Source organism: Chenopodium album, chromosome 8 (genome assembly GCF_948465745.1).
Source record: "Chenopodium album chromosome 8, dcCheAlbu1.1, whole genome shotgun sequence".
NCBI lineage: Eukaryota > Viridiplantae > Streptophyta > Magnoliopsida > Caryophyllales > Amaranthaceae > Chenopodium > Chenopodium album.
Genome location: NC_137841.1, coordinates 51,116,227 through 51,188,315, shown reverse-complemented (window position 1 = coordinate 51,188,315; position 72,089 = coordinate 51,116,227). Strand labels below are relative to the sequence as shown.

The following is a 72,089-nucleotide window of genomic DNA, read 5'->3' as shown; positions in this document are numbered from 1 at the left end:
AAATAAAACATTAAGGCACCAAGGGAAATGGGTAGGTGAAGATGACGCTTGACCATACAATAACAAAGTAGCATATCAATGGTAAACTAAACATGCATGAATACCAAAGTAAAGGGTCCAATATAGCCGCCTTCCAGGGTCAATTGGCTTCTCCTAACATAGCCTCTATGTTTCCACATTAGAACCATATACTAGGAGGTACTATTAAATAACAATCGATAGTAATGAATCTCAACTAAGTCAACTTCCGTTACTTGTTAGTAAAGACTCATCTTTGATCAACTAACAATGTGCACTTGCAAGAAAGACCAAATAATATCAAGCATGCAAAGACTTTAATCACCATTAACATAACCCCAACATTAAGAGCATGAACAATTAGCAACTACACCATCCCCACACCCTTGGCTAGATGACTACTCACAAATCATGTTGAAAACAATATCAATCATCAAATCAATAAGCATCAACATGATTAATAAGCAAGGAAGAAAAATAAAAGCAAATAAACAAAATCAAGAACAAAGGTAAAGAGAAAGAGTAAGAAATTTCTCATTAATTGAAGATGAAGGTCTACAAAGGATTGAACAAGCTCCTTCTTCAAAATCCAAGTTCATTAATGAAGAAAACCTCACTTTCTCTCTCTACCAATGAAGACTAACCCTAACCTAACCTAAAACTAAAAACTAATTAGAGAGAGGAATAGATAGTTATTCCATATTTTTTTTTAATTACCCCAAAAATATGGGTATTTATACTAAGCTAATAAAATAGAAAAAGAAAAGAAAAAGAAAATAAAATAAAATAAAATGAATTAAAAAGGAAAAGTAAAAATAGAAAACTAAAATAAGAATAAAAAATAAAAGAAAGAAAATAAGAAAAAGAGAAAAGAAAAGAAAGAAATTAAAATTAAAAGAAAAAGGAAATAAAACCGAATCAATCCACAAATCCCCACCAAACCATCAGCTATTTCCATTCTTCTTCTTCGACATTTCTTGGCTGCTTGAACTTCATCACCACTACACACCATCATCACCGCACATCGTCATCACAAATCAAAGATCAACGGCCATCACCAAGCTTCAATCGTTCGATCCTCATTAAAAATCATGTGCGAGGCTCGTGAAGCGGTTCGGTCGAACCATGGGTTGGTGCGGCCGAACTACGGGGTTGGTTCGGTCGAACCATGGGTATGTTCGACCACTCCTCTTCGATTAACAAAACCCACAAAGTCTCTGACTCGAAGTTCGGTCGAACCACCAACGGTGTGCTCGAACTTGATTGATTTTCAATTTGTTCTGATTTTTGCTGTAATTGATGCTGGTGGTGGCTGCTCTGTTGCGCGGTGGTGTTGCGGGGTGATTGCGTGGCTGCTCTGATTTGGGGCGCTGCAGTGTCGGCTTTAATTGGTGGTTGCGGTGGTCGGGTGTGGGTTTTGGTGAGTGATTGTGGTTGTTGTTGCTGGCAACTGGAAGTGAGGGGCTGGTGGTTAATTGCGTGGCTGGTTTCGTGGTTGATTGGTGGCAGTAGGGTGCGATTTGTGGGTGCTGGTGGTGTGTGGTGTTTGGTTGTTGCTGTGTGGTGGCAGGTGAGTACGGCTGTGGGGCTGTTGTGGTGTTTGGTGGAGCAGGGGCAGCGAAGTGCTGTGTTTTGGTGTGGTGTAGGATAAGGGAGGTGGGGTGAAGGTTAAGGGGCAGCAGCAAGGGTTGATGTTGGTTCAGGGGTGAAATTGGTGATGTTTGACTTGGACCTTGAACTCGAGCCTACACACAAACAAACCCGAGGATAAAAGTGTGAAACCGAGACAAATAAAATAAAATAAATAGAAAAGGAATAAAATAAAATAAAATAGAAAAAGAGAAGTAACACTAAACTAATAAAAATAAATAAAAGCTATACAAGCAAATAAAGTAAAATAAAATACGAAAATAAACTAAAACTAATAAAATAAAGAAAATAAACTAAAACGCTCCAAAATTACCAAATAAACAAGAAACTTTATTAAAGAGAAAACAAGAGAAAGAAAGGGAAAATAAGATAAAATAAACGCGAAAATGACTCTAAAACTACTCCCTAAGAGTGACATAAATGTCACTCATCAAATTCCCCCAAGCTAAACCTTTGCTCGTCCTCGAGCAAAGCTAAGGCAAAAGAGAACAAGATGGAATTATTAAAGGCAAAAGAAACAAAATAGAAACAAAGAGAAAGAATGTACACTAACTCACTGTCGTAGGAATCACGGATGCATTTAGCGTATGCATCAAGCCCTTTAAACCCCTATGTCGCCAAAGAGGACGAGTAAGCTCTCGTGAGGGTTTCCTAAGAGGTTTATCCCACAACTCTCTACAAAAACCAAGGCAAGGCAACAAAAGGAAAAAGGAAAAAGGAAAAGGAACACTAAGAGAAAAAGCGAAACACAAGCTCATGTATGGACAAGAAATAAGGATGAGTACTAATGAATGCAAACCTTTCTAAATGGACAAATGTATGCACGTTCCAAGATGTCAATGGTTGATTGAAACATAACACATGCTAAGCATAGAGAACTACTTAGGACTCAATCCACCCTAGCCCCAACCAATCGGGCCACGTTCTCTCCACTAGCTTCAAATCAACCCTTAAACTAGCTTCTCAAGATTCCACGAAGGAACCGAAAAAAGATAAAGAAATGAAAAACTTTGAGAAGGTAATCCCGACGTCTCAACTATGCATACTCTTTCCATAGGTTTGAAGTCTATCTCCCTCCACCGTTCTTTTGACCTAAACCACTAGAGTCTAAGGGTCTTTTTATTGGTTGTAACGTAAGGCTAAAGGTTAAGGCGGGGTAAAAATTTTAAATTTGGTGATAATTCCTAAGTGAAGCAAAAAGTGCGGCCGACACTCAAAAATAACTCAAGAATTCACTAAATATCAAGCAAAAATACCACTAATGCCATTCCCCCAAGCTTATTCAACATCAACACACAATATTCCCCCCAAGCTTGAACAAAGCATTGTCCTCAATGCTTAGACTAAGGAAGAAAATGAAACCATCTAAAATATTTTTGTTGTTTTTGTTTCTTTTCCAATTTTTTCTCTTTTTTTTTTTAACTTTATTCATTGTCCTTGCCTTTTTTAATTTTGGATGGCTTTTTCTTGAAACTTCACTTGATTTTCATAAATTTGCATATTTCTTTACAAGCTCAACTCTAACCAAATCTTAAAGTGCTTCTTGTTTATAATCAACAACTCAAAACTTAAACCTCACATGCCAATGCTTCACTAACTAAAAGGTTGGTAAACATAGGCCATTAGGTTTGTAATGTGGTTTAAACAAGAGCGGGAAACATAAGGCTCAAATTGGTTAGCAAGTAGGTTTATGCAAAATAGAAAATCAAATTTGTAACAAAACAAAAAGAAGATAAAGAAAAAAAATGAGAAAGAAGTGCCCTTTTCCTCCCCTAGAGTGCTTCGGTCACGATCTTGGGAGCTATAAGTCAAAACAAGGATCAAGACATGCATAGCTAAGGATCCAAATGCGCCACACAACAAAGTGATGAAGGCTAAAACAATGTTACCTCACACGGGATTATAACTAAGCAAATACCAACTAAGGGTGCCAAATCCACTATAGAGAGCAACACCATCTTACCACATACCCGTGAACTAGGGCTTCATGGATTCCTAAAAGTTCTTAACCCGGCTACCTTAGCATGTAATATCCTAGAGTCAACCAATGACACTCTCAAATCGTGCACACATTAACCACTTAGGAAGAAAGGCATTCAAGAGTAAACAAATCCAAAAGATATAATGTCCAATTAAGAACAAACAAAACACAATTTTGCTAAACTTGCCTTGAAGTAAACAAAAATCTTTTTGGATTTTCCAAAAGCATGAAAAACATGGAAATGCATATACTCAAGTGCATGACATATATGAATCAACATCCCACCAAACATGATAGAATACCCTCCCCCAAGCTTGAATGAAACCAAGCTCTCAAATCATAAACGATGAAACCAAGGAGGGGAAAACAAGGAAAAATTAATCCAACATTACCCACACATGATCTTCAAGTCACAATAAGTAAGAGAGAGAGGGAAAAGAAGGATATTACCGGATATGAGATAAATGCAAAATCACACAAAAAAAAACCGAAATAACCTCATATGTGCCACAATCTCTACAAATAAGGCTTGAATTCCACATGATAGGTAAGTTGAGGCACATTTCCTTGATTCTTGATCATCACCAATGCGCAAGAGTATATCAAGTTGTGTACCTAGGAAGGAACACAAACACATCCATGAGAGAAAATCTAATCTAAAAACAAAAGAAAATGAAAGCAATAAAACACGGGTTACTTCCCGCAAAGGCTTGTTTAACGTCCAAGCAAGACCGCTCTAGGAAATAATAATTCAACGCACGCAAGAGCTTGTCAAATGCACTACTACACATTTCATAGGGGTGTAAATAGGCAAATGACGGAATAAGAACGTGCAATAAAATCAATGCACGTAAGTGAAGAGGGAGATGCCAAAAGAAAGAAGAAGAAGGATCGAAAGGAAACTCAAGAAAGTAAGAAGTAGAAGAAGGAAAAGAAGAATGGAAAGAAAAGGAAAAAGGCAAATCCTCATCACAAAATTTTTTGTTGGAAAAATTCCTCTTATCCTCAACAATGATGGAAGGAGGGACATGAAAATCATCCATAGAGGGCGGCTCCCCAATAGGCTCTTTGAGATAGGAAGGGAGAGAAATAGGGTAAGGAAGGATGTGGTCAAACCTTAGAGAAAAAGGGGTATGAGAAACGGGAAAAGGGGTAGCTACTCCCTCACCACAAGGCCTCACATCGCCAATGAGGGCATGAAAATCAATCATAGAGTCCTCAAACGAAGGGCACTCACGATCTACACCTCCCTCAAGCTCAAAAACTCCAAGGGAATCAACCTTATCCTCCTTTTCACCACAATAGACAACCTTTCCTTCAACTATCTCAAAACCCAAGGTCCCAAAATCGTGCATGAATGGAGGTAGATTCATCTCAAACTCATCTAAGTCCCAAGAAGCGTTCTCGATGAAATCATCCAATAATCTATAAGTCCTCATATGACTCTTGAAAAATATGTGGGACATTACCTCAAAAGAGTCTATATACTCGTAGATTGAAGGGTCACAAACATACACTTGAGACTCATCAAGATGGGAATGAGGATTAGGATTTTCAAAATCAACACTCTCTTCATTCTCTACTCCTTCACCATCACTCGAATGCTCTCTAATGGGATCCTCACTCATATGGGGAAGAGAAGAAAAAGGAAGGGCATTTTCTTGAGAGTTGGCTAATTGGAGAATTTGGCTCTCAAGCATCTTCATTCTAGCTTCCACCTCCCTATTCTCAACTTCCCTCATCTCGTTATACCTCTCCATCATCTCCATTATCTTCATTATCTTCTCTTCCTTCAAATTTTCCATAGAATTACCCTCATAAAAGGATTCATTAGAAGCATAAGGGAAATCATTTGGAGCCATGTAAGAACAAGAAGATGAGGAGGGAGGATCATTCACATTATATACATGAGCATCATCATATTGGGGAAAGGGGGCATAATCAAGCAAATGAGATTCATCATCAACAATAGGAGATAGAGAGTTGAAATCACTTGTACTAGGTTCACAAATAGGATCACAAGACAAATCATGGGGATGCATGCCACTAATAAAACTATTATCACATTGAGAATCAAAATTAGCAACATTACATGCCCTATTGCGTACTTCCTTAGCAAACCGTACAAAAAAGCTCCAAGCACTATGAACCGATAATGCTTGAAATTCGCCATTAAACCTACTTTCAACTTCATATCTCGTTTGTTCATTCATGCCATAGTAACAAATCTCACAAGCTTCACAAGGATTACAACCATTATAGTTCAAAAACCCCACAAGTCTATGGAAGTAGACACAAAAAGGCTCATCATCATATTGAGGAAAAGAAAAATGTGTCATTTTTCAAAAACAAAACAAAGAGAACAAAAATAAATCAAAAGAAATATATACAATGGACTAGTCTCAATAAGATAACATAACGGTAATGGAAGCCGTTCCCCGGCAACAGCGCCAATTTGACAAGGGTATAAACGCGTCGTCAATTGTCTATCCCTATATCAAATACAATTTATACAACCTAAACAAACCTAATACGAGTATAAGGCAAGCATAGGGGTCGAACCACAGAGAACGATTAAACACCACCAAATGTTATCGACAATTAAGCTAGTCAGAAATAGGAGATAAATAAACTAAAGTCTAGAAATGCTAAAACAAGAAATAAAACATTAAGGCACCAAGGGAAATGGGTAGGTGAAGTTGACGCTTGACCATACAATAACAAAGTAGCATATCAATGGTAAACTAAACATGCATGAATACCGAAGTAAAGGGTCCAATCTAGCCGCCTTCCGGGGTCAATTGGCTTCTCCTAACATAGCCTCTATGTTTCCACATTAGAACCATATACTAGGAGGTACTATTAAATAATAATCGATAGTAATGAATCTCAACTAAGTCAACTTCCGTTACTTGTTAGTAAAGACTCATCTTTGATCAACTAACAATGTGCACTTGCAAGAAAGACCAAAGAATATCAAGCATGCAAAGACTTTAATCACCATTAACATAACCCCAACATTAAGAGCATGAACAATTAGCAACTACACCATCCCCACACCCTTGGCTAGATGACTACTCACAAATCATGTTGAAAACAATATCAATCATCAAATTAATAAGCATCAACATGATTAATAAGCAAGGAAGAAAAATAAAAGCAAATAAACAAAATCAAGAACAAAGGTAAAGAGAAAGAGTAAGAAATTGCTCATTAATTGAAGATGAAGGTCTACAAAGGATTGAACAAGCTCCTTCTTCAAAATCCAAGTTCATTAATGAAGAAAACCTCACTTTCTCTCTCTACCAATGAAGACTAACCCTAACCTAACCTAAAACTAAAAACTAATTAGAGAGAGGAATAGATAGTTATTCCATATTTTTTTTAATTACTCCAAAAAAATGGGTATTTATACTAAGCTAATAAAATAGAAAAAGAAAAGAAAAAGAAAATAAAATAAAATAAAATGAATTCAAAAGGAAAAGTAAAAATAGAAAACTAAAATAAGAATAAAAAAATAAAAGAAAGAAAATAAGAAAAAGAGAAAAGAAAAGAAAGAAATTAAAATTAAAAGAAAAAGGAAATAAAACCGAATCAACCCACAAATCCCCACCAAACCATCAGCTATTTCCATTCTTCTTCTTCGACATTTCTTGGCTGCTTGAACTTCATCACCACTACACACCATCATCACCGCACATCGTCATCACAAATCAAAGATCAACGGCCATCACCAAGCTTCAATCGTTCGATCCTCATTAAAAATCATTTACGAGGCTCGTGAAGCGGTTCGGTCGAACCATGGGTTGGTGCGGCCGAACTACGGGGTTGGTTCGGTCGAACCATGGGTATGTTCGAACACTCCTCTTCGATTAACAAAACCCACAAAGTCTCTGAATCGAAGTTCGGTCGAACCACCAACGGTGTGCTCGAACTTGATTGATTTTCATTTTGTTCTGATTTTTGCTGTAACTGATGCTGGTGGTGGCTGCTCTGTTGCGCGGTGGTGTTGCGGGGTGATTGCGTGGCTGCTCTGATTTGGGGCGCTGCAGTGTCGGCTTTAATTGGTGGTTGCGGTGGTCGGGTGTGGGTTTTGGTGAGTGATTGTGGTTGTTGTTGCTGGCAACTGGAAGTGAGGGGCTGGTGGTTAATTGCGTGGCTGGTTTTGTGGTTGATTGGTGGCAGTAGGGTGCGGTTTGTGGGTGCTGGTGGTGTGTGGTGTTTGGTTGTTGCTGTGTGGTGGCAGGTGAGTACGGCTGTGGGGCTGCTGTGGTGTTTGGTGGAGCAGGGGCAGCGAAGTGCTGTGTTTTGGTGTGGTGTAGGATAAGGGAGGTGGGGTGAAGGTTAAGAGGCAGCAGCAAGGGTTGATGTTGGTTCAGGGGTGAAATTGGTGGTGTTTGACTTGGACCTTGAACTCGAGCCTACACACAAACAAACCCGAGGATAAAAGTGTGAAACCGAGACAAATAAAATAAAATAAATAAAAAAGGAATAAAATAAAATAAAATAGAAAAAGAGAAGTAACACTAAACTAATAAAAATAAATAAAAGCTATACAAGCAAATAAAGTAAAATAAAATACGAAAGTAAACTAAAACTAATAAAATAAAGAAAATAAACTAAAACGCTCCAAAATTACCAAATAAACAAGAAACTTTATTAAAGAGAAAACAAGAGAAAGAAAGGGAAAATAAGATAAAATAAACGCGAAAATGACTCTAAAACTACTCCCTAAGAGTGACATAAATGTCACTCATCAGTCGTGCTCCATATTAATTATTGGATTTTCTATGGATTTGATCCTCATAGGTGAAGCATCGATGGTGATAGGAATTCTCCCAACTATAGCTTTTACTTGTTGATGGAGAGATGAGGGGACGGCCTTTAGGTCATGAAGCCAAGGGCGTCCCAACAGTAGATTGAATGAAGCTTTAATGTCTACTACTTGGAAAGTAGTAGCATGTTCTATTGCTCCCGCCGTTACATTCATGGTAATTTTACCAAGAGCTTGACGACGAGTGTTGTCGTAGGCCCTTATTCCTTGTGTAGACGGAGTTAAATCTTCATCCCTTATGCCTAGCATCCTCGCAGTTCTAAGTGGAAAAACGTTGATGGCCGATCCATTATCTACAAGAGTCATACGGACGTTCATTCTTTTGCAAACTACCGTGAGGTTTAGTGCCTTGTAATGTTTGTCACCTTCTGGAGGTAAATCCTTGTCAGAAAAGGTGATCAAATTGATTGGACTAGGAAGATCGCTTGTGAGGAAGTTGGCTAACCCCTCAGGAGTAGTGTCAGAATCTATCCCTATTTTGTCCAAGGCATTCATTACAGCCAACTTATGCTCTCGAGATGTCGCCAAAAGTTTCCATACATTCATTTCGACTTTTGTTTTCTTAAACTGCTTAACAATATCATTGTCTTCAATGGTAGGTATGGGAACTTGTTGTTTGGTCGGCATAGGTTGTGTTGAAACGGGAGGTTGCATTCTCCCGGATCTTGTGAGGACATCTATCGATGAGTCTTCTTCAGCCCAATAGTCATCCATGGCATATGATACAGACGGTGGAAATCCTACGATATCTTTTAAGTAGACATCTTCTTCATCACTATCCCAAACTCCATTAATGCTTGCATCATCTTCTTGTGGAACTTGGACTAGTTTCTTTTCATCAATCATTTTCTGAATTAAATCCTTAAATTTAAAACATTTTACGATATTGTGACCATCTGATTGATGATACTGACAGTAATATCTATCTTTCCTCTTCAGTGATTCGAATGGTCTCGGTTCGAGAGGTTTGATCTCGCCACTCTCGGAGAGCATTTCGAACATTTATACATATGGGATCCCAATTGGAGTGTAGATTTTATTACTCTTCTTGGGTTTTTCAATGACTTGTAAAGGAAAACGCTTTTCCTCATAAGTCGTTCCCATGGGTGTGAGTTCTCTCTTAGGTACATCTTTCGAGAGTGGAATCTCTTCATATTTCTGCTGAAGTTCCTTTATAGCCTTGAGAGCTTCACATAGCAAATGTGATCCTTCCATCATAGACAGTGTGAGCAATTGTATATCTTCTTTGCTTGCTGGTTCCGGAAGGTTATCCATGGCGTCGAAAAAGATCTCCTCGTCTTCTTCAATGGCATGGATTTCTTTGACAGGTTTAATGAGAGACGAGGGGTCAACCTCGTTTTCCTCATCAGAGATAGCCAAGGCATGAGTGAGAGGTGAATTATCAATACTTGGCTTCTTACTGGCAGGGGGCAACGGTAGCTTGTTGTTGTCGATTAAGTCTTGGATAGCTTCCTTAAGCTTCCAACAGTTTTCGGTAAGATGGCCCCTACCTTGGTGGTACTTGCAGTGTGCATTGGGGTTCCAATTAGCCGATCTCTTTTCGACTGGTGGGTCCCCATATGGTCCAATAGGAGTTATAAGACCTTTTGCATTTAATCGATCAAATGCGGTGTCATAACTCATGCCAATAGGAGTAAAGTTCCTCCTAAATGGTTTCTTTTGTCCTTGATTGTTCATAGCAAGGACTTCACCTAAATTAAAAGTGCTAACGTTGTTTGAGTGGGTGGTTTTGGAAGAAGAAGGATTGTCGTTCTTCTTTCCTTTCCAGCCACTGTTGGAGTTATTGTTGGCAGCTTTTAACTTCGCCAAGTCATCTTCAATATGATTCCAATGTCATAGACGACCTTTAAAGTATGGAGATTATTTTGATACTTGAGATGCTTGGAGTATTTTTCTTGAAGGTTTTTGATGAATAACCTTACAGACTCTTTTTCACTTGGCACCTCAATCATCTTAGCTAAGGTTTCTCTCCATTTGTTAAAGAAAGAGGTGAAGCCTTCGTTCTCTTTCTGCTTGAGGATTTCAAGTTCCCTATGGTCAGTCTCAACTTGAATGTTACACTTGTATCTATCAACAAAAGCGTTTTCTATGGACTCCCATGTAGAGGTCTTTTCTTTCTCGAGAGAAAAGAACCATTGTTGGCAAACAGTCTCGAGAGATAGTGAGAACAGAGAGGGGAAAACCTTCTTATTGATACCCTTAATACTCATTATTGTCTCGAAGGCTCTTAAATGAAAATAAGGGTTGTCGGTTGCTTTGAATTTCGGGATGTCGTTGGCATTGAACTTCTGCGGAAGAAGATCTTTGTCCACCGAGACCCCTTGTGAACTAATCCCTGGAAACTTTTAGTCGCTAGATAGCTTGCTTAGACTCTCTTGCATGAGTTCCATCTATTGTTGCTTCAGGGGATCATCAATCTTAAGTGTGAGGAGCTTCAGCGTCTCAGTCACGGTAACCAATTGGTTCCTAAGCTCATTGACTTCCTCTTGTGTTGCCATTATTGTCCTAGCTTTCCTCTTACGAGCTATGGGTTTGTCAAAAAGTTGGACTTGTACGAAAAGGTTGTCTTTGATTAAGCGTCCTTCCTTTCTTGACCACGCGCTATAATTTAAACCATTTTGCGTTTTAATTACTTGACTCGAATCGACTTGACTTTACGGTTTTTAAAAGAGGAAAAAATTAAAAAAAAATATGGGTGCATATTTTTGGGCAAAAATAATGTGTATATTTTTAAGAGCTAAGTATAGTTTTTTTATAAAAAAATGGAGGATTAATATCCGACTTACCCCTCTAAAAAAATGACGGAAAAAACGCGCATACAAGACTCTCTTAGACATGGTCAAAGTGTGTGTATTGGTGTGTGTGTTGAGTGTAAGTGACATGTTTGGAATCTTGTGTAAGACCATGGGACTTAGTGCCCAGACTCAATTAATGACTCGACAAAGTATTATTGACAGTAAATTTGACCGAATTAATTAGCAAACTGGTTAATTAGACACTAGGTGATGACTCGATCAATAATCCAAATTGTCGGCAAAACGACAAGACTGGCGTCGCACTGTGTAGTGTAGCGCCAGACGACAGAGTTTTCGCCAGGCGCCACACTGCACAGAGTGGCGCTACAGCTCATATTTTTGCGCCAATGCTGGAACTTCAATCTGAGACTGTTTTCGGTGTTATTAATCAACAGGGGTATGCCTAAAGTCGTACTAGGTCAATTCTGATTAAAATATTAGACTTTATTTACTCAAATTAATTAATCAATTAATTAATTAGGCAAAGTTCTTTAAGTCATTAATTTATTAAATCTCAACAAAAGTCAAACAAACGGTTAAGAAGACATATATATGCATAACGAATAATGCACAATTAGTCAAGTAGGCACAATATGATGTAATGAGTTTGCAACCTAACCATGGCTCTAGTTCTCTAAAGTTTGGGATATGGTTTAGTCAATAGAGGGTCCATGGTTAATTGTCCGGATGCACCGCGCGGAAGCCTAACCGTGAAGGGTTGGCGCGAGTGGATGGGACACCGCAAGTTTTAGAAAAACTCGCTTCCATGGTTTGGTGAATTCAACATTCTCGGATGTACCCTTTGTTGCTTAGAGCGTTCAATCAGGTAGATGGAGCATGAATTCCCAGAGGGTTATGTCCATATGTAGAACACATAGGGGTTTTAGAAAAGTGAGAAAAACTCAATCAGGAAGTAGGATCGAGCAAACAATACGAAAAATTGGTCGAAATTAGAACGCATATTTCTAGCTCGGTATTGGAAGAATTTGGCGCCAGCAAACAGAGGTTAGCGCCAGGATTTAGCTGTAGCGCTTGACAACAGAGCTGTCGTCTGGCGCTACAGTTAAATGTCTGGCGCCAGCTTCTGTTCGCTAACGCTAATTCCTACATGCCTAAGCAGCTTTCTGTGCTCGATAAAATTTTCCAGTTTCGCACAGTGTTATTTCGGTCCTAGTTGTGAAAGATATTTCTCAAATTTCCTACGTGTAAAATCCTATGTTTTTAACTCATTACGGATGGTCTTTCCAATGAGATCTTTTTTATGCATATGACAATAATGTTAATCAAAATTACGCACATGAAATACTTAGAACGTTTCGAGTCTCATCCACTCATTCTAAATCATTGCCGAAACAAATTCAGGAATTAAAATAGAAATTCTCCCCAGTGGAGTCGCCAAAAAACTGTAGGGAATATTTCAAGAATTAACCCCTAGCTTGAACCCCATTGTGATCATACACTAAAGTATGGTGGCGTCCAAAGGGAAATAAGATAGAGCAAAAGAGTCGCCAACAAGTTTTTCAGGAACTTGTAAACCGTTCACGAGGTGAAGGTTACACCCCTTAACGATCCAAGAGATCGTCAAATCCATAAGGTCTTGAACCAAATAGGGTTCGGGGATGAAGGTACAAATCCAACCTAAAAGAGATTGAACCTGCCCTAATAATAGGCCTCTACTTTATTCTGATCGTATTCATGTGCGCTTTCTGACTAACATGCAATCAATAGGATTAACCCTAAACCTGTTTATCTATGTTGGTTGAATTTAATGCACAAATAAATCTATTATTGGTGATCACTTGAATTATAATCAAATTAACCCTAAACAAGGTTATTAATTATCTTATTAAGCGTGATTACAAGTACAAATTCCCTTTAAACATGCATAAAGGCGTGATCAAGCAATAAAAATAAATATCAAGCAACATAATAATAATCATCAAAATAATAATTATAACAATCATAAAAACAATCATGATAATAATAATAATAATAATAATAATAATAATAATTATAATAATAATAATAATAATAATAATAATAATAATAATAATAATAATAACAATAATAATAATAATAATAATAATAATAATAATAATAATAATAATATATTCATAATCATGTTAAAGCATAATAATAGCAAGATTCTAGGCATGATACTATCAAGATTAATAACAAACCCTAGCATGTCACTAAGCAATAAAAATCAAAGTTTTAACCCTAACATGATACTAACATGATATTAGGAAAGAACATAAAATGCATCATACTTTTAATCATACTTGATATCAAAATTACCCTAGACATGATACTAGGAATCATAATAACAAATTAAGCATGATTTCTACATAATAACATCAATAATACCATTAAAGCATTTACTTGGATGCCTCGTACCTCTTTCTAATAATAAAATACACACATTAGTAACTTCAAGGAAAATAATAATCAAACAATTAAATTAAATAACGGAAATAGAGATTTGGTACCAAGCCCTCGTAAATTAAACCTTTCACGTCTAGGGCGAAGGCAACTTCGAATATGGCTAGGTGTATCTGAATCTAATGAATGCGAAATTTTTATATTTGAGAGAAGGCTAGTTTAGAAAAGAGAGAGAGAGAGAGTAATCAAGAGAATATTGATGAGAGTTGGTGAGAATTGATGAATCAAAACGGAGTTTTTACGACGTTATTTATAAAGAAAATCAGCCAAAAAGATAAAATATCAAAAACAGAGTTCTGACGCAAAAAACCGAGTTGGCCCCAGACGCTGACCTTAGCGCCAGACGCTAAGGTTGGCGCCAGGCGCCAAGTCTAGCGCCAGGCGCCAATCGTAGCGTCAGGCGCTACAGCTATCGTTTGGCGCCTACTCAGAAATCTACGCATTTTCTTAAAATCAGATAAAAATTTCCGTACAGGAGGATAAAATCGTATTTTCCTCAAAAAAAATGTTCTTTGATTCTAATTAAAACTCTAAAAAGTCAACAAAAGTCAATTTATCAATGCTAATTGAATTAGGAATGAAAAGAACCTTCTAGAAGAATCTAGTAGACTAAAAACATTCCTAATGCAATTAGGAATGATAAATCCATATTAGGCCCTTCCCTAGATCATTGGGCGCATATAAGGCTCAAACCGGGCCCAGTTTAGTAAATTGGCCATAACTTCCTCAATATTCATCTGAATTAGGCTTATAATATATCGTTGGAAAGCTCTTATCAAGCCCCATCCAACTACACTACTATTGGACCCATATCATGGACCAACCAAACTGGATTGGCTGTTTTCATAAAAAAAAAAGTTTTTAAAAACAAAGAGAAGAGAAAAGAAATTAAAACTATCCGCAACACAAAACTTTCCACACTTTCACTTTATTCGATTATGATTCGACGCGAAAGGTACTCATCACTGGGTTTGGTTTTGGGGAGACACAAAAGGGTGTCTACATCATCACAGCAAAAGCACCGACATACTGGTTCACAAGCAGCAAAGCGCCGACGTACTGGCATAGCAGCATTATATTAAGGATCAACAAGCAGTGATCTTTTCGAAGACTATCACAGCGGAAATTGGAGGCGGTTACAGGCGTAGCAGTTTTCGGGCGGTATTCTCTAGCTTGCGGAAGATCGTCACAACAAATCGGTTACCTCCGGAGACGTGTGCTCGACAGTGCAAGATACGCGTTTCTTAACTCTTTTATCTGTTTAACTAACGATAGTTTGCAAGTATCGGCGTTACAAGAGTGATTTAAGATCGCAGAACGTTCTGAATCATTCTCCGTCCCTATCGATACTTTGACTTTTGTTTTCGAAACTTGCGTTTCTCCAAACTCAGTCAAAGTGGGGGCTTCTGTAGACACCCATTTTTGTCTCCCCAAAACCAAACCCATTGATGAGTACCGTTCACGTCGAATCATAATCGAATGAAGTGAAAGTGTGGAAAGTTTAGAGTTGCGGATAGTTTTAATTTCTTTTCTCTTCTCTTTGTTTTTGAAAATCTATTTTAAGAAAACTGTCAATCCAGTTTGGTTGGTCCATGATATGGGTCCAAAAATAGTGTAGTTGGATGGGGTTTGAAAATAGCTTTCCAACGATATATTATAAGCCCAATTCCGATGAATATTGAGGAAGTTATGACCAAATTACTGAACTGGGCCTGGTTTGAGCCTTATATGCGGCCCAATGATCTAGGGGGGGGCCTAATATAGATTTATCATTCCTAATGCAATTAGGAATGGTTTTAGTCTTCTAGATTCTTCAAGAAGGTTCTTTTCATTCCTAATTCAATTAGCATTGATAAATTGACTTTTGTTGACTTTTTAGAGTTTTAATCAGAATCAAAGAACGTTTTTGAAGAAAATACGATTTTATCCTCCTGTACGGCAATTTCTATCTGATTTTAAGAAAACGTGTCGATTTTTGAGTCAGCGCCAAACACCAGTTGTAGCGCCTGACGCTAGGCTTGGCGCCTGGCGCTAGCCTTAGCGTCTGGCGCTAAGGTCAGCGTTTGGCGCTAATCTGGCTTTTTGCGTCAGAACTCTGTTTTTGATGTTTTATCTTTTTGGCTGATTTTCTCTATAAATAATGTGCTAAAAACTCCATTTTCATTCACCAATTCTCTCTCATAAACTCTCATCAAGAATTTCTTGATTCTCTCTTTCTAGCCTAGGTTTTTACAAACACAATTCCTCATACATTAGCACTAGACATACCTAGCATTGTTCGAATTTGCCTTCGCCCTAGACGTGAAAGGTTTAATTTCTGAGGGTTTGGTCCCAAATCTCTCTTTCAATTATTTAATTTTATTATTTATTATATTTTCCTTGAAGTTACTAACGCGTGTATTTTGTTATTAGAAAGAGGTACGAGGCATCCAAGTAAGTGCTTTAATGGTTTTTTATGATATTATGATGTAGAAATCATGCTTAAATTGTTATTTTGATTCCTAGTATCATGTCTAGGGTAACTTTAATATCAATTATGATTTCTATGATGCTTTCTATTTTCTTCCTAATATTCATGTTAGTATCATGTTAGGGCTATATATTTGATCTTTGATGTTTAGTGACATGCTAGGGTTTGTTATTAATCTTGTTAGTATCATGCCTACGATCTTGCTATTATTATGCTTTAACATGAATATTATGATTATTATTATTATTATTATGATAATTATTTATGATGATTATTATGTTGCTTGATTATATTTATTGTTATTGCTTGATCACCTTTTATGCATGTTTAAAGGGAATTTGTACTTGTAATCACACTTAAAAAGATAATTAATAATCTTGTTTAGGGTTAATTTGATTATAATTCAAGTGATCGCCAATAATAGATTTATTTGTGCATTAATATTCAATAAACATAGATAAACAGGTTTAGGGTTAATCATATTGCTTGCATGTTAGTCAGAAAGCGCACATGAATACGATCAGAATAAAGTAGAGGTCCATTATTAGGGCAGGTTCAATATCTTTTAGGTTGGATTTGTACCTTCATCCCCGAACTACCAGTCATGGTTCCAGACTTATTGGAGTTAACGATCTCTTGGATCGTTAAGGGGTGCAACCTTCACCTCGTGAACGGTTTACAAGTTCCTAAAAAAACTTGTTGGCAACTCTTTTGCTCTATCTTCTTTCCCTTTGGACGCCACCGTACTTTAGTGTATGATCACAGTGGGGTTCAAGCTAGGGGTAATTCTTAAAATATTCCCAACAGGTAGCCAATTGATTCTTAAGTTCATTGACTTTTTCTTGAGTTGCCATTATCTTTTTAGGTTTCCTCTTTTGACGATTCGGTTTATCAAAAAGTAATACTTGAATAAAGAGGTTGTCCTTGATTAATCGCCCTTCTCTCCTCGACCAAATACTGTGGAAAAGGAATTTGGGGATATTCATTGTTAATTATTTGACTCAACTCTATTTAACATGCATAGATGGAAGGAGGTAGGAAGAATGAAGGTTGTGATATGGAGAAAGCATGTAGAGAATGGAAAGATGATGTAGATGGAGAGATATGAAAAAATTAGGAATAGAATATACCCCCAACTCAAATGACGGAAAAAAAAAACCGACTCATGCATGAACATAAGACATGGTCATGGTGACATATACAAAGTTTGTGCTAAGACTAGTGAGTGTAGGTGACAAGTTAAGACTCTTGTCATGACCATGTGGCTAGACTATATGACTAGACTCAAGCAAAGACTAAGTTAAGACTTCACGCACTACTACAAAAAACTCCTAATAAGTCGGACTTTTAGAGTCACTTGTACATAAGGTGCGACTTATAAACCTATCGAGTCGCCTCATATTTATTAGGCAACTTGTTAAGTTGGGGTTAAAATCAACAAAGCACCTAACGAGTCACCTAATATATATGAGGTGACTTGATAAGTTAACAAGTCGCCTCATATATGCATGCGACTCTATAATCCGACTTATTTGGTGGTTTAAATTAGATTTTCAAAGTCACCTGTACATAAGGTGCGACTCGAAACCCTGTCGAGTCGCCTTATAAATATTAGGCGACTCAATAGGTGAGTTTTCTTATCTACGACTCTCACCTAATGAGTCGCCTTATATTTATAAGGCGACTCGATAGGTTAAAAAGTTGCACCTTATATACAGGTGACTTTAAAAATCTAATTTAAGCCACCTAATAAGTCGGGTTATAGAGTCACATGCATATATGGTGCGACTTGTAAACTTATCAAGTCACCTCATGTATATTAGGCGACTCATTAGGTGCTTTGTTGATTTTAACCCCAACATAACAAGTCTCCTAATAAGTATGAGGCGACTCGATATGTTTACAAGTCGCACCTTATATATAGGAGACTCTAAAAGTTCGACTTGTTAGGTGCTTTATTATATGACCACTACCTAATAAGTCGCCTAATACGTAAGACGCGACTCGATAGGTTAATTCTAAAAATGTATATAAAATAGTTACAATATCATATATATATGAAAAGTAACTTTGCATAATGGCAAGAACTTCAACCTTCCATGCAAAGAACTAGAGATCAAGAATGCTGAGTGTCATAAACGCTGACATTATATGAGATAATAAAAATAGTTGGAAAAAATGTTGATTTTTTACGTGTCGCCTCTTTCAGCACAAGCGACACAATAGATTAACATATGAAGTCGCCTCTTTCAACACAAGCGACACAATAGCTTAACAAATAGAGTCGCCTAACAACTAATAGGCGACTTATATAAAAGCTATCAAGTCGCCTCAAAGGCGACTCCTAAAGTTGGAAGCTATTGTGTCGGTGGCTGTGGAGTCGCTTTTAAAGCGACTTGTTAGGTCATTTATAAGCGACTCGATAGGGGTTTTTTGTAGTAGTGACGTATATGCATTAAACTGGACAGGCTATGGTATTTTAGTCATAACTTTTTATCTGTGACTCTTATTGGGACGAAACCAACACCAAATTAAAGATAAAACTCAGGGCTACAGATCCATATGTTGTACAACTCGTGCAGTATACTTGTGCAGTATACGGGAATAAAAATTCGGGTTGACTTAGAGGAACTATGACTCGATTTTAGGTATACTTTTTAGCTCAAATTAATTAATTAATTAAACAAATTCCTTTAGTTATTAATTAGTTTATTTAGTATTAACACAAGTTAAACAAACGGTTAGGAAAAAACACCTAGAGTATGCACAAGCAAAGAATGCACAAGTAGTTAAGTAGTCACAATATGATGCAATGAGTTTGCAACCTAACCATGGCTCTAGTTCTCTAAAGTTCGAGATATGGGTTAGTCAAAGAGGGTCCATGGTTAATTGTCCGGATTCACCGCGCGGAAGCCTAACCGTGAAGGGTTGGCGCGAGTGGATCGGACACCGCGAAAACTCGCTTCCATGGTTTGGTGAATTCAACATTCTCGGATGTACCCTTTGCTGCTCAGAGCGTTCAATCAGGTAGATGGAGCATGAATTCCCAGAGGGTTATGTCCATATGTAGAACACATATGGGTTTCAGAATAGTGAGAAAAACTCAATGAGGAAGTAGGATCGAGCAAACAGTGCTAAAACCTGGTTAAAATTAGAACGCATATTTCTGGCTCGGTATTGGAAGAACTTGGCGCCAGCAAACAAAGGCCAGTGCCACAATTTGGCTTTAGCGCCTGGCGACAGAAGTTGTCGCCTGGCGTTAAAGTCAAATAATTGGCGCTACACTTTGTTCCCTGACGCTAGTTCCTACATGCCTCAGCATCTTTCTGTGCTCGATAAAATTTTCCAGTTTCGCACATCATTATTTCAATCCTAGTTGTGAAAGATATTCCTCAAATTTCCTACGTGTAAAAATCCTATGTTTTTAACTCATTACGGATGGTCTTTCCAATGAGATCTTTTTTATGAATATGACAATAATGTTAATAAAAATTACGCACATGAAATACTTAGAACTTTTCGAGTCTCATCCACTCATTCTAAATCATTGCCGAAATAAATTTCAGGAATTAAAATAGAAATCCTCCCCAGTGGAGTCGCCAAAAAACTGTAGGGAATATTTCAAGCATTATCCCTATCTTGAACCTCACTGTGATCATACACTAAAGTACGGTGGCGTCCAAAGGTAAAGAAGATAGAGCAAAAGAGTCGCCAAAAAGTTTTAGGAACTTGTAAACCGTTCACAGGGTGTAGGTTACACCCCTTAACGATCCAAGAGATCGTTAACTCCAATAGGGATGGAACCATGACTGGTAGTTCGAGGATGAAGGTACAAATCCAACCTAAAAGAGATTGAACCTGCCCTAATAATGGACCTCTACTTTATTCTGATCGTATTCATGTGCGCTTTCTGACTAACTTGCAATCAATAGGATTAACCCTAAACATGTTTATCTATGTTGGTTGAATATTAATGCACAAATAAAACTATTATTGGCGATCACTTGAATTATAATCATATTAACCCTAAACAAGATTATTAATTATCTTATTAAGCATGATTACAAGTACCAATTCCCTTTAAACATGCATAAAAGGCGTGATCAAGCAATAACAATAAATATCAAGCAACAAAATAATAATAATAAATTATAATCATAATAATAATAATAATCAAAACAATAATCATCATAATAATAATTATAATAATCATAAACATAATAATCATGTTAAAGCATAATAATAGCAAGACCCTAGGCATGATACTAACAAGATTAATAACAAACCCTAGCATGTCACTAAACATTAAAAAATCAAAGCTTTAACCCTAACATGATACTAACATGCTATTAGGAAAAAAATAGGAAGCATCGCAGGAATCATAATTGACATTATATTATTTGCCCTAAACATGATACTAGGAACTTATTGTTGTCATTCAAAACATCAAGCATCCTAACATGATACTAGGAATTATAATAACAACCTAAGCATGATTTCTATATCATAATATCAATGCAAACAATTAAAGCACTTACTTGGATGCCTCGTATCTCTTTCTAATAACAAAATACATGCGTTAGTAACTTCAAGGAAAATAATAAACAAAAAATTAAATTAAATAATTGAAAGAGAGATTTGGGACCAAACCCTCAAAAATATCAAACCTTTCACGTCTAGGGCGAAGGCAACTTCGAACTTGGCTAGGTGTGTCTAGTGCTAATGTATGAGGAATTGTGTTTGTAAAAGGGTTGGTTTAGAAAGAGAGAGAGAATCAAGAATTTCTTGATGAGAGTTGATAATTGAAAAAGGGGAGATATCACCTCTATTTATAAAGAAAACAGAGGGTCGAAGAATAAGAAAAGAATCTGAATTCGAATCGAAATAAAACTCGATGGACAACAGTTTTTGCAGATTTTGTTTTTATCATATCTTTTGATCCAGAAGTCCAAATAAGGCATATAATATGTCGTTGGAAAGCTCTTAAAGTCTACTTTCCAACCCAATTAGAATCAGATTAAAATATGTTGTTGATAAAAAGATATGGCCGAAATATTAGGACGGTGTCAGTTTTGGATAGAGTTTCATATCTTATTCATATTTTTTTCGTTATAACTTGGATTTAATATTATAATATATCATTGGAAAGTTAATTTCAAGATCTATCCAACCATATAAAATTTGGATAAATATTATGAGGCACAAAAATAAAATCTGACTGTCTTTCAACATCTTTAAATTCGAATAGAATTAGGATTTAAGAAAAAGGAAAGTTTTAAAAAAGGAAAGTTTTTATTTAACTCAAATTCTTTAATCTTATCTTTTCAAAAAGGATAATTAAGATCTTTTAAAAACTAATAGAAGCTTCTAATTAATCCTAATTAGTTTAGGAATAGGATTAAACCTTTGGACCCTCCACATGATCATTGGGCCGTAGGTAAAATCCGGTTTGGGCCCAGTTTAGTATTTTGGTCATAACTTCCTCATTATTCATCGGAATTGGGCTTATAATATATCGTTGGAAAGGTCTTTTCAAGCATTATCCAACTAAACCACTATTGGACCCATATTATGGACCAAACTAAACTGGAATGCATGTTTTTCAAAAATAAGGTAAGTAAAGAAATATTTTCAAAAACAGAAAGAAGAGATATTTTAATAAAAACATCCTCATCACTAGACTTTTTACACTTTTGCTTTGTTTGATAATCAAATGAAATGAAAGGTATTCATCACTGGGTTTGGTTTTGAGGATATACATTTGGGTGTCTACACTTACCCTAACTTTTTAAATTTTTATGAGCCATATAATCATAGCTTTTATCTTTCTCAAATCATAGGCTTTCAACTTGAATCATCCATGTCTACTGTAATAATTGAATCCCCTGAAGGTGAAAAAGCAGCTGCTCTCACTGAATGGTATGCTACTTAGCATATATCTCTTAAATGAACTAATAACAAATATCTAAGCTTCATTCACGCTAATGAAATCTCTCAATAACAGGGAAAGAAATCATCGTACTGTTCTTATTAAACATCAGAATAGAGTTATAGCTGCATAGAATCCACCTGCAGAAAGAACTTTGACAACAATAGCTCACATCAAAACCAAAAAGGTAGACTTATATTGTACAGCATTTCTATGCAGCCGCTATATACTATGCTTTGTTTTAGGTTACTAGCTTTGAGATAGTTTATGCTTATATGCTTTTAAAGCCAGGACATTAAATGCCGAGATTATGCTAATATTTATATTGATAATGCAGCTTACAAAAACCCTTCCACAAGAGATTTATTGGCTCAGAGTTACAACATCAGATATTCAATACGACAGACTTAGAACATACATAAGGTGTTCTTACTGTGGAAGGCGAACACATCTACCACTTGGAGCAGTTTATGGGTGTGTAGCTTGTGAGAGAAATGAAGTATCTGCTACATACCGGTACAAACTACCAACAAATTACCTTAAATAAGAACAACAATATATCCTAAGAACTTAACTAACATAAATTCTTCAAAATTTGCAGAGCTACTATAACTTTTACTGCTTCAGATGGAATAGGAGCACTGCAGCTTACTACATTCACTGAAAACTCAGTCCCACTGCTTGGCATGTAAGTTGCAGATATCTACCATATGAAGGCACTGGTAAATAGTCCACAGCTCTGACTTCAAATCAATAGTTGTTTGTCTGTGTTATTGCTTCTCAATTTCACACAACATATCTGCTGCTACAATGCTACATTCCTGTATTTCAACTACCCAAACAAGCTACCATTTGATATTAGCAAAATTGGTTTGACATTATTAAATTAAGTTTCACATAATTAGCTTTCATTTTCACTTAAAATCTATCCATGTTTCAGGATGATACTACCAAGTTCAGCCAAATAGCTAATAGGCTACGTAGTACATACTTCTTGCTTAAGATTGGGCCTACAACTGCTCTAGAGCAGAACAAAGTGCTGCAATGGGGCATAAAAGGTGTGGATATGGAAGACACTATCACAAATGATGATGCAGGGACTACTTCTGTACCTGTTCCTACAGGGTCTGGTTCTAAAAGAACATGAACAAAAGGAGATACAAAAGGGGGTGAAACTAAGGAGGACTCTACATGTGCAGCCAAACATGGGCAAAACATCAGCAAGACCATAAAAAAAAAAGAAACAGTTGAAGCTTACGACTTATCAATCTTCAGCCAAGAAGAAGAGGATGCTTGCTTATTGGTAGAATCAATGGTTGCAGCACAGAAAGCAACTCAGTCAACTACAGAAGATTCTGGATCCAACAGGAAAAGACTTGATTCTGGTGATGAATCTGAAACTGCTACACCAGAAAAAGATGTCCTTAAACATCAAGTGGAGTCAACAATCAAGGCTGCAAGCATCATGAAAGAGAAAGAAAGCACTCTAGGCTATTGTGCAGCACTTAAGGGTAAAGGTGTTGCCTGCGACACAGACACCATTTCAGCTGAAGCAAGGGTAACAGTAAACCAGGAAAAGGACATCAAACGACGAGCCCTCGTGTTAGAGGATGTCACCTCTAATGAGCTTTAGGGAAAAAAACAGTCCGGACAGATCGGTTGGGTAACAACTTCACTTATTGAATCTTTTGCTATGTACATACTTATTAAGGGTATGCGTAAGTATTATGTATCATGTGGCTATTATAAAAGACAAGTATGATCAGCCTGCTTGTCTTAGAATAATACCACATATATAAGAACAATATCGGTTATGGTTAAAGCTTTTGAAGCCTATGGTCTTGGAAAGGAACAAGCCTTGTAAAAATACTTGTTCCTATACAACACCAACTGCTAAAGTGTCAGCTTTGACACGCGATATAATCAAGCTAGCTTTTGTTGTCTGATTGGTTAGATAAGCCACAGAACCAATCAGACATAATGAACTTATATAGGAACAAGTCTACTATAGCACTTGTTCTCATATAAGACTGCATCCTAACATAATCTTTTGCTATCTACGTGATTGGTACTGTGTATCTAGAATATTAAAAGAATTAGGCTTTGTGTTTCTGTTATTGTAATTAGTAGTTGTCTACTTATGATATCAGGATAATGTGATGTGTTATTATGGCTAAATATTTTCATCTATCTCCTTTATCTTACTTTGGCAATCATAACTTATAGGCTATTATTCTTTACCGCATTTATCCAAATCTTCGACCCAACATTGATTGATCAGTAGCAACATAAGCCAAAATCTTTGAAACAAAACATAGGCATTATAAATGACACACAGCAATTTAAAACAAAGCATAAAATATAACAATAACCCTTGACGACTAATTACATAGATAGAAGATTCATAAACCATAGATAATGTCATATTTCAATAATTACAAGATCTTATTTTCCAAACTACTTGCACACATAAACAAAATATTTATTGTTCTTAATTTTCTTCCATAACCTAAAACCCCCAAAAAAAAAAAAAAAAAAAAAAAAAAAATGAAGTAGATTTCCATACCAGAATCTAACACCCCAAATAACTCTAACAGTCTATAAATTTATACTACCATATATAGACTTCAGCCTAAAAAAACCTACAGCAGCAAACAAAATGCTTCTCCTCTAAACTAAGTTTCCCACACCAGGGTTTCAATCAGAAATTCTCATAGCAAACATAGATGAATCTTCACTTGTTGCTTGACTTCTTTCATTGTTGTTCCCAAAATCAGAAGACGGCCCACTATCATCATCATCATAATAATCATCATTGCCTGATTCAACTGATACATCTAATTCTACAACCACTTCTTCTCACTCTTAGTTTCTGAATTAAAATCTGCATCACTTTTAGCATCTTCATCGATTTCCTCATCTTCCTCCGTCTCATCATCTTCCTCAGTCTCATCATCGTCCTCCGTCTTATCATCTTCCTTTTCCCCATCTTTCTCAGCTATATCCTCCTTTTCTTTCTCTTTTGCCTCACCACCTTCCTTCTCGCCATCTTTTTCAGCCTCATCCTCCTGTTTCTCTTCTGCCTCGCCTCCTTTATTAGTCTTTTTTTCATCATCATCACTATCTGTGTCAACGATAATGACAGGCCATTCTCCACAGTCATTCTTTTCGACTTCTCGCTTTCTTTTTCTGCTGGATTCTCCTTTTTCTTTTCTACTCTTAGTTTTTGACATACCTTGCTGCAAAACCTCTAAGTGAATGTTCATCTTCTTCTTCATATCTGTGACATACTCAAGAAAGCTTGCAACATTTTCTTGAGGAGACTTCGACACATTAGGCCTCCAGATTCTAGGTGCGAATACTTTTCCAGAGGTGGCAGTACTATCCGTGCTACCCATTGTTGTTGGCAAGAAATTAAAATGAAAACGCTTTGAGAAAAAAAAATGGAAAGACAAATGAGACAATGAAAGACGGAATAGCAGAGCAAAGCATGTAATATACACCACGCAAAATACCTTACCCAATTGACCAATCCAAATCAATTCTTAAGCAATTATGACAAAATCTAAAAAGAATATAAAACTCATCAGTTACAAAGTACACCTTTCCAACTTCTTCACATCAAAATGTCATGTTCCGTAACTGTACATACATTAAAATATTCTATAAATAGAAATTGACTTTTTGTAAATTCCCTTATATGCATAGTATATATACACACGTGTATTGCTCGTGTTGTCTAAGTTTAATTTTTATCACTATTTAACATGAATATAACTAATTTAAAATACAAAATTACACCCAACCCCACAAAATTAAAATGATTTAGAACTTGGCACTTTCATAATTAATAAAACTCGCTATATACTAATCTTTAGACGAACAGATATAACCAAATTACTAAGCTCGTATTTATCAAAAGTTACACATCGCGAGAACAACACATATCAAAATTGAATCTACTTAACAATCTAGATTTTAATTTGATCTAATAATTAGTATCCAATACAAAATCAAATACTACTATACACATAAATCTAGCAATATCATTAACAACACACATTCCGTGTTTATTGGGCTATCGCGCCCGTGGCGCGCGATGGCTCAACTAGTATATAGAAAAGCTTGAAGTCAAGGGGGGTGTTGATGAGAGAAAGAGTAGAACTTAAGGAAGAAAGGTGGGTAATCCGTAAGACCTTGGAGAAGAAATGGTTGAAAAAAAAAAAAAAAAAAAACCCAAGTTTTTGGAAAATTTTTGAGGAATAAGCTAACCTTTGTCCGATTAGCTCAAAATAAGTCAACCTATTGATAAACTAAAAAGAAGTCGACCTTTATAAAGTATCTTCTCAAAATGAGTCATAACCTATTGATATTTGGGATATCCGGTTGTTTCAATAAATTATGCTATGTGTCATTTTGTGGTTGACTCTTTATGTAAATTTTTCTTTTTAGTATTTTTGATTAATTATTTAAAATTTGTCAAGAACTCGCCGTGTAAAATATGGTAATAAAGTCATTCATTGAGTCCCAAGAAATCCGACTTAAGTTAATTTCTTCCACTGGTTTATTTTCTAGTCCAATTTTCAATGGTTCTGACTTATTCAACGAGGTCAAATGGGTTGGTTTTGAGGTTTATTTAAGGATTTAGGGCGAATTTATGTGGTTGGGTAAGGGGAGGAGGGTTGACGCAGTACAAAGGAAGGGGACAGGGGGAAGGCGTGGTGTCGGGGTGGGGGAAGCGAGAAAGGAAAGGGAGGGGCATGAGGGTTGTTGTAACACCCTAGAAATTCCTTTCCTTTAAATATCCATTCTACTCTTTAGAATACGATTTAGGAATATCTAAGACATTACCGCCACCGTGAAAACGGCTAAGGCAAATATTAAAGATACACAGCGGAAGATTTAAAATTAAAAACCGTTTAAACAAGTCAACTCAAAAGTCCACCAAACGAAAGTAAAGTTTAAAACCAAACAAACAAAGTCAAATAAAATCAAACTACAACTTGGAACCATTAAAGGCCCTTATTCAAAACCGTTCCAAAACCAAACCTTTGTGTTAGTCCACATAAAATATGTCATAAATAAATAAAGCATAAAACACATCGTAACCTAATGAAAGCTAGCAAGATTCACTCTTCTCTCATGCCCCATCATGATTATGCTTCAATACCTAAAAAGTTTATCTCCACTTGTTTCCACTACTCTCCATTAAAAATGGGTCATCATAGGGCCAAGGTAAAGACATGGCCAAACACACAAACACACACAATCAACAAAGCTGAGTACATAAGCGTAAATTAAACACACTAACATGCTTTCACCTATCAACACACTTACCTCATTGCACCTGTTTACAAACACAAACATCAATCAACAAAACACAATGACTAGACACTAAATAATTCATTTATCGTTGATTACGCATCGAACGGGTTTCCAACTATCCTCCCCCAAATAAATCGAGGTTAACTGACACGAGAGCTAACCGTGCCAGCGACAAAACCACTCAAGGTGGCGAAATTCCTGCACATAATGATAAATAAAAAGGAATGTACAGCGTCCTGTACTCCATTAGAAGTTATGGTTAAATATAAAACCCCATAACTCCCTCCATTGTTCATACTCAAGGTATATACGTTCCAAGAGTTTTGGTGCGTAATCTCTTTCACTTTACGTTATTTACCCTTTTATTGGACTTGGTGATGACTCTCAAAGCATCATAAAACAATCAACAATAATTATTCAATCAACCAAACATACCAAATTAATTCTTGAATAATTAGTGACCACATATTATTTAATGTTGAACCCTTTTTATTCTACCTCAGTGTCAAAGACACCTTAAACGCATAATGCGCCAAAAATCCTATCCCTCGGTGTTAAAAACACCTTAAGTGCACAAAGGCACCAACATACAATTTATTCTTTGTGTACATAGACACTTATAAAGCTCCTTCCTCATGCTTAAAGCATCAATAAAAATTATTTGAACCATAATAAAATTCCTTTTCAATATTCTAAACATAATTAAACATGTAGTTTAATTAATCATGCCTTCTAACATGCCATAAATAAAAGTGTGGTTCAAACACAACATGCCCAAAATATAATTTTCCAATCCATAACCATCACAAATAATTCATGCTTCACAATTCAATCACCAACACCATTAATTCACAATTCCATACATAAAACTTAGCATGATACTACTTGTAATTGATTGAAATCAAGCCTAGCATGATTCTACATCATCAAAATATGCTAAGTACGCGTACGTACCTTGAGTACGATTTTAAAATTGCCACGGCTAGTAGAAATTGCTTACTTCAAAGTCTCCTACACATTAAATTCATAATAAAGTATTAATATCCACTCTAAGAAAATTTCCAGCAATATATACTATTTTAAAACCCCTCATAATTTAATTAAAGTAAGCTGAAATTATATTTAAAACACTATAATTAAGTCCCAATTAATGGGTAATTAAAATTCCTTCAAGAAACATAATATTAAGTGTTCTACATAAAATTCCAGCACTTTATTATAATTAAAACTTGCTGTAATTAAGCTTTAAAACACTTAAAACAAAGGTCTACCCCATTATACATCATAATCCTTCAATAACTCATGAATCAAGAACCTAAGGTTTTAAAAATTGGGGCTTTTTAATTAAAAACCAAATCTGAAAATTAATTAACATAATTACAATAATCAAACATCAAAATTAAATCTCCAAACTCATAATTTACAATTAGATTAAAGCCTAGATTAGATTTGGGTAAGAAAGATTTGATTTTTAAAACTTTTTTTTTTCAAAGGAGGTGACTACCGACAGCAGGCCAGCGCCACTGCCGGCTGCTGCCAGCGCCGGTGGTCGCCGCTGCTGCCGGCTGGTGCTGGTGGTCGGCGGCCCACTAGTGGTGGTGGTCGCCGGTGGTGGTGGTGCGCAACAAGAAGGGGAAGGGAAGGAGAGAGAAAAAAAAAAAGAAAGAAGAAAAGGGAGAGAAAAGGGAGAGAAGTTTACCTTGGGTTTTCTCCACTCTGTGCAAAGTTGAATTGCTTCATAAGAGGGATATTTATACCCCTTCTCTATCACCCCTTTTACCCTAAACTTTCCTCCTTTAGTTTTTCCTAATCCCTTCCCTACTAAAACTTGTTAAAAAAACATAATTTCTTAAAATAAAACCCCAACTTCTATTTAATAATTAATTAAACAAACTTTCCTTTAATAAAATATTCCCATCTTACATGGGATAAATAATTAAAACATCATAATTAAAATACTAAAATTATTTAAATACCCTTATAAAATACATATTTTAAATAAAATACGTATAAAAATAAGGGGTATTACAGTTGTAGAATGAGGGAAGGGTGGAGGTGGTAGGGTCGCCGGCACCGTTGGATGGAGGTGGTCTGGTGGTAGGGGGAGGTGGGGGGAGGTGGGGGGAAGGGGGTAGGAAGTAGGTGGGGGAGGGGGGTGGCTGGGATTTGTTTTTTTATAATTATGAATGACATTTAATAAATATTAATAATTATTTTTAATTGAAAAAATAACTTATTTAGTAGTTTGTAGGTCATTGGACTTATTAAAAGAAAATACTTTTAAAAGTCAATTTATGTTGAGTTAATCGAAAAGTTGGCTAATTTTGAGTTAAGCGTCAAAGGTTGGTTTATTCTTGACAAATTTTCCATTTTTTTTTTCTAAGTTGCAACATTCATGTATTTCAAGTTTCTCAATACATAATTTCAATTGTTTGTATTATTAACTCTTGATCCGCGACCAGGTCTATCATTATATTTATTCCCCGGACGGCCTTATCTGTTTACTCTGCCTATCTATTTTTGAATCATGGATTTTACTTCCAGAGCTGCAGCACTAACGACTCTATTAAAAAGTAGATTTATGAAATTTCAAGTGGATGAAATCGATCGAGTGGTTTAAGTTGGAGATGAGATTGCATGTGTTTATGGATTGAACGAGATTTAAGCCGGAAAAATGGTGGAATTTGACAGCGGTGTAAAAGGGAGTAAACTACACAACTACTCCCTAAACTTAAGACAAAGTTGCAAATGACTCACTAAACTTCCAAAACTTGCAAATCACTCACTGAACTGAGTGAGTAAACTACACAACAGTCCCTAAACTTAAGACAAAGTTGCAGATCACTCACTAAACTTCCAAAACTTGCAAATCACTCACTGAACTGACTTGTGACCTACAATAACAGGTAAAATACATGAGCTCCCTAAACTTTCTGACATGAAAATCAGAACTCCATAAACTTTCTAACATGGAAATCAGGAACTCCCTAAACTTATTTTTCAATCCTTTTTTTTTAAAAAGAAAGTAGTCGTTAGAATACATTAACTATTATGATAATACAAAAAAAAAAAAAAAAAAAAAAAATACAAGGCAACCAACATCTCTATATACTCTAATGCTTGTAACCATTTGTAGATCAAATCTGCAAGAAAAATTCAAGGAAAAAATTTGGTGAAAATATCTTTAGCACAAAATTTAATCAAAATAATACAGAAAATTTTAGGATTATTGCTGCAGAAGTGCAAAACAATTGTCTTAAGTAACTAAAGATCTAAAAGTTTTGTGAAAAAATTCAGAATGATTAAAAAAAAAAGGTAGTGAATTCTTAGTAATATAAAGATTGGGCACCTGTAAATATGTAATATGTGAGCTAGTGCCTTTTGATATTTGTCTACTGAGGGAATATAGGCAAAACCTGAGAGAACAAAAAATGCACTTTTGATATAAAAAATTACATAGCCAACTAGCCAATGCATAACTCAATATTTGTAAAGAGACTAAAAGCTAAAACATTAATTCAAAGTAAATACTAAATAAACCATTTACAGTAGATTAGATGATTGGACAAAGGGAAGAGGTAACTGAGCCTTAAGAGTTCCGTATCAATTATCAACTCCAAAATTCTTCTGGCTTATAGATATAGACTTAGATCGCACATAGCCAAAGCCAAATTCATAATTTAGTGAAAATTGAAGTGCCCAAAATTAAAAAAGATTGAAAAACAATTTACCTACTGCTAATTTGCTCTCACTAATTCGAACGGCAACAAGACCACCAAAATTCCATGCAGCCTCTATTTGCTGCTGCTGCTCCTCTCTCCAATTCGCCCGCGTTAACACCATTTTCCGGCAGCAGCAACAACACAATCCCAAATCAATATCCACCGCACCAATCACCGCAGGTTTCAACAATCATTCCAATTAGGTAACCCTAAAAAACCACCAATCGATGGTTTCAACATCAATCTAATCCCCAATTAGAAAACAAATCTGCGCTCTATCACGATCACGCAAACCCTAAAATTTATGGTCTTGCCTTTTGCTTGATTGTTGTGTGTTTTTTTTTTTTTTTTTTTTTTTTTTGACAAAATGCGTGATTGTTGTTGCTGACTTGCTATTAGATCCTTTGATTTATTTATTTTTTTAAAAAAATATAAAGTAGGGATACACACTTTAATTTAATTTTTTTTTTTAAAAAAAATAGAAAGTTTAGGGAGTTTACCTGGGCTAGCAAGTTACCACCGGATAAATGACCTCCAACCACCAAATGAGTGAGTAGTTTGCAAGTTTTATAAGTTCGGTGAGTAAAGTACAATTTTTAGCTAAGTTTGGGGAGTAAGTGCGTACTTTACTCGTGTAAAAGGAATAGCTTTAAATCTTCATAATGAGAAGGTAGGGATTGTATTTATAAAAATTAGAATTAATAAATCTAACAAAAATAAAGTATTACTAAATGTAATTGAAGTTGTATGTGAATAAAGCACTCTATTGAAAGGTTGCAATTAAAAAATAGAGAACAAAAAAAAATAAAAAATAAAAAAATAAAAAAAATAAAAAATAAAAAAATTGTTGATATCAAGGCAAATTTGATAAATTTAACAGCCACACTAAGGGTAATATTGTAAATTTAGCAGCCACATCCTCTTTCTCTCCCTTCTATCACCACCGTACAGCCTGCCGCCAACCGACCACCGACAACCTTTAGCTTCACTAGTCGACCCCAGCCGACCACCGCACCACTTCCCTTTATCTTCACCAGTCGACCACCGCACATTCTCTAGTACCACCATTCGACCCTCGCAACACCACAAGTACAAGCTAATCCCTTCCCTAAGGGGTTTGTATGGGCCCAATTTTCGTAATTTACTACTAAGGTGTCTATTGTTTGGCCGGCCAGCCGGCCGCTTTTGATGCGCGAAGGTGGTCGATCTTGGGCATAGCCATGGGAATGGAGGAGAGAGAAGGAAGTGGGCCACTTTTGATTCGTGAAGGTGGTCGATCTTGGGCATACCCAAGGGAATGGAGGAGATCAGGAGAGAGAAGGAAAAATTGGTCATGTAACGGGAGGAGAGAGAAAAATTGATGATATTAACATGTTTTTGTTAATAACTAATATCAATGGGGACAAGCTCAAAAAAAAGTATTCCTCACAGTACAATTACCATTTAACAACACATAGTAAGCTAACCAACAAGAACACAAGTTATTTGATCCATATACGAACCAAAAGAGACCACTTCTAAATAGGATATGGATTCAAATCCCGGCTGAATGAACATAACGATAATACACCTAAGATCTTTTGGGCACCACAAATACAGCAAACACTCCACATAAAATGACTCTTGCTGTCATGCCACCCCGAGCATACACAGGAGTATGATGGATGCTTGTAATTATAAGACAGGTGGAGGGAAGCAAGTGGAAGAGGCTGATCACCTGAGACTGACATTCAGATTCAGACATAGTCATATTTCTTGTAAACAGGTAGAAAGTGCTGGTTCCAAAGTAGAAATATTGGTGCATCCGTGCATAATGCTGTCTCAGGTACACGGTATTGCAGTATGAATATTACATAGTATCAACGGTAAGAACTGCTAAATTAGTAAGTTCAGATATAACACTCTCAATACCTAGGTTCGGTTAGTACAGCAGCAGAATGCCGAGTTACAGTTAAGCAGCTCAAATCAATGAATCTGTACTTCAGTGTCAGCTCAAACTGGTTTATAAATTATAAGCAAATGTATCCATCTTTAATCTAGTCTCTCTTTAGAGCTTTAGTCACGATTGTCTTGAAAATTTCAATGGCAAGATAAGAGAACCCTGTGATACCCAGACCTATTAGCAAGATAAGACGGTCATAAGCAGCATTTTGACGAGTATATACTCGAAGTCCAATGACATCCCAATTGCTTTCAGTCCAGACAGGATCCGCTATGCTCATAGGATCTGTAGAATTAGGAGGCAGTAACTTCCAGGATCCAGACTCATACTGAAGACGGGTTGAAAATGCAGGGACATACCTGAATAAATATGAAAACAGATCAATTAATATGGCAACAAAATCAGCATAAGACTACTTTTCCACCCTAAAATGTTACCCCAATCTATCATCATACTAAAGATGTTTTATGGTCTTTAAAACAAATATTGTAAATAATACTAATGTCCTTGCCACCATTTCTATTTCATTTACAGCAATTAGTCATGGGGAACTCAAGCATCCGTCTTTAACTCTAGGAATTATAACCTTTTTATTTGGAGATCCCAATATACCTCGTGACAATAAATTCAAGACAGAGGGTTTAGTTTTTTGGGGTCACATAGATGCAGCATCAATCATATTATACAGTATTAGGGTAATATATGTGAGTTGTATTAAAAAGAGTAATGAATAGAAACTGTCACATATTAAAATGGAAGAAGCTAAAGTACATGCTTCAGTCAAGCTAAAATCAGCAGTTTCTGGCGCTGGAAGTCCAGAGCAGCAAGATGCAGTAAACATCAAAACATACTATTGGTTTGGAAGTCAGATATATGATTCCATTACTCTAACATAGAGCCAGATGGTCACACATTTCTTATTCAGAGAGCTAATTAGAATGACACATATGAGGTCTTTTTCAAAAAGTCATTCATCTTTATTGCAAAGTCAATAAATGAGTTGCTAGAAGAAGCATTTGTGGAAGACTTCTGATCATTGTCAGTCGCTCATAATCAAATTCTTTCCCTCCCACTAAAACATGAGTGAACTAATACGAGTGTATATATAGCAGTATTGTTACTACCTGGTGGTGGATTCAACGCAGACACCTATGTTGTCAGTCTCTGCTTTAATGCAAACTTCACTTTCGCTCTTACAGCCTTGTTGGCAGTTCAAACTAGTATTCTCCATCTTCATGGCTGTCTTCTCAGCTAAAAAGTTCCAGATAAATCTGGATATATCGCTGGAATACCCACGATTTGGAGGAGATGAAGGATCAGTTACAATAACTCCAACATAGCTGCTAGGGCATGCACCCGTAGGCAAAATATAATTTTTCACCAGCCCACAAGACAAACCAGGATCACATGTCAACAGACAATCCAAAAGTTCATCTACCAAAGAGGCATTAACACTGATAGAATCCAGATCTGGGATTCTCGTGTTTTGCATGTCAGTGGCAAGTATGTAGAGAGAACGGGCAACAAGGGATGCAGCAGTTACAATGGATGTGGAGTTGATGTTAGCTGCAACACTATGAAAATTAGCAATTCTAGTTTAAACAGTATTTAGTATACATTTCCTGTAACACAGAGAAAACTCCAAGAATAGATATTAACTCACATATATCATCAAGGTGACTGTGATAGAATCCATTTGCAAACATGTCATCAAAATCTTCTAAGACGACGCCAGATATTTTAGAATCCTGCAAAGGCAAATGAACAGAATTAACAACAGTTAAACAGAATATTGAAGCCAATCAGAGGAGATTTTCAATCCCACAAGTAAAGTCATTTGCAATATTTAAGATTCAGCCTTCAAAGTTCAGATATGGTAAACAAGAAAAATAATGCCTCCTCCGTCTCTTCAATATTGCAACAAGGAGGGCAATTTAAATATTTTTAATTATATAATGGTAATATATTGAGAAGAATCTGGCAAAACGCCAAACAGAGGAATATGTGAATATAGTGTCAAAAGTGCAAACATTGCAATATTTAAAAAAATGGAGGATAGATAAATCATAAAACTACAACAGGAAAGCTAACTTCTGAAACATCAATTTTCAATATCATTCACAAAATTATACTTTTTAGCAAAGGTTCTTCTGGGGTTTATTTACATCCCTGAAGAAATTCTACAATCCTGGATCTATTAGCACATGTCTATCATCCACTGAACTGTGACAGCTTCCCTCCAATTATTTACATAGAGTCTATATATGGATAAACGGAATCAATGAAATATAGAAGCATTAAGGGAGTATAGTAAAACAAGGCCAAAACTGATAAGTACATAAGCTATGTAACATTCTACAATTATTCTCAACCATTATTTCAAACCAGGTGACAGTTACGTTTGTTTAATAAGCTCTTCAGCTAACTCACTATTATTATGGGATAATGCCAAAAAGATTGCTAATATTCCTAGTGTCTTTGGACAATCTGGAAAGGGAATAACGTTGAACAGGAATATAGTTAAAACACAATGGGCGCAAAACAAGGGCAACTGACTTTATGGGGCCTCATCATTGCAATGGCTTTGAGCTCCATCCTAGATCTTGGCTAGCTCTAATTGATCACGTAGAGCTGGATTAAATTGGTAGTTCTAGACCCATAGCTACCATATATTGACAACATAGTTGGAAGATAGTGCAGCATTTTGCAAGTCATCAAGCTGAACACACCCCTCTGCTAATGCACTCCAGAAAAAAAAGTAAGGGCGATGTGATTAGTAGCAGAAGATAGATATGGGGAAATTATAAGGGATAAACATAAAGGTTGGTAACTGATAGCTTGGGAGAAAATCCTGATTATAGATATGGGGAAATCATAGGAGAATATCAGCACTACAAATAAGGAACAGTAGTAATACAGGCATTAAGAAAATGTGTTGGTAACTGATAGCTTGGGAGAAAATCCTCCTCTGGAATGAGGATGGTTATTTTTTATACTTAGTAATTATTTTGATTAAGCGATTCAATCCTATTTTGTTGTCTTCTTTCTCTAATGTACATTTAATCTCGGATAGTCTTAGTTATATCCAAGTGAATTCCTAGCTTTTGGTAATGATTTTTCACAGTAACCTCTCTTGCATACTACACCACATTGGCCAGATTAATACTTTTGTTACTCCTTGACCTATTTTTTGTTCTCTCTCGACTTGCCTTAATTCGTGTGCAAATAGTTAATATAAACACCAGTAAGGAGAAGTAGTTTTAATTTGCATTGTAGTAAGAATAGTTAGAATTACAGCTCCCTGAAATATCTTTCAAGGAAATGTTTTCTTTACAATACAAATTCAAAGGGTTAAATGAACCTCTTGCATATTCCCTCCGTTTCGGAATAATTGACACGCATTATTGGACACTTAATTTCAGAAATATTGGGTGAGAGCTATAAAACGAGTTGTTTAATGTAAGGTTAGGGGATTCATTTTATATTGTAAGAAAAATGGACATGTGACGGTGGAGGAAGTAAGTAGGTCATGGTGAGGTGAAAAAAAAATATTTAATAACGATAAGTCATACCTGTATAAGAAAGTGTGTCAACTATTCTGAAACAACTAAAAGTGGAAAGTGAGTTAATTATTAAAATAAGTTAAAATTAAAATTAAAAAAATAAAAAATAGAAAATAAAAAAAAAACCTTCCCTGTACAAGTGCCCCAAGTGGAGGTATTTGATCACAATACTACTAAAATACATGTTACATATAACAGCTAGAAAATGCATCTTAGCTAAAATACATACTTCTGCAACAATTCTAACCTTATTCAAAAATGACATCAATGAAGAGGGAGGAACTCCAGGATTCAAAATATTTGCGGCTGAGATTTTGATGTTGTCTGATTTCAGAGAAACCTGTGCACTTTGCAACGCTTCGAACGTCTCATTTGCCACCTTTGTTCCCTAAAATGGTGATGGAAACCATCAATAAACAGGCATTTTGGAGTATTGGATTAGCAGGTGAGCGGAAACAAGAACAAAAGGCAAAACTCATGTGATTTGCAGTAAAATCCATACAACAGCATGCCTTATGTAGAGTAATAATTTAAGGCTTTAAAATTAAAACAGCACAGTATAAATCAACAATGCCTCATACCTGCCCCAAACAAGAATTTGCATGACCAAGGGATTAAAGGGGCAGTATGAGGATAAAAGCAAGATGGGCGACAGGCAGTGGGATAAGGCATAAATTTTACACACTACATGCCCCTTTCCTGCCTTAATTTCATAGTCCACCAAACAATAATCCATAGTAAAAATGGTCAAAACTTGGCATTAGCAGACTAGCGGTAGTCCAGTAGCAACAGCCCGTTGCATGATATACTATGACTTATAAGTAATTTTTTTTGGAAGGTCATTAAATTCATGCGTCTTTTCTTCGATTCATTATTTCTGCATAACTTTTTCTCATTTTGGCCAAATTTACTTATATTTCTTCCATTCCTTCATAATTTCCTAGTCAGCATAGCAACAAAAACCAAGGGAAGTGAGTCAATGAAAGTGGGTCCTTATTTGCTTTTTGGATAGGAAAGAGAATGAGGATTAAAGTGCGCCCAACAAATAACAATGGTAGAAAAAGGGAAATTTATTCACTAAATAAGGAATATTAAAAACGAAGGAAGAACTTCATGAAATGAATGAGAACAGAAAGTAAGAGCTTCTAGAAATGAAGGGAGGCAAAAGCTATTAAGAAGTATATATATATAGCAAGGGTAACTTGAGTGGATGGTCAGTTCAGTTATAAATGGTTAAAATATAATTACCACATCTGATTTCCAGGTACTGTTTGGGTCTATTTCAGGTTCTTTGAATCAGATATGAGTCAATCTTGTTAGATTTGTATTTTTAACTCCCAAGTCCCTAAAGAAAGATAAGCTGAAATCAATTCATGTCAATCATCTATATACCCAACAAGAAAAAGATATTAATCAATAAATGGATCAACATAACCCTAGAGCCCAGGCCTTTAAAAAGTCTGAAATCTGATTGATCAATAACAGTCCTTATTAACGTTATCTAGTTCAACCCATTCTCGATTCTCATGCCTGGAAGTTTCTTCCAATCAAAAGAAAAATAGACAGAAGAGTAGCCTCCCAGTCATTAACATCATACACAAAGGAAGCTAGGTTACTAGAAATTCAGATAATCTTATTAAAATATATACGAGGAAGGGCCTAGGGGAATATGTATTGTGATGATTCATATGCAAGATGATCCAAAATTTATCATGAATTAAAAAATAAAATAAAATAAAACATAGTTCTTACACTGGATGAATGGACAAAAAAGTTCTTTATCCCTCCATTAAACCCCTTTCCAACAGATCCAATCTCCAAAACCTGAACCAAATGTAAAGGAATGAATAGTAAAGGTTAGCAATAAATGGAACAAAATTTGCTCAGGTACAAGAAAATGAAACAAGTAGATTGTACAACATCTTCTGCAATATACAGCATTCGTTAATGGGTAGGAAAAAGTTAATTCCAGAAGCAACTAATTTATAAATGAGCCTGCATATAATTGGTAAATTTTGATCCATAAGCACAGAGAAAAAAAAAGTACAAAATAAAAAACAAAACAAAAAATTAATAAATTTCAGAACATATTTAAAATAGTTAGCATCTGCGTTATTTTTCACTTTCTTTCATAAGTACATAAATAAAAGGGAAGAGCTAGTACTTTTCTTCAAGCATAAAGGAATCACCGAATCACAAGGTCAGAGAATCATAGTCTCTTCATCAGAAAGTGGTCCACCAATTCCGAAAGGAACTTCTGAGATCATGTTGTTCATTCTTCTTTTGAAATCCACTTCAACTAAACTAGAACACTTTTGGCCTCTCGTAGGAATGCACATTCAACCAAAAGAAGGTATATTACAGGTTTCAATAGAAGATTAGATGAGATTACTACACATCAATCAGGAATCCAGAAAATATCTCACACAATGCTAAAAAAAAGACATTGTAGTCAATAGGATCCAGTCCATTGTGCACTTTTAAATTCAAGAATTGGAACAGAAATATGTAAGACCATATTCTCTTCTCTGCATCTACTCTCTACAAAGAATCTAAGGTACATTAGGAAACAACGTAAGTGGCAACAGAGTGTTTTCAAACACTGACAAGAAACACACAAGACAAGTGCAAGCAACACCACACAGTCCACAGTTTTATCTTGTTTTCTTCTGTTTGGCATCATACAGAGCATGAGATATTCATAATTTCATAAAGAAAGGAAGAATATAAAAGATGAGTCCCTAACAAAAGAAACAATTATAATGAGCAAATCCCACCAATCTAGCTAGTAACAGGGATATAGCTATCAGCCCAAATAGCAACAATACAGAATACTGTGTATCCCAACCAATGTTACTCGGACTCGTCTTTAAGTGTCGTGTCCGACATGGTTAGTCCTAAATTTTGGTCAACACTTCGACCCGATCAGGGGAGTGCTAATATTTAGGATACGGCTACTGTATAATGTGTCCAAAAAATTAATCCGACAATTAAAAATAAAAAATAGATAAAAGTCATAAAACTAATAAAAGTAGTACATAGTGTCATATAAGTAGTACATAAGCTGTAAAAAATAAAACTAAATAAAAAATATAATAATCACATGGTACTAAGTAAAAGTATAAAAGTAAAGATGGGTCCAAAAGTCAAAAGAACTTGTGAGGACATGGGTAAAGTAAAATATTTAAAGAACAACCATATGACCAGACAGCTGTCCCACACTCACACCTCATCAACCTTTCACCTTCTCCCACTTTCCCTTTCTAATTCTTTATCATGTAGTCTTCTCTTTCTATCTTCTCTCTCCTCCATTAATTCAGATGCATGCAAAGTTCAAACTTAATCCCCTCTTTCTAAAATCAACACCCATTTCAGACACTTTTCCGATCCTCGAGTCAACACTTTCCCGAAGCCGTGTCAAGGGTCGCGTTGTGTCGACACGCGACACCCATGGCCAAGGAAGGTTTCAGAGTAACAGTGATCCCAACACTTCATTTCATTGTAAAAAATCTTATGTCGCAAACATGACACTCCCAAATAGATAAGATTTGCATACATGGCACTTAAATATTTAATTGTAACATCACTACATTAAATCAAATGTTAGTAGAGGGAAAAGCAAAGCGCAGGAGCGAGGATAAAAAGCTACTCTCCAATAGTAAGGAAAATTTATGTTAAATGCAATATATTACCGTTTCAATAAATGTGTCATTGAGACCTGCAACAACATCAGATTGCAGGTCAAGTTCATGCAAGAACCTTCGGCTACCAAGGAAACCCCAGCTCTCTCCAGTAAGAACCAGGAAAACAAGCTGCAAATACATAAGAAGCAAATAAGAAAAAAGGCAAGATACTGAAAATCAACAGATACGTGTTCATGAGTGTTACTACTTCCGTTTTCCTGATTGTTGCTCAATTTATTTGATAAAGCTCTCTCCCCTTTAATACAAAAGCAAAAGCACTCACATGCATATCAAAATTTACACTTTTCCATGGTCTATGTAGCTATAGTAACTAACACTCAGCAACGTGAAGAAGTAATTTGTAGACCTCGAAGGCTAATATGAATTCAAGGAAGGAAATTGTTCAAGTAAAAAATAAATAAGGAAAATTAGTCAAAATCACCTAATTAAATTGTATTAATACGACTTTTTAATATTTTTGTTTTACAAGACTTGTGTTTACATATTTTTGTGTGAAGTAACATCTTTTATTTTACTTGCACTACTACTTGACTATGTTACTCGGATAATGTTACTAATTAAGTTGTTGTGATTACTTGCATTACTACTTCAACTATGTTACTAATTAATTTGTTGTGATTTTAAGTAAACGTAGCAAACTCACTATGACACTTTTTAAATGAATTTATCTTAATTCACCTCTTATATATATTCAAGTCCTATATTCCATCTCTCCTTCTCTAACTGATTATGATATCATACAATATATGCCTAACAATTTCCAACATCCTAACATACTCATTTGCATAGTAGAGAACCAAGACTTTTCCATCTTTCCAGCATTCAAAAAGAGCTCGCTTCAGATAATGAAATGCAAACATAGTGCATTCTGCTACTCCAACAATCATCATTCAATAGGCAATGAGCTTATTAGACTTACTACTGTGCAACTTCATAGATTTATTTAGTCATGCTTATCAGTGATATTACCAAGCCTTAAATTAAATCTAAAAGCCAACAACGTACCAAAGAACATGACAAAATAGTTTGGGCACATAGCACAAATTTAAAGATATTTGAGATATTATTGCAGCTACATTACGATATCTTTTACAGTCCCAAGACACAGCCCTTAAGAAAAAGTTATTAAGTGGCCAATAAGTTTCAAAGAAAAACTCAATGAAAATCCATATGTGACGCCTAATTACAAGGAAACTATAATCACCTGCTTCGTAAAGCTCTTCAAATAATCAGAATGAGAAAGAGCATCAGCAGCTGCCAACAGAGCAACTAATCCCTACAAAAATTTCAAAAGAGACGAGCATTAATTCAAAAAAGAAAGAATTCCATGCTAGTGAAGATTCTCTAAACTATCACTATTCTTAACATAGTAACATCAAACAAAAGCTTACAGATAAAGGTGAATCTGCACCGAGGCCTTTGTCACGAAAAAAAGAAGCAGAATCCATAGTTCCCATTGCCAGTATAATAGGCTTGGTTACATCCGAGGAAGACTGAATGATGGGAGGAAGAGACGACCAAACACTGCCCTTCAGATCAACAAACATCAACGTAAGATTAACAAAACAAAAACTTATATTATAGAACAGAAGAAACAACATATTTTCTTTTTTGCAAAGCAAATAAAAAGGCAGCTGAAAAAAATGTGAAAAGAAAAACAAGAAGCTAACAGCAGATGGCCTGACAAAGATTCCCTATGCCTTAGCCCTTAAGTATATTGCACTCAATATCCACCAGTTCAACTGAAAAGATTACACGAGGTCACATCATAATAGTGTTGGGGTCGTTTGATTTTGAATGACAAAAAGGGAAGTGAAAGAGATTGATTATCCTTACTTCCCAAAAGGGTTGTTTGAATGCACAATTTTGGTACTCCGTCTCCCCATTTTGAGTTTCTAAAACCCCAATGCCCTTCTACATGATTCTCAATCCCTCCATAGAAAATAAGATTTCCTTTTTAGGAAGATCACGCGACAAAAGATTAACTTTTAAAATTTTGTGACCATCATTAACCCTCCCTATAGAACATAAATTATAATTTTATAACAAGTTATAAGCACCCAAACTGTCCATAGAACTCAAGCATCAGTAAATCGCTGTAGACCAGCTATAGCAGTCACTACTAAGTACTAAACAAAAAACAGCACCCCCTCTAATTAAGAGGCACCAACAATAAAAAGCCTTTTCTTATTGCCTTTCCAGTATTTCACATTTTGCAGTTTGTATTCCTTTCCTTCCCCCTAACCTTTATGCAAATTAAACAGCCTTTCTTAGATTTAGATTAGATTTTATTTATTTTAAGTCACTTTCTGTAATACCTTTAATGATTCAGCTATTTATTCAATTCATGGTTATAACTTCTCGTAATCCATCATCGTATTTATATTATAATTCCAAAGGTGGAAATGTGGAATCAAAGTGGTCAATCTTAGGAGTCCCCTGTTTACCCTTCACAAAAATTCAAGACAGGGGCCAGCATGTAAGTACTTACACTTGGGGGCATTTGGTATGAATATTGGAAATGGAGTGGAAAAGAAACAAATAAGGAGGAGGAAAGGAATCATTTAACCGTTACCTTTATGTTTGGTTTAAAAATGGAAAGGATTCACTAAAATTTAACTCTATTTTAGTTTGAGGGTAAAGGTAATTGTTACCTTAGCTTAGAGAGGTAACAAATGGGTGGAAACAATTACCCTTAGGTAATAGTTAATGTTTCCCAAGCCTTCTAACCAAACACTTGGTAACGGATTGGTTTAATTGAATTCGTTTCCAACCCTAAAAATACTCTTACAAAACTTGCTCTTAGAAGGAGAAAGAAAGGGATTTATTATGTGTAATGGAGAGTTTAGAGAAACACAATGTGGGATAGGAGATGATAAAAATGGAAACAATCATCACAAAGAAAAAACAGTAGAACACAAGGAAATGGAGAGAGTATTAAGAAAGAATGACTACAAAGAAAAAACCAAAAACCTACTACAAAAATGTACAATAATACAACAACAATTTATGAGTAATTAATAAAATGCTGGATTTGGCCAAATTTTCATGTTTAGGTAATCCAAATATTTGGATTTAGAATTGGCCCAATTCCAACCCAATTAAAACATGAGGCTATATATCAGAATTTGAAATTCAATCCAAAAATCCATCATTTGAAATCTCACCACCTCAAAAATAACGACATTTGCTCACTGCCATTCTCCTCTTCGTGCTCTGCCTCTCCCTCACTCAAGCTTTCTCTCTCTTCAAGCTCTCTTACAGAGTTATAATCTCACGCAAGCTTTCTCTCTCCTCGAGTTTTTTCTCTCTCTTCCTCTACTATAAAATAACACTTCTAAAGTGATAATCTTACAAAATTAAAGGAGAGCACAATTCTCGATTTCCATGTTGCTATGACGGAAATCTAATCCAAGTTTAGCAAGGAGCGGAAGATTTTGTCAATTAATAATCCGCTCGTTAATCTGTGTGATAAGCTTTCGATTTTCCCCTAATTTTTGGTTGTGTAATTTTGTCAATTTGATGAATTTAGGGTGTGAGAAAAATAAGGAACTAATAGGAGGAGAGAAATATAAGGAGGGTAATAGGGACGATTACCTTTTGTTTAGTTTTTAATTTGCTAATTAAAAGAAACAATATTAGTGATTGTTAGAGAAACAATCTGAATCATTGTTTAATTAGCATTATATTCATTATAAATATGCAGAATCACAATGTAGAAATAGATTAAAAAAAATTATTCATTTTTATTCACGTCAAAAGTTTTAGCATTAAGAAAGTTTTTTTCTTATATTTATTATTTCCTTCATAGTGGTTATTTGTCTATCCCATATATTGTTTATCTTTGTGAGTTATCGGTTTCATATTATCTAGTAGAAGCCACATTTCCGCTGCGAAAGCTCTAACATAGGGTTTATTGTTAAGTTTTCCCCCAATTCATGCTTCAATTTTGTTTCAATTTGTTGATTTATCCGGCTGATTGAATCTTGTATCCCTTATACTACAGATTTCTCGTCCTTCGTTCTTCTTTAATTCGTAGTTTTTTTCCCTAATTTTTTTTAGTTCTTTGAGTTGTTCATTAAATTTATGTGCAAAAGTTTATGATTTGGGAAGAAAAAAAAAAAGCGAAAAGCAAAAAAGAAATTATTCTGGAAATAAATGGTGGAAAAAAAATCAATTTTGTCGATGGTAATAAAATTATAGCGAAAAAAAAAAAAAACATGAAACTTGGAATTGAATTCTAGAAATTGAAATTGTGGAATTGAAATCAATGATTTCAAATGAAATGGGAGTATCCAAACGCAACCTCAGGGTATTTGGTGAATTTTTGAAAATTTCAAGGGCATTTGGTGAAAAAACCGTAAATTTAATTGTTAAAAAAAATTAAAAAATAAAAAAATAATAAAAAAAAAACTATAGTTAAATTTTTAATAAACTATAATAATTAATGTCATAAGTTATAAGTATAAGAAGTTTATGAGTACCAAATATAATTTTATAAGACTTTTTTTACCAATTAGAAAATTAAAAAGTTGGAGTTTACCAAAGAGAATTTCCCATATATATATATTAAAGGATTTTATGGTAATTAGAATCACAAAATCAACCAATTTGTTACTTAAAAATATTTAATGCAATCTTAATTTTTAAAAAGGCATTGTAATGATAAGTTGATAATTTTGCTCAATCAAAAGCTAAGTGGATACAAACATGGTCTTTCGTTGCATCGGACACTCTTGATATCAAATGCCTAACGTACTACAACATCAAAGTTTCCATCAAGGCCAAGAGTAAAATCTCACCATCTTTCAAAACATACACTATTTTGGGATTGTTACACTTCATAACTTGTCCATATATTTATTTTTTTTATTATAATTTCAGGGAAAAGTATAAAAGTTCTTGGGATCTTGGTTGATATTAATGTCAAAAGCCTCACATGGTATGATGCATGCTTTATTTGTAATTATAAAGTGAATTATTTTGGTGATAAAAGAACATGTTCAAATTGCCACAAATTTTATTTGCAATTATAAAGTGAATTATTTGGTGATCAAAGGCAAATTACCGCGAATATAATCCTGAAATCAATGGTAAATTCACCAAATTATTTTTAATCAATTTTTAAAATTTTTATGTATTTATTTTGGTAAATATTTTATCACTGAAGATTACTATCAAAGACTAAAGTAGAATGCTGCATTTTATTTTGTTCAACCAACAAATTGAATTCTTTCTTCAGTGTGTGTCCCAATTAAAGGACTTACATAAACAGGTTTATCTACACAACATACTTTAACTTGCTTACTTGCCCTCTCTTTAATTTCTTTTTCTAACAATTTTATAATATATTATACACAGATAAATGAGAAAGAGATGATGATATTGTTGCATAAATATAATGATAACTCATATGTTTTAACTCTTACATCCCAAACTTCTTTATTGTCACAATTTTTAATATATAATATTTGTTTTTACTCATATTATGATTACTCAATTTTTATACTCTTACATCCCAAACTTCTTACTTATATTTAATATATGTTTTTACTCTTACAGCCCGAACTTCTTACTCATACATAATACTATCTTCGATTTTTTTTAGTAATAACTTGGGTATTATTTGTGAGATATAAAATATTTCAAAGTTGCAACTAATAAAAATCGAAGGTAGTATATGTTTTACTCATATTATGACAACTCAATTTTTTTTTTTTTAGGAGACTTAGGGCCTGTTCCGATTGACTGAACTCAGCTGAGCTGAAATGAAACTGAACTTATTAATTAGTGATTTTTAACTACGGATTAGTGATCTTTGATTATTTATTGATTATTTATTACTATACATATGTGTATATACAAATGTACATATTATTTGTAATACCCCGTATTTTTATGTATTTTTATAAAGTATTTAAGTATTAATAAAATGTATTGTCAAGGGCTTAATTAAATATTTTAAAGGGTTAAAGTATTTTAAATATAAAGTTTTATAAAAGTAAAATAAGTTTTGGGCCAAACGTTTATTAATTACTGGGCAATGTAAATTATTCCTACATACTCTTATTGGAATAACCCATTCCAAAACCCATAACTTAAGCCCTATCCCATAACTCAAGCCCACATTTTTATAAGCTCAAACTTAACCCTACACTTTTTACTCTATAAATACCCCATGAATCCCCAAAAATTTCCCACACAAAAAGATTAGTCTTATTTTCTCTCTCCTTTGTTTTATTAATTTGTGTAATTATAATTATTGATTTATGGGTTTTGATTTTATTGTTTGAAATTAATTTAACTAGTATCAAATTGTATTTTGATGATTGAACTTTATAATTTTCAGATTTTGTAAATTTTATAACCTAGGGTTTTTAATTATTGAAAATCATGATTTTAGGGTTTTTATGAATAATTGATTTAGGGCTTTTATAGTAATGATGTTTTGAAATTTTGGTGATTATAACTACTTATTAGTTGAACTTAATTCCAGATTTATTTTGAACACGCAAATTCATGTTTTAATAATTAGATTTCCGTTCGTTAATATTAATCTCGTTTTAATCCCGATCAGGTTCTAAACTCCTCCGATTTTGATAAAAAAAAAAGTAGTGTTTTTCGAGTGGAAACAAAGTTTTAAGAAAGACTCACTACCTTTGGTAGTGAGCACTACCCTCTCGTGGCCAAATTCAGCCTCTAAATACGATTTTCGAGCAGTTTTTGATTTTTAACGAAGTTTTTTTTTTATGCTTTAAATTTTATCTTTGAGTTTAAAAGGGGTAAGAGATAATTTAATGTTTCTATGGATAATTTAAGTATAAAGATGTATTTTGATGAAGTTTTAAAGGATTTTTGATTAGTTTAAAATGTTGGAATTTTATTTAAAGTAGTATAATTGTGATTTTTAATAAAAGGGTGTGATTATCCATTAAAAAGGAGTTTAATTAGGGGTTTTTAAATAATTTTCAGATTATTATAAGTTATTTAAAGTGAGTTTAAGTTGCTGGAAATTGTGTATACAAGGGTAATTAATATAGTATTATTGTCCCTTTATGTAGGAGACTTGGTTCGAGAATTGTTGTAGATTACTCGATTATTTTAAGAGCTTATTTGAGGTACGTACGCGTACTTAGCATATCTTGATGATGTAGAATCATGCTAGGTTGGATTTCAATCAATTACAAGTAGTATCATGCTAAGGTTTATGTATGGAATTGTGAATTTATGGTGTTTGTGATTGAATTGTGAAGCATGAATTATTTGTGATGGTTATGGATTGGAAAATTATATTTTGGGCATGTTGTGTTTGAACCACATTTTTATTTATGGCATGTTAGAAGGCATGATTAATTAAACTACATGTTTAATTATGTTTGGAATATTGAAAAGGAATTTTATTATGGTTCAAATAATTTTTATTGATGCTTTAAGCATGAGGAAGGAGCTATATAAGTGTCTATGTACACAAGGAATAAATTGTATGTTGGTTCCTTTGTGCACTTAAGGTGTTTTTAACACCGAGGGATGGGATAGGATTTTTGGCGCATTATGCGTTTAAGGTGTCTTTGACACTGAGGTAGAATAAAAAAAGGGTTCAACAATAAATAATATGTGGTCACTAATTATTCAAGAATTAAATTGGTATGTTTGTTTGATTGTATAATTATTGTTGATTGACTTATTATGCTTAGAGAGTCATCACCAAGTCTAATAATATGTAAATAACGTAAAGTGAAAGAGATGACGCACCAAAACTCTTGGAACGTATATACCTTGAGTATGAACAATGGGGGGGGTTATGGGGTTTTATATTTAACCATAACTTCCAATGGAGTACAGGACGCTGTATATTCCTTTTTTATTATTTATTATTATGCGCAGGAATTCCGCCACCTTTGTGTGGTTTTGTCGCTGGCACGGTTAGATTTATTTGGGGGAGGTTAATAGGTGGAAACCCGTTCGATGCGTAATCAATGCAAAATGAATTAATTAGTGTCTAGTCATTGTGTCTCGTTGATTGGTGTGTGTGCTTGTGAACAGGTGCAATGAGGTAAGTGTGTGTTGATAGGTGAAAGCATGTTAGTGTGTTTAATTACGCTTATGTACTCAGCTTTGCTGATTGTGTGTGTTTGTGTGTTTTGGCCATGTCTTTATCTTGGCACTATGATGACCCATTTTTAATGGAGAGTAGTGGAGACAAGTAGAGATAAGCTTTTCAGGTATTGAGGCATATTCATGATGGGGCACGAGTGAAGAGCGAATCATGCTAGTTTATATTAGTTACAATGTGTTTCTGCTTTAATTATTTATGCTAATATTTATATGTGGAACTAATATCAAGTTTGGATTTGGTTTGGTTTTTAATAAGGGCCTTTAATGGTTCCAAGTTGTAGGTTGATTTTCATTTTACTTCGCTCATTTTGGTTTTAACTTTACTTTTGTTTGGTTAGCTTTTCAAGTTGGTTTGTTTTGGAAAGGTTTTTAAAATTAGTCTTCCGCTGTGTATCTTTGATATTTGCCTTAACCGTTTTCACGGTGGCGGTAATGTCTTAGATATTCCTATTTAAAGTTTTATACAGGGCAAAACAGGTATTTTAAAATAAAGGAATTTCTAGGGTGTTACATTATTATTAATAATAATAATAATAATAATAATAATAATAATAATAATAATAATAATAATATTATTATTATTATTATTATTATTATTTATTATTGATGATTATTATTATTATTATTTATTGATTATTATTATTATTATTATTATTATTATTATTATTATTTATTGATGATTATTATTATTATTTATTGATTATTATTATTATTATTATTTATTGATGATTATTATTATTATTTATTACTTATTGATTTTTATTATTATTATTATTATTATTATTATTATTATTATTATTATTATTATTATTGTTAATATTATTATTATTATTATTATTGTTGTCGTCGTCGTCGTTGTAATAAGAGCTTAAAAGAACGAAATTTGGCTTTATATCATTAGCAATATCATAAGATGTAAATTAAGAGCTGAGCTGAGGCCCTTAAATGACTAAAAATCAGCCATGAAGTCAACTCGTTGTTAATGTTGCTCCATAAAGATATACTTATAGAGTTTAGCACTTTGTATATATATATATGAGAAAATACAATTTAATCTGCCGGATTAACGAATTTTTGTTAATCTGATGGCATTTTTGTAAATATATTGAAAAAGCAGGGTCATTTATACAGAACTTTTGGTGAGCTGTCCAATTACTGTTTGCTTTTTGCTTTTACTGTTTGGTGAGGAAATTACACACGTACCCCTCAACTAGTACATGAAAAGACGCATATACCCCTCCACCGGTACTTGAAAAGACAATTATACCCCCAAATAAAGGGAATTAACTAGGTAAACAAATTACATGAGACAACTTTTAGTTTGTACGTTATGTTATATGTAAATATATATTTTGTAAACAAATTCAGAGTTTTTCATGTAATTTATGTTAATACTCTTTCAACAATATTTTCATAAAGAAATAAATGACAAAAAAAGCTACCTGAAACAAAGAATTCATGTAATTGAAAGTGACATTAATACACTTTAGAGAGTCTCATCATTGAGAAATTAGACTTTACGTGAGTTGCTAAATTTTGGGCTGGTTATGACCATTGGAGGTAAAAAAACAACTCATTTTGTATCTCAATACTCAAAGTTGAGTCTCACCATAGGAGATGGTCTTAGGGGGTAGTTGGGGTAGTTTTCAACGTCCATGGTTGGTTTATGATGCTGCATGTGTGGGTGCTTGATGAGGTGCTGGAAGTTGTAAATTGTTGTGTGCAGGCACATAAAAGTAATTTAATCATTAAAATTACCATGCTTTGTGTTTTAGTGATAACTAATTCAATAAGGTTATAAAAGAAAATAAAACATTAATTAGGGTCATTTTGTGAAACAAAATAAAAGAGGGGTTACCGTATATAAGTAGCAAAAATTGAGTGTTACCATGTAGAATTTCCCTTAAAAAAATAATAGAAACTAAAATAAATTTAAAACGGTTTTCATTGTAAAATAAAAGTTTTTTTTTTTTAATTAAGCAGTTTTCTCCTTAAGTCTCTCCTATTTTTTTCTCCGTATCATCTTAAGTTGATTTTTTTTAGTGGTTACATTTTTAAGGGAAATCTAGGTATTTTTTTTATTGTTATTATTATTTTGAAGGGGAATTTAGGTAGGTAGTTACTTAACATAAGCATTAAAACCCCTTAAATAGGAAAAATCACCCGTATAATTTAATTCTACTATTATCAATTGTAAAGTAGTAGTCAATTCCACTTTCAAAGCGACTAACCCCTCTTGCAGTCTTGCTTGCAAAACCAACAAGTTTCTTTAGATAATTTTTATCAATAAGTCATTGTAAAAGAACAATTACTGATTATGGGCTATGGCTACATGTAATTTATCAAATTCAAAATATTAGGTAAATTTTCTTACTGCATTTAACTTTTAATGTTGAAAAAAATTGGCACTTAATTTTCACCTTATTGTAAGTGCATAAGGCGATTTATTAAATCCAAACTTCTTAATTTATTTCGTTGTTTCTTTACATAATTACTCCCAAAGTGTTGAAATTTGAACGTGATCACTCTAATAAAATAAAAGGTAATTTTAATCTATATCTCATTACTATTGGGAATTGTCTACCACTCATAAATAATTTAAATGTTAAACTCATGGTTTTGTTTTTTTTCCCTCTTTTTTACTGCCCTAATTTCACAATGTTTTAAGAAGCATTTTATTTTAGAAATAATGTGATATTGCAAGATGAATTTTGTGTGTCTAATAATAAAAGATTTTGGTGAGTATTGGGTTTCAGTGTTTCACATGCAACATTTATTGCCAACAATGGAGTACTTAGCTTCCTTTTGTCAATCACTAATTGAAGTTTTTGTTTTTTTTTTTTTTCCCTTTTTTAAAAAAAATTAAGTAGTATGGTCAATTGGTTGCTAGTAAGGAAAAAATTAAAGGTTTCAGCAACTATAAATCTACTATTGTACATTGGTAATCTTTGCAATTATTTTTTTATAAAGGCTTATTACCATATTAAATTTCTTCACTCATTTGGTATATATGGGAAACAGTACAAATTTTTTTTATAAGGCCTATAAATGTTGTTTGCTACAAAGGTTGCAGGGTAAAATGGTGGCAATTTGGAGGAAGATCATACTATTGTACCTTTTACCTTTAATTTACCGTTGTAATTCGTAACAAAGCAAGTTAATCAAATATATGCTACAATAATTGTGATAGATTTTACTTAGGATAAAATTAATAATGTAGTTGTTTTTTAAAAAAAATTAATGTAGTTTTTGTTGAAATTGTAATTTGTAATGTATCATACACAACAACAACAACAACAACAACAACAACAAAAAAAAAAAAAAAAGAAAAAAAAAAAAAAACCTAATTAATTATTAGGTTTTTCTATATAATAACCCTGTTAATTTCACTTTTCTACGTTGTGACCCAACATATATCACTTTCCACACTGTAACCCTAATATACATTTTGTTTCTACACGGTAACCTTGACGTTATCTCGTTGTTAAAAATTCTGTTAGTGGGCCCACTCTCAATTTATTAATATTTTTTTTATCGATTTGTGCGTTGTGAAATGTTCCGTTAAAGATTTTCGAGGCTATTTTAGCCCTTAAAGATCCAAATTGAGCTCAGAATTCGCAAAAAAATAACTTATATGCCTCATTTTTCTTATTAAGTAATGTCTTGATTTACGTGTTCAAGTTTTAATACTTATAACGAGGCATTTACGTTTTTTTTTTTTTTTTTTGAACTCTGAACTCAATTTAGACCCTTAAGAGCCAAAATAGCCCCGAAAACCTTTAACAAAACATTTTCCAACGCACAAATTGATTAAAAAATACTAATAAATCGAGAGTAGACTCCACTAACGGAATTTTTGACGCTGGAATAACGACAAGGTTACCGTATGGAAACAAACATGTAAATTGGGGTTACATTGTAGAAAGTGATATATGTTGGGGCACAACGTAGAAAAGTGAAATTAACGGGGTTACTATATAGAAAAACCCTTAATTATTTTAGTTTTAACAGTTCAATGAATATTGTAATTATTGGATGAAATTAGAAGGTAAGTATATTTCTTTATTATAGTGGTAAAGTGGTAGTTTTTTTTTTCATATATATAATGTGGCCATGTCGGCAATGAAATATTTTCTTTTTCGTGCTATATAGTGCAATTGGTGATTTGTACACCCGGATGTACCATTAAAGCAGAAAGAACATAGCAAATAATTACAAAGTGTATCATGAAATTATAAAAGAACATATCACTGAAATATAAAGAACACAGTATATTATGAAATACTTATTATCAAAAAGGTAAAACATAATTATGAATTGAGTTTTATCAATAATTTAATGTCAAATATTTCAAAATATTACATTTGAATCAGAAAATATTCGAATACAAAAAATTTCTCTATCAACAAATTAATTTTACACAAAGATAATTCAAAATTTATTACTTAAATTTCAAAAATTCAAAATTCAAAATATAAGAACATATTATATCAGTAAAAATAAGATAATTTGTATTATTATACCCAAAGAACATATTTGTATTATTATAATCAAAGAGCATGATTAATATATATTACCTTATAGAACATTGTTTGTAGTGTAAAGAACATATAGTTTAGACTCAAAGAACATATTGATGAGACTTAAAAAAACATATTTCATTGCAACTAAAAAAAATGATAAAGAACATTCATCAAAATAGGAAGAACATCATCTTCAACCTTAGAAAATAACACCAAAACATAAAAATTGATAACAAAAAATAACGAGTTTGTCAATTACATCGATCTTTCAATTAAATGATTCATCAAAACGATGAAATCAACTCCGAAACAACATTAAATCACTTTAAAATTCAAAATTTACCATAGTTTCTCTCTCTATAAACCAAACTTATTCTTTCTCCTAACAAAAAAAAATGAAATTTTGTTTATCAAAAGTAATATGGAATGTAAATAATGAATCAAGGAATAAAAATAACAAATCAAACTTTTAAACCAATAGGAGAATCGTTTTGATTTATTTTTTTTGCTCTTGTACTTTGTGTCTTTGTATTTGTATACAATGTTCTTTCCACGTTTTTATAACTCATGTATTTTGACTTGGTCTACCATACTGGGTGTATCATGAAACATGAAATTTTCATATATTTATTAGTCGAGAGAAAGTAAATTAATGAGTGAAAAAAAAGATAAGGGAACAATATCATTTATGCATGTTAAATAATAAATTAACTTTATCTCAAACAAAATTTTTTTTTTAAAAAAAAAAATACACATTTTTATACAAGTACAAACATTGTCATATAAATAGAAAGCAAAAAGAATCGTGCACGCATTGTGTGCGCCTCTCATCTTGTTTTCTTAATGAAAATCTTATTTCATTTGATTATTGTGGACTATCCCAAACCCTACCTCCGACAAATTCTTCCTCTATTTTTATTAAGTTGCAATTGTTTTACGTTTGCAATATTCTGGCAACCCACTTTGACTCTCTTTAATTATTTATTTTTACAGGAAAATATAGTAATGTGGGGTCTTGTTAGTATCATCCCTATTTATATTTTCATAATTTCAAGTTTTTCAAATTACACATCGTCAAACATGATATGACAAGTGTTGCAACTAATGAAAAATAGAGGAAGTTTATTCTTTCATCGTTCTCAATTGGGCCTCAAATAAATACAACCTTCGTTTCATAAAAATTGCACACTTTGCCCAAAAAGCTTTCACATATTTTTGGTTAATGTGTTGTTTTTTTTGAAACAAAGGAAGCTTATCACTTTACCGAAAAGTTTTTTCTAACATGAAAGTCTCAGTACATGTAAATATTGGTTTCAATTGTTTTAGTTTTTTTTTTTTTTAATTTTCCTCTCCCATTCACTTTCTCTCACCTCTATTAAGAAACATTAAACTGGACACACCTTTTCTAAATCGTATATGATCAACCAAACTCCACAATTATTGCTATCCTTAATGTGTGCAAAGGGCAATTGGGACTTTTTATAATCAATTATTTTGGAAATGGAAAAAATTTGGTGACTTCTCACAATGTAGAGATTTAGAAGGATAATTTTCCAATAATTAGCCCCACCACTATAAATACATTATATTAATTAAATTTCAACTGACATGCAAAATAACCAGTATAATTTATTATATTAATAGGAGCATAGCTCACATCTTTTTGCACAGATTGACAATGGAAAAGAGTTCTCACCTATATCCACCTAAGGGGAGGCACGTGCCTGCTTTCAAACAAGACTCCGAATCATGAGTATCAGACTTTGTTGTCTACACCAAAAAAAAAAAAAAAAAAACAGAATGTTATTGAATAGCTAAAGGTTGAATGCTAATATCAAACAATTTTTTATACTTAAAAATTGTAGAAAATGAATGTGCTATAACGGATTATGTGCAACAAAGCAAAGAATAACAGCGAGGTTCACCTGCATAACAAGATCAAACTCAGCAACATCCTGACTGTATGACCTATTATTCTTTTCATTCTTAGTAGCAACCTGCATAAATCAAATAGAAATTACTAACTATACAAATAGCAAGGGCACTGATGCGTAAATGAAAACAGCAGAAGTGGCTATATGGCTATTTCAACCCTTTTTCTTACTGCAAATTCATTTCAATTTTCATATGTATAACATATAATAGAAAGGATGAATAATCAAAAGAATAATAAAGTAAAAATAGCCAAACATACTTCAGGAATTTTTCTTCCACTAATCATTTAGTTTAAAATTAGTTTAAGGGAATTTTCACTTGCAAAATGGAAAACACACATACGCATATGCATACACAAACACATGCACAGACATTCTTATTTACCTTCTAGGAGCTTTACCTGGCTAATTTATGAAAGGCCAAGAGCTTATAGTGTTTTTAAAAATCAATATTATGAAAGGAAAAGATTTCAACATTGTACAAGTCTAAAAGAGAAATAAATTTGTATCGTATGTATCCATTTTATAAAAAACAACCTCTTCCATGCGGAAAGGGATTGACACAATCCAAACTGTCTTAACAACCTACTGAGTTTAGCCTGTGGGATGAAAAAGGTTATTTAGATGAGACAAATGTGAATGCTAGTAAGTTCTAAACAATCACATCATATCTAATTTGTTACGGAAATTATACCCCTCAAGGTCACAATCATTGGAGGAAAGACTCTTCCTTTAAGAAAGTGGAGACATTAAAATTAGCTTTGAAGAGATTCAAAGGATGCAAAAGCTATATTGCTTTATATATTCTTATCAATCAATTTTAAGACACTTTCATTTCCTTGCATTTTATTTTGTTAGGGGGGGGAAGAAAATCTAACCTAGAGATCTGGAGTCTAGAAATTGGTTTGTAGGAAAAGAGAATAGGAAAAAAGTGCCCCTTTTTGTTGATGGCGAGATACATCTGAAACTCTTATAATTTCAGCTTCATTGTTACCCATATACCTCTTCCAATGAAACAGATTTGTGTCCAGCTCAAACAATTTACCAGCTCTCATAAACTATAAAGATTTATTAAAGAGGTATCCCTAAAAAGACTATAGAATGGAGATCAAAATCCTTACAATGCCTCGGTTTACCTGCCCAGCAGTGACATGTGATTACCAATGCGGTAATGCCACTCCCCTCCCCCCCCCCCCCGGCATTAGACCTATTAATTCGGGAATTCAAGTCAATATGACATGAGGGTCATGTTATGTCTTTTGTCTTCTAAGAGCATCCCCATCAATGAGCATTTTTTTGCTCATGAGCAAAAAAGGATTTATAGCTTCCCCATCAATGAGCAAATGGAAAAATGCTCATGAGCATAATTGATTTTGCTCATCCTATGAGCAAAAATGAAGGTGAACAGTAAAAACGTGGGGCCAAGCAACTCTCACATCTGCCGCTTATTTTTTTTGCTTTTCACACCCTCGAAACGACGCGTTTTGGGTATGCTTTGTGAAGAGCAATCCCCAAAACGACGCGTTTTAAAGGGAGAAAAGCAAAAAAAAAATAAATACAGTTGCTGAGAGGGGCGCGTCAGTCCAGCCAATGGGAAGCTGACACTCGTTCCTGTCAGCTTGTTCCTCCAATCAACAATTGTTACCGTTTTGAAACGGTAATTAATTTTAAACGGTAATTTGGCCGTTTAATAATTGAAAAATAAAAAAATAAAAATTCATCAAAGGTTATAATTTTTTTTTTCTCTACAAATAGAGATTCATTTTGACATATTTTGGTATAATTTCAAAAATCACAAAAACACTCTATATTACTCTTAATCCCAATTCTAGTGAGATTTATTTCATATTTTCTAATATAAAGTTGAGATAGGTTAATTTTTTTTTTTTGGTTTATTATTGTTAATTAATATTTTTAGTACTCTAATATTTTTTAAAACGTTATTAATGATATTTTAATTACAATATTTTGTTTTACTTTCGAAAATCCAAAATAAACTCTTTATTTTTTTTACTCCCAAGTCTAGTTAGATTAATTTTTTATTTTCTAATATAAAGTTCAAAAAGGTTCTTATTTTGTAGTTAATTACTTTTTGTAGTACTCATAATTTTTAAAACGTTATTAACGTTATTTTTATTTTAATTTTGGTGCCTCTTAAGTATTTATTATTGTTGTTAATTTATTATACAATTTAATGGATCCAAACAACCCTAATTACAATCAACTTGCTCAACATTTTTCTGATTTAGGTGATGATTTCATCACTAGTCCCAATTTTCAATTATTCCTAGAATGATTAAGAAACCCTTCTTCTCAATATTCTGTTCATCAACCAACACCTCCACAAATTCCTAATATTGAAAACACTTATTTTGAGCAACAAACTCCTTTCATTACTGAAGGAAGCAACTCTGAGTACGATGTCAACCAAGAAGAAGCTGTTCTGGAGACACCACGGTACCCTCCACCACCTCCAAGGATTCCGACCAATCAACCACTTGCTAAAGCGAGTTGCATGAGGATGAAGCTCTAATTGGGTTCTACCTTGAACTAAGTGATGATGCGCTTCGTGGTACGAGCCAAAAGGCATCCGAAATATGGTGAAAAGTTCATGCAGCTTACTGTAAACTACAAGCTACAAGCTGAGAAACCGCATATTCTCCCGCCAAGACCTATGAAGAGTTTAGAGACACATTGGAGAAGAATGGCAGCTGATTTGCTACAGTGGACTAGTTGCTATGAGGAGGCGGGCAAACTTCCTGAAAGCGGAAGTGGTTACAACGAAGCCGATCGAATTAAAAACGCTTCCAAGTTTTATATCTCCTCTAATCCACAATATAATTTTGCATTTCCACATGGAGTGGAAATAGTTAATAAAGATCCAAAGTGGAGGACTAAACTAAGATGGGGTGTGTCAAAGGAGGAAAGTTGCGGTGTCGATGATGAGGAAGATAGCAATGGAAGTGGGAAAAGGTCTAGGGCGGAGAGTGAGAATGAAATCCGTAATGATGGATTTATGTCCGGAGGATTACCACGACTAGACGGTGTCAAAAAAACGAAGGCTAAGCGTAAGGGCAAAGCAGTTGCTTCCGAAAGTGCAATATTGAGTATTAGTAAACAAATAAAGGCGTGTACTGAGGTTAGAAAAAGGGAGGCGAATTTACGACAACAACAGCTGGAACTTGATAGAGAAAAGGAAAAGAAGAAGAAAAAACAAGTTGATTTAGCAGAGAAGAAGATGAATTTTGATATGCTTCAATCACTTTTAGCAAGGACAACACCACTCACTCCGAGGCCCACAAGGAAGAGTTACTTCAATTAGACTACGGTAGAAAATGAGTGTATTTCTTTAATTAGTTTATTTTTAATTAGTTGTATTATGAGGTTAGATTTCTTTAGTTAGCTTATCTTTAATTAGTTTATCTTTAATTAGTTTATCTTTATTTTGTTCAATTTTAATTAGTTTATTTTTAATTAGTTGTATTCTGAGGTTAGATTTCTTTAGTTAATTTATCTTTAATTAGTTTATCTTTAATTAGTTTATCTTTATTTTGTTCAATTTTAATTAGTTTATTTTTAATTAGTTGTATTCTAAGGTTAGATTTCTATAGTTAATTTATCTTTAATTAGTTTATCTTTAATTAGTTTATCTTTATTTTGTTCAATTTTAATTAGTTTATTTTTAATTACTTGTATTCTGAGGTTAGATTTCTTTAATTAGTTTATCTTTAATTAGTTTATCTTTAATTAGTTGTATTCTCATGTTAGATTTCTTTAATTAGTTAATCTTTAATTAGTTTATTTTTAATTAGTTGTATTCATGTCCCTTGTCTTACTATATTTTGAATAGTCATATGTCTTTCATGTCAGTTGTCTTTTTATATTTTGAATAGTCAAGATTATTTTCTGTCTTACTATCTTTAATCACTCATGGAATTGTTAATCTTGTTTCATCACTCATGGAATTGTCATTCATATTTTTAACCTCTCATTGAGAGTTCATGCTTATAAATAATAGTGATACCATCTACGCAAACACATCATAATCTAACTCCTCAAAAATATCCAAACACCCGTAAGTAACAAGCAAACACAATGTTTTCCATTAGCTCAACCTCCAGCTCGTCTGATTCGACCAATACGTAGAATTTGATCATTTAGTTAACGAATTTGTCACAGCCCATCTACCAACTTTGTTGTCTAACCACCAAACACAACCCCAACTCGTATTCGATGTTGAATGTGTTCCAAAGCGTGCGTAGAGGGGCTACGGATAGAAGAGATAGGGAAAAGGGGCATGTTCAATTATTTAATGATTACTTTGCGAGTAATCCAGTTTATAGTGACAAACAATTTCGGCGTACATTTCGAATGCAACGACCTTTGTTTTGTAAGATTATGAACAAGGTGGTCGAGGGGGATCAATTCTTCCAGTAGCGTAGGAATGCAGCTAGAAAGCTTGGGTTATCACCGTTGCAGAAATGGACCGCTGCGATTAGAATGTTGGCGTACGATACCTGTCGTGGATGAGTATCTGCGCATTGGCAAAACTACCTCCAGATCGGCATTGCAACATTTTTGTCAAGAGGTTATTACACATTTTGAAGCTGAATATCTTAGAAGTCCCACCGACGAAGATTTAAGGAGAATCTTGCATCAAAATGAAATGCGAGGTTTTCCCGGTATGATAGGTAGCATTGACTGCATGCATTGGGAGTGGAAGAATTGTCCTATGGCTTGGAAAGCGCAATACGCAGGCCGTAATAAAAATGCAACCCTCATTCTGGAGGCCATTGCACATCAAGATTTATGAATTTGGCATACATTCTTTGGAATCCCGAGATCTTGTAATGATCTTAATGTCCTTTACCGTTCTCCGGTCTTTGATGATGTTCTTCATGGTCGGGCACCTCAAATTCATTAATGGGCTACTTTTATTCAAGGTATAACACTTCCTGAACTGCAGAAGGATAAATTATTTGCTGATAAACAAGCTGCGGCTCGGAAGGACGTTGAACGAGCTTTTAGGGTTGTATAGGCTAGGTTTGCCATTCTACGACAACCCTCCCTTGCGTTTAACGAAGACATATTGTGTGACATAATGAAAGCTTGTATCATTATGCACAACATGATTGTCGAAGATGAACGACACAACTATACTCGGGCCGAAGTTTTAAGAAGGTACTATGAACAAGATCGTCAGCAAATTACAAGACCCACTACAAGTGCTACAGTTAACAACAACGAGCCTTTTGAATTCTGGCCGATCGCCAAACGTTGATTTCGACACGTACGTCCAGAGAAGAATGTCACTACGTGATAGAGACACTCATATTCAATTAAAAGCAGATTTAGTGCAACACATTTGGCAAAAATATGGTTCTATTAATGAGTAAAAAAAATTAATTTGTCATAAGATTACAATTTAATAGTCTTATGTAATCGTAGGTTAAAAATCTAGGTTCGTTATTGGTTTGTAGTATGTATTAAATGTAATCGTACGCCAATAAAATATTATGCTGTATTAAATTTATAATTGTTTAGCATCAAAAATTTCAATATTATGAATTAATATTTAATAATTGTATTAAGTTAAATAATAGTATAATTGTAATTAGTAGCACTAAAACTTCATTTAACCAAAACATAATTAAAAATAATAGGGTGATGTGTAAGAGAGAGAATATATTGGTGGGGTATGTGAAAAAGTAAGAGAGATTGATGAGCATTTTTTTTTTGCTCACTAGTGGGATAAAATTTGCTCACAAAAAATGCTCATGAGCAAATTTGGTTGGGAAGAAAGAGAAAGTGGGTAGAGAGAGAATGAGGAAACTTTTTTTTGCTCACTAGTGGGGATGCTCTAAAGTGCAGGTCCGGTTCATCTGTGTAAAATTCGTGTCGGGTTTAATTTTAGTTTCAAGTTGTATCAAGCTGGGTTTGGAGTGGGTTTATGGCAGATAATTCAGGTTAAAGTTAGATATCTTTCAATTCAAATCATTTTTTAGTTGGGTTGAATAATAGCAAGCCAAATCAAGTCAAAATTATATAATTACACTTATATTTCCATAATTGGACGGTTTGGACCAAGCATTAATAACATGTTATCAAAATTATGCCGCAAGCGAGAGGTATATTATCGGAAGAAAATGTTTAAATATGTTGTTGAACCAAAATTTGCAATGTATATTTATCAAACAGTTCTACTAATTAAATTAACCTCAATATTTATATTGTTTCACTTATTTTGGGTTGGGTAAGAATAGATCATGTCGATGTGAAATTTTATGTTAATTTAGGCTGGGTAACAATGGGTGGTGACAAAATCGATCTACTAGTCATCACAAATCAATCGAATAGCAAATTGCATCAGGTTATATAATCAGTTTCATAATCAGTTTCAGATGTTTAATAGGTGCAAGTTTGGTTTAGATTAAAGATTATCAAATCAGCTGTCGGTTAACTTCGGGTTTGGTTCGGTCAAGTTACAAATCACTGATATCTCCTATTGTTTAGGTACAAGTCGGCTCGGGTTAAGTCAGTTTTTCACGTGATTATTTACATCTCTAGCCGCCATGTAATGGAGATTGAAGCAACTGACTCAGCTATAGGTACAAAACCACAATTGCCACTTCCTTGATCTGAATACTTTGGCCATAGAGAAGTCCACATTGACTCTCTTCTCTTTATATAATCATGATGAGGATCAAACTTCTTACAGCAAAACCTTTGGATAGCTATTTCAGAGTAGCAGTTCATATCTTAATCTTTTTAAGAATTATGTAACTTTCTATAAATTTTCCGATTATTACACCACTTGGTCACTCCTTCGACAGGAGTACTCTTGGGTGGAGAATAATCAAGCACTTCGAATTTAAAGTAGCATGAATAGTGTTCTAGGGAGACTAGTTGTGTAACCAGTAGTATGAAGGTATATCTTATGTTTTGTCGAATTTTCAAGGTTATCAAAATATTAAATCTACCAAGTACTAGACACTGAAGTATTCAAATTTTCCAATTTTGTAGAGAGTAAATCACAGGCTTTGGTGGTCTATGAAGCATTTCCTAATTGTTATCAAATTCGAAGAGCACATGATGACCCATAGCCTCTAACAAGGCTCTAATACTACTTTGACTCCATTCACTCAACAAATGTACACTAAGGAGCAATGTATGGAAAAAAAGAGAGAAAAAAAAAAAAAAAAAAAAAAAAAAAAAAAAAAAAAAAAAAACTCAAGGAGCATTGAAGCAAAGAGGGGTTTAGCTGCGGTTAGGTGCGCCTCTTTGAAGTGAGGCACACTATATGAATAATTTAAAAATTTTGGCTGAAGTTCACATCAGATGCACCTCTTGTGTGAATCGAGCACGCCTCGGGAGCGCTCCACCTGCACCTAACCACAAACGCCTCACCGGACCAAGTAAGCACTTACCCCCTAGGTGCGCTTTTTTAAACACTGTTAAGGGGATTATAGTTAGAACTTTTAAGTAAACGCTGCAATGCATGAAGCAATGCAAGATCATTTACAAGCACATTAGGAAGAAATCTACTAGCAGCTAAAGAGTTGAAAATTAAAATAGAAAAAGTTATACTTCTAAGCCATAAAGAAGCAGCTGATTACGTTTCTTCCCTCCGTCCTTTCTATGATCTCTCGGATTTCAGAGTGGAACAAGTTGTAAGGTTTCGATTGATCTCTTAGTCTTATTTATGGAAAAATTTTGTGTGAGTCTGTCGTTAAGCTATTCCATAATTACCATTCTACCACAATGAGAATTATATATAGTTTTAATCGTCCCTTAGTCTTTCCAGTTTTGTCACAATATATTACTGTGCGTGTTGCAAAAAGCTTGAATCACTTTTTACTTTATTCCAGTTTTGGCAACCCTTTTTTACACAAACATTAATTAGTTGTATACTTGCAAAAGTGCACTCATACGTCAAATATAAAAGATTTGCTACACAATGTACATTTGTGTCACACTATCAAAGTAGAACTTCCAATCAGAAAATATAAGTTTCATAATAATAGTATTATCACTCTATGTCAGACGAAAAAGTATAGGTAAGAAATTTACCTCCTTCAAGATTGACGTATTGTTTTCAGATAGCAAAAATACAGGGAAATTGTACTGGTGCCACATGATGCCTGATCCCTGATAAAAACAAATAGTATAGAGTAACTTTCGTGGACAAAAAAGATAATTGAGAAATGACAATAAGCATGACCCTTTGGTACTACTGATTGTGCCTACATTAACATTGGCAAATTGGCTACAAGTATATACATACATTCCTATAAAATATTTTGAACATAAAGAAAAAAATATTAATTTGAGTTTATTTTTTATTAGAAATATAATTCTGAAAACATATCAACCATTAAAAATTGTCAATGAATAGCCACTTCCCCTGATTTCTGGTCAAAAGCCACCAAAGTTATCTGATTTTGTCAAGTCATCTACGCATGCTATTTCAAGTAAACTCTGAATCATTTTTAAATAAATTGCAAAAATGTCATTATTTAAGTAACCCTGTTTAAATTCTTGTACCTTTGCTTTTTCAATGACCATCCAGTGATACATGGAAGGAATCTTTGCCAAGGGAGCACCCTTCTAGTTTATTATTATCTCTTAATACATTCACGATACATGCGTAGTATTACAGCATACTATACTCCATACTAACCAAGATAGATTGTATATATTCCAACCTCACTGCTGACTTCTACACACTGTAATGCCCTTTTTGCTAGCCTTTAGGTTCTTCTGTCATTGTTCTTTATATAAATGGCATTCTATGTGTTAAGGGTTTCAAATAATTCTGCAACATCAAATGAAATAGAAAAATATAAGATGATAGAATACACCATACATTAGGATTCCATTCATAAGTGAGATTCTTGTAGGGAGAAAACTTGGACTGAGGAAATTTTTCATCGGGAGAAAATCCTGCAAGAATCAAAACTGCTTGTAATCTACCAAACAAAAAACATTAAACTTCTCAAACTGTCAGTTTCCTGAAAATCATGGCAATGCATACCTTTCAACTTCTCTTTATTGGATTCTGCCTCAACTAATACACCACCAATGTTCCTTACAAAATCAACATCTGTAGCTACTCTAAGTGCAAGAAACACACAAATACAAATGTCAGCAAATTAAGAGTTACCAGATTTCCTTTGTGGGTTAATACAGATTCAATAATAAGACAAAAGCCAAAAAGTAGCATGGGAATTTCATCAACTAAAAGCTATCAATATCGAAGAGGTACATATGAAACAGACCAAAATAAAGTGAAATAGCCCACAGCATCATGCATCATTGAAAAAAATTCCCAAATCCATTAATGAAAATAGATTATATCGTACATATATTCACTCTGGAGGGGGGGGGGGGGGGGGGATCAAAAATCTTGCCTTTGTTCTTTTAAGAGGTCAAACACAAACACATTATAACCATGAAAGGAAGTTCCAAGGACGCATTCACAATAAGTTATGAATAACTTTTTGAAAGGTTTGCAAAGGTCAAGGTTATTTTATTTATTAATTTTAAGAAGGCTGGTCAAGGGAAACCAAGTTGAAAGGTACCAGATTATTCTAAAAACCCCAGACATATTGAGAAATTTTCAAAGGAAGTCATAATAGTCCAGCCAAAAGCTTTTAGATTTTACTCATCATGATGAAGATTAAGCTCAAAATACATGCTTTTAAGGCAATTGTGTTGATGAGAATGACAGAATGTTGTGAAGAAAACAGAATTGAGAAATACATACAATTGACACTTCATTTTGAAAATGAAAATTGACACTAAAAAACATACGATAATGTGTTTGAAAGTAGCCAGTTTTGACAGAAAAGAACAGCACAGCCTCCAAATCTACAACAAAGTAAGAGTGTAGGCGTGTAGCCATTTGGCAGTCTAGAGGAGGGTTATGCATTCAGGTATCAACACGGACACACTTAGGAAGTGTCTGATTCAATTTATCAAATTGAAGGAAATTTGTCTTCATCAATTGTTTGGTTGTCTCATGTACCAAATCGAGGTAATACAAATAGTCTAATAAAATTGGACAAAAATGAGTGATGAAATTGTGGTAGCATAAATCTAAGCCACAATTTGCAAGCTTGTTCCTAAGTATTATATAATAAATAAATAAATATATAAAAGCCGTAGTTGTCAAGACTCAGCCTTGTTCTAATCACTTGAGCTCAATAATGTCAAGAGAGGGAAGAGAAAGAGAGATCTTAATTCAGGAAGATTTTAGAGGTTAAAAATCGACCAAGCACAAAAGGGAAATTTAACAGCAAGCTACAGAAGATGAGCATATACCGGTTAAAGAAACTTTGAACTGCATCCACCGAGAGTAGGATGGTAGACAACTGATGTATCACAACACCACCACAATACCTCACAACAGGAGCAACAACTTTATCCCGTCCAGGATCTAGAAACAAAGTTAAAACACCTTCTATAAGACAAGTGAAATTTAGTATCCGAGTAATGTAAACAACTGGGGTAGAGAGAATTTACACTTTTATTTCCCTTACTTTTTCTTATTTCCATCTTCTCGGTCTTATTTCCTTTATTTTTCCTTTTCATTGGGGTGGGTGAGTTATTTTCCGAGAAAACGTAAATACCATTAATCAGTCTCAACCGCTCTATTAAGTTGGGATAATAAGCCAGATGAAAATACAATGGAAATATCATTCAGGACAAAGAATACTTACTAGCACAGCCGATTTCCCCAGAAAGATTCAGAAGTCTCACGCAAGGATATCCATCAATCACTTTATACATTGACCTCTCAAGATCAGGAACTGAATTTAATGAGTTGATCTGCCCTGAAGTTGTTTATTTGCAATCATAGTCCCAGAAGTTAGTAAGGATATAACAACTTCTTTGCAATCCTTTTTCATTAAAGAAATTAATAAGCAAGCAATAGAAGAGGAAATAAACTAATAGCGGAAAACAAAACTTACTAGGAACCAAGTTGAAAAACATACATGATACTATGTCCAAGATAACAAATAAACAGGTCATTCCCAATACAAACAGATGTTTTCCCATTTGTTTATGGTCTTTACTCTGTTTCCCTCAATTCAAAGTTTTAAGTACCACACCAATGTCTCATATACCTTGGTAGGAATGCGTTCGCTTCTTTCCATGTCCACATAATCAGTTAAGCTTTCTTATCTTTACAACTTGCTTGCATAGTCTTACCAATGTTATCATATGTCATAACCAAACTCAACATGCAGCAATTTTAAGTTCCCAGCACATTAACGCCGCCAAAGTACAAAAATAATTCGTCATTTCGTTTTAAGCAACTTCTCCCTACCCACCTTCATGGTTATAAAAGCACAGAAGTAGGAGATGCACGAGCAAGCAGCTTACATAACTAGATTATTCAAATATTGGCTAGCTTTGCACATTTAAATGGTGATTGGAATGAACGTTTTTTGCTCTAATTCAAGCAACCACGTACACATTAGCGTAGGATTCAAAGAAAGCAGCGTGTTAGATTGTCATATGTGAATTATGCCCCGTGCAAAAAAGCTAATCACGAGAAGAATCATACAGCAGAATCATCATTTTCTTATCTAAAGTGAAACTTGGACTTTTGTTTGTCTAAGGCTTGCTGCACCTATCTCCGAATATTGTCTATCTTCTATTGGAATTCGAACAGCAGCTACTTGATGAGAATTGGTAGCAATTTTCGGCCGAAGTGTCTTACTCCATAAATTGCAAACGAGATTTGTGTTCCAAGTACACTTTTGGTATTCAATTTATGTATGCAAAAATTTAGTATCATCTACTGCACATTTCAATCATTATGCCTAAACTTTGGTTCATTAAAATGCGTGAAATTCTTATTCAGATTACAATCAAATTAGCAAATAAAATAGACCTAAAAATGAATTAAAATTATTACAATCAATCAATCAATAGATATATCAACAACTACAATAAACAAGTATGATTAAAATTCATAATTAATCAAGCAAATTCAGCAACAAAGTCACCTGAGAAAGAGACGGAAAACTGAGCTAGAAAACATATGAACAGACACGAACACTTGTAGTAAGACGCCATTGAAGGATTTGAAATCGTCAAAGATAATAGCAGCATCCAATCCTTACACCATTGTAATTTGCATTTGTTCTTGAGAAGTCAACTTATCCTAAAGAAATTTGTATGTGGAAATGTTGCTGATGATCAGAATGGCTGAGAAATTAGGGTTTTTCTCGATTATCAACAAAAATTGCTGAGTAAGATTTCAACTGAGAAAGTAGATTTCAGCAAGCAGATTTTATTATTATTATTATTATTACTATTATTAATATTATCGCATTGCTATTATTACCTCCGCTTCATTTTAGTTGCAACAATTTCCATTTTGGGGTGGTTCAAATTAGGCCCTGTTTGATTCACCTTAAAAAAATAATATTAAGTAAAAATAATTTCAGTTCAGTAAAAATAAGTTCAGTTCAGTAAAAATAATTTCAGTTCAGTAAAAATAAGTTCAGTTCAGTAAAATTAATTTCAGTTCAGTAAAAATAATTTCAGTTCAGTAAAAATAAGTTCAGTTCAATAAAATTCAGTTTTATTAAAGAAGAATTATAATAGAAAATCAGTAAAAATAATTTCAATTCAGTAAAAATAATTTAAGTTCAGTAAAAATAATTTCAGTTCAGTAAAATTAAGTTCAATTCAGTAAAAATAAGTTCAGTTCAGTAAAAATAATTTCAGTTCAGCAAAATTAAGGTGAATCAAATAGGGCCTTAGTTGCAACAAAAAAAATTTCCTTATTTGGTAACTTTTGGCCTATTATATGACATATATGCCCTTACTTTTTTCCTAATCTATTTTATTAACACTCCTAATTTCATTTGCTTAAGTTTGATGATTTAATTAATTAATTTAACTACTCCCACCAAATTTACCCCCTTTCCCTTTAAATTCTTTCATCTCCCAACCACCTTCATTGAATCTGCATTCAATTCTGGAAAATGGTTGGGAAAATTAAATTCTGGAAATTTTTTCCAGAAATCACACCCCCCCTCTCAAACCCTACCTTTTTAAATCTCTCACTCTCGTCCTCTCTTATTCTCTCTCCTCTTCGCCTCCTCTTTCTCCTCAAAATAACTGGGATCTTTCCCCTTTCTCTCTCTTCATCTTCTGGGTTTTTTACAACGATTCACCTTAATTCACTCTTGAAATGTCTTCTTCTCAACCAAAAATAATAGATCTGGTAAGCCATGAGTCCCTTTCTTCTGGATCCACACGTTCCCCACCTAAACCTGAGGCAACCACGTACATACCTCGTCGTGGTTCTGGTGTGATGAAGCCGCTCCGTTGTGCTTCTGTAATTGCTAGGAGGAAGATTGTAGGGGCGAAGCTTGCTGAATACATCTCAAGCGACGAGGATAAGAAGCCGACAAAGTTTTTGGGTCTAAAAGGCCTGTTCCGCCACCTCACAGCCCAGATCTGAAGGTTGTTTCCACCAAAGAAGGTGGATGTGCTAACAGGGTAAAGTCGTATCCCCAAATCAAAAGCAATACCTAAATCCTCTAACTAATGTAGATAGGGAAGTAGGGTCGAATCCACAAGGAAACGGATCTTTCTATTCCTAATTAACCAATATAATCTAGATTATGAGGTAACCAATATTTATATTATATAACAAACTAAACTACGAAGATCAAGAATAAGGAGAAAATAATATATAAAAGGATCTAGGGCATAGGTTCACCAATAAAAAAATATTCCAGGGTGAAACATAGTAATCAATCATCAATGCATACATTAATCAGATCATAAAGGGCTTTCGCTACGTATTACAATCACACAATTAATTTACCGGTATTAAATCTTATCTCTCGGATCTCGACTTAACCATTTATAAATTAACCTGCCTATTGAAACTAGACCTAAACATCAATTCTCATCTGTCGAATCTCGAATCAATATTGTCAAACTCATGCATCAAAGATCAGGCCTAATCTAGTCACAGAGCATTAATTCAATCAATAGGAAATTAATCTAGCATTGATAATCAACAACAATAAATTACCCCTTCATATTATTTATGGATCCCCATAAACCCTAGAAATAAAACTACTCACACATAGTAGAAATTAAACTAATCAAAGCAATAAAGCAAGACATGATAAAAAGAATAAAGTAAATAACTGAGATTAAGAGAAGAGAAATCGTTACCAAAAATAAATCTGGAATTAAGAGTAGAATTAAGAACAAAGGTTTAGAGAGAGAATTCTAAAAGAACAATTAAGAGAGTAAAAGAAAGAGTAAAAAGAGAAAAGAAGATCCTAAAATCGTATTACGGAGGAGTATTTATACTCCGTACAAAAATCCTAAACTAAAACAAATTAAAACGACGTTAAGCGTCAACTAATAAATACACGCGCCCGATCGAGCGAGGCACCGCCCGATCGGGCGCGCCTTTTCTGCTCCCTAATACTAAACTCGCGCCCGGCCGGGCGCGTCACCGGGCGCCGGCCTAAACTTCTCCCGCCCGGCCGGGCGCGCCTTCGGGCGCCAGCCTCTTTGACCGGGCGGCTCATTTGGGCCAATATTTGGACTACGATTGGGCTCCAATTCTTCGGGCCAATCTGGATTTCCTTTTCCGGTCTTGAATACTCGGTCCAAATGCCCCGATATCACCTATACCGAGCCCTTAATCACTGGTTCGATGGCTCTAACCGGCCCTGGGCTATAAAATCTGGTCGTGCTTCTCCAATGTTCGTGATTGCTCCAAAATATCTCGGGAAAATACTCCAAAAGTATAAATCCCTGCAAAAGTCAACCAAATCTACGAAAACACTAGAAAACACCAATTAGTAATAAAAGTGGCTCTAAAGAGCCAAAAACACTACTAATTATGACCAAGGGACGGGGGTAAAATACTGTATAAAATAGACACATCAAACTCCCCCAAGCCAAACCTTTGCTTGTCCCTAAGCAAAGATCTCATCAATGAATCAATAAATATGCTTCACCCCAAAAAGTAAAAATCAAGCACAAACGATCCAGGGTAAATCACATAAACATGCTTCAAAGTCAACCAATCAAATCCATCCAATTACCTTTCTTTCCTAGCATTGTCAAATAGAGCAAACCACAAGAGCATATAGAATTCAAGACTAGTGCTCACACACTCAACTCTCATTTTTGTGGCGAGTAAAAGATGTACTCGATCGCTCTCCATCCAACCCCTTTATGTGAACAATGCCCTCCCAACTCACACTCTCGTGTGTATAAAACAATGAACGCTCACTCCTACTAGTCGACTCGAAATATGCCAAATCTTAACTTGCATTGATAAACAACACTTTCACATTCATACAATTCTATGCACAAAGGTCAGAAGGTCTTTAAAGCTTGTAATGTGAGGCTAGGGTAAAGGGTAGGATAAATTTGGGAATAAGTGAAAGAAAAGCTATGCTTAAAGGAGCCATATCCTAATAAAACCCATGATCAAAATAATGATGATCATACATCTCAATCAACATAACCAACTCTAACATCAACCAAATATACTCCAATCATAATAAATAATTCCAACACTTACAATTTCACTCATAAGATATAATAATGAAGAAGTTGAGTGAATAAACAAACTTTATTTTCCAAACTTGAATTTTTCATTGAAGTTCTTATTTTTTTTTTCTTTTTTTTTTCTTTTGAAGTTCACTTATTTTTTTACATTTTTTTCTTGAACTTCTCTCTCTTTTTTTCATAATATCATGCTTTATTTTTTCAAGAAAATATAACTCTCAAACTCATCAAAAATAAACATGATCAACAACAAAACAACTTCTCAAATCCCACCCAAATTGTGCAAATAATAAACACACTACAAACTCCCTCACCTCACTCACTAATAGCTCCCCCAAGCCAAGCTTGGGACTAGTAACCAATGGGGCAAAATAGGCTTGTAATGTGGCTAATAAACAACAAAATGTCAAGGCAACAACATGGGTAGCAAGAAGGGAACAAATGCATCTACAATCATCTGGAGGCTACCTAAAAGAACAAATGCCTTCGTCCTCCTCAATGTGCATAATAATGAATTATATAAATATTACTAGTAGTTGCAAACCAATACTCAAATTCATTGACATACCAGGAATTATGGAACTATCACACATTTCCTAACCAAATCAACTAGTCAAGCACTATATTCACAAGTAGTTGGACAAAATTGACGCATGTAAAGGTTTCAAGGCAACCAAACATCAAATCATGATCAACTAATCCACAATGCCTATCATCAAATACCAAGAATCAAAACAATTTTCTCAAGTCTGGGGCACAGGGAAGCATAATTTATAATTCATTGGAACGTATTTTTGATTTTTTTTTTCAATTTTTTGTATTTTTATATATATAAGAAAGCAATAAAACTACCCTAAAAAACAAGAAATCTAACCTAAGAAAACACACCAAAAATAAAAGAAAAGAGAAAAAGAAATATACCAAACCAAAATCTCCCCCAAGCCAAAATCAGACAATGTCCTCATTGGCTCGGAAACTAGCCCAGCATAGCTATTCCTCATCATCCTCATCCATCGAGCCGAAACCCGCACCTCCACTGCCACCTGCACCACCTGCACCAGAAGAGCTACCACCAAAATAATCAGCGTGCACTACAAGAAAAAGGGGAATTAGCAACATATTTTTGCGACTACCATAATAATCAGTCGCAAAAATTGGTTTTGCGACTGAAAAAGATGAGTAGTCGCAAATTTTGCTACCGTTTTTGCAGTAGTTGCTACGCAGTCACTAATTAGAGACCGATTTTTTCGACTACCATAATAATCAGTCGCACAAATTATTTTTGCGACTGAAAAAGACGAGTAGTCGCAAGTTTTACAACCGATTTTGTAGTAGTTGTTATGCGGTTGCTAATGTGCGACGCTCTTATAATTTTTTGTGACTAAATTGTAGTTGCTAAGAATAATAACTTTGAAACCATTTTCTTAAAAAAATTTGCAACTAGTATTGCAAGTAACACAGTAGTTGCTAGTACTATTATTTTTAAAATTTATTAATAAAGAAACTAAAAACCCTTAGTATATAGAGTTGTTGCCGCCAACTACAAGA

General features: G+C 34.2%; 1 protein-coding gene across 2 annotated transcripts; it reads right to left on the bottom strand.

Moving 5' to 3' along the window:
* Nucleotides 1-27,041: 27,041 nt before the first annotated feature.
* Nucleotides 27,042-67,246, bottom strand: LOC145641853 (nicastrin-like). Of its 2 annotated transcripts, XM_081692845.1 has the most exons (18): nt 66,986-67,246; nt 65,690-65,803; nt 65,292-65,406; nt 64,003-64,082; nt 63,835-63,911; nt 63,039-63,116; nt 54,960-55,031; nt 54,731-54,804; nt 41,788-41,920; nt 41,601-41,672; nt 40,385-40,504; nt 38,445-38,516; nt 36,940-37,080; nt 34,793-34,877; nt 34,254-34,695; nt 31,688-33,488; nt 28,420-28,476; nt 27,042-27,338 (listed from the first exon to the last, which is right to left on the bottom strand). In XM_081692845.1, exons 1-16 carry the CDS (start codon nt 67,089-67,091, stop codon nt 33,224-33,226), a joined length of 2,046 nt encoding a protein of 681 aa, XP_081548971.1. In that variant the 5' UTR covers nt 67,092-67,246; the 3' UTR covers nt 27,042-27,338; nt 28,420-28,476; nt 31,688-33,223. The 2 variants fall into 2 exon arrangements, with proteins under 2 accessions (XP_081548971.1, XP_081548973.1); XM_081692847.1 differs by lacking the exon at nt 36,940-37,080.
* Nucleotides 67,247-72,089: the final 4,843 nt, after the last annotated feature.

Bases quoted from the DNA above. Each gene is read 5' to 3' on its own strand.
- LOC145641853 (XM_081692845.1), bottom strand. From the start codon at position 67,091: ATGCTGCTATTATCTTTGACGATTTCAAATCCTTCAATGGCGTCTTAC. The intron at 63,912-64,002 runs GTATGCATTGCC...TGATTCTTGCAG, and splicing joins CAATAAAGAGAAGTTGAAAG to GATTTTCTCCCGATGAAAAA. The intron at 33,489-34,253 runs GTAGTAACAATA...ATATTTATTCAG, and splicing joins TGCGTTGAATCCACCACCAG to GTATGTCCCTGCATTTTCAA.